At 40.1% G+C, this 60948-nt stretch overlaps 1 protein-coding gene across 1 annotated transcript; it reads left to right on the plus strand.

Annotated features, from left to right (window-relative positions):
• The first annotated feature begins 3886 nt into the window (after positions 1-3886).
• LOC132224370 (amine oxidase [flavin-containing] A-like) lies at positions 3887-60739 on the plus strand. Its single transcript, XM_059679515.1, has 15 exons — positions 3887-5230; positions 17550-17644; positions 24755-24892; positions 39810-39914; positions 40627-40718; positions 42474-42615; positions 45790-45939; positions 46229-46388; positions 47273-47369; positions 50837-50890; positions 53759-53816; positions 55169-55266; positions 57149-57260; positions 57454-57510; positions 58443-60739. Exons 1-15 carry the CDS (start codon positions 3928-3930, stop codon positions 58587-58589), a joined length of 2808 nt encoding a protein of 935 aa, XP_059535498.1. The 5' UTR covers positions 3887-3927; the 3' UTR covers positions 58590-60739.
• Positions 60740-60948: the final 209 nt, after the last annotated feature.

Raw genomic sequence — 60948 nt, forward strand, 5'->3', positions numbered from 1 at the left:
AATGTAGTTTTTCTAAATTAAAATGTCTGTATTGTGTAATTACTTAAGTATTTTATATTTTTTGCTCATTGAATCCTCACTACAATGATACTGGATATTTTTCCTTGATCCTTCCAGGTGCACCCAACACTATTCTCTAGTGCAGTGGTTCTCAACCTTCCTAATGCCGCGACCCTTTAATACAGTTCCTCATGTTGTGGTGACCCCCAACCATAAAATTATTTTCGTTGCTACTTCATCACTATAATGCTGCTACTGCTATGAATCGTCATGTAAATATCTGATTTGCAGGATATATTTTCATTGTGACACATTGAACATAATTAAAGCATAGTGATTCATCACAAAAACAATATGTAATTGTATATGTGTTTTCCGATGGTCTTAGGCGACCCCTGTGAAAGGGTCATTCGACCCCCCAAGGGGTCTCGACCCACAGGTTGAGAACCCCTGCTCTAGCCTGTTCTGTCCCCTGAAGGTTGACCTATCAGGACTTATTTACAGGCTCCCTTGCCTTCCAGCTTCTGGTTAGGTGAAGTCAGTCAAGAGGACCAGCAGGAGATTGGAGGGAGGGAGGAGAGGAAGATTGGGTGTTTATCTGTCCTGGCTCCCTCCCTGAGGGTTTCCTGGGGGCTGACTGCCTCTCTGAACTAAAGAACACAGCTTGAATCAGGCAGCCCTTTCCAAAAACCAGTATTGCCAGGTTCTGATTACTGCTCTCTCCCTTATAGTAATGCTTTCTTGCTGTCCCCAGTCTGGATAACAGCACAATTCCTTGTGGTTTCTCTCCATTTTACCCACATCTTTTAAAACACTTCCTTTATGATAACTCTCTTCAAATGATCTGCGGTTTGCTGTTTCCTGCTGGAATCCTGACAGAACAATTTATGAGACTGTATGGGGAGGAGATAGGCACAGAGAAGTTAAGTAAGTTGCCCCAGGTCACACAAGGGAAGAAATAATACTTGTACGATGTCATAATTATTTCTTGATTAATCTATTTTAAAATTATTTTTATTATTTTTATTACAATAGACATACAAAATATACAATACAAACAATAAAGTGAATAGAGAAAACACTCCTATTTCTACCCATCAATTTTATCCATCATTCATTTAATGAGACTTCCATATTTTTATTTCCATAAAAATACTCTATACCTTCATCTGGCAGTTTCAAAGTCACTTGAAACTCAACATGGTCAAGATCTTTTAAATCCTAGCCATGACCAAGTCCTATCAACTTGACATGTAAATGTCTCTAATGTTCCACATCTGTCCAGTTCCACTGCTGCCATCCACCTTAACGATCACCTCTTCTTTAAAGAATTCCAAAGTTTGGTTTCCCTCTATTTTTGTCTCTTTCAATCCATTAGTCAGACTGCAGGCAGATAGACTTTTTCTAAATGCAATCTAGTCACATTGCTCTCTGCTTAAAAAATTGCAGTGGCTTGCGTTGCGTTGCTTTAGAATACATACCAAGCCTGACCAGTGTGGCTCAGTGGTTGAGCACATAGACCCATGAACCAAGAGGTGACCGGTTCGATTCCCAGTCAGGGCACATGCCCTGGTTGCAGGCTCCATTCCCAGTTGGGGGCTTGCTGGAGGCAGCTGACCCATGGTTCTCTATCAATGTTTCTATCTCTCTGTCTTTCTCCCTTCCTCTCTCTCTAAAATATATATGAATATATATAAAAGAATATATACCAAGATCATATTGGGGCCAGCAGATCTCGGTAACTTTGTTTCTGGCTTCTCCCCTTGTTATAGCTCCATTGGCTGGCTGTCAGTGGCTTCAGTAAACAATGCTTCTAGCTACCCCAGGACCTTTGTCCACATTGTTCCCTCTTTCTGGAACATTTTTAAAGCCTTCCTCCCAAAGTTAACCTTGAGAGTGGTCAGGACACCCTAACTCTTCCTTAGTACTATAGACCTTTCCAAAAATAAGATTGATTAGAGTTTGGATTGACAATAAAGCTTGTGGTTGTCTATTTCCTTGTATTGGCTCTGCAAATGACTACATGATTGATGAAAGTCTCCAACTGTCTTGTGTCACCTCTGTATCCTCTGTACCCTGCCCCATAGCTAGCACAGAGTATGAAATAAAATATTTCAATGAAAACAACAGGAATAAGGAGAAATTTGGACAGGATCATATTTTAAAGGGCTGAATTCTTTTTTAAAATATATATTTTATTTTATTTTTAATTTTTTTTAATTTTTTAACTTTTTATTTATTTTTCTCTCTTTTTTGTTTTTTAAAAATATATATTTTTATTGATTTCAGAAAGGAAGGGAGAAAGAGAGAGAGGGAGAGAGAGGGAGAGAGATAGAAACATCAATGATGAGAGAGAATCATTGATCAGCTGCCTCTTGCATGCCCCACACTGGGGATCAAGCCCATGACCCAGGAATGTGCCCTGACTGGGAATGGAACTATGCCCTCCTGGTTATGGGCCAATGCTCAATCACTGAGCCATGCTGGCTGGCCAAAGGGCTGAATTTATATCAATTTCTTCTGCTTCAAAGTCTAACAAGATAAAAATGATAACTATTTAGTAGTAAAAGATATTAAAACTGGATAAAGAAAACACTAAATCTATATTTCCTTACAGTTTCTTCAACAGGATATTGTTTGACACAGAATGGGGTGAGGGTGGGTATTAAATCTGTTTATAGGCGGGAATGGATACTAGTTAAGTTCCTAGAGTTCTCATTATCTACTTTGAATCCATGTCATCATTTTTTTTAAAAATATATTTTATTGATTTTTTACAGAGAGGAAGGGAGAGGGATAGAGAGTTAGAAACATCGATGAGAGAGAAAAAATCGATCAGCTGCCTCCTGCACATCCCCCACTGGGGAAGTGCCCGCAACCCAGGTACATGCCCTTGACCGGAATCGAACCCGGGACCTCTCAGTCCGCAGGCCGACGCTCTATCCACTGAGCCAAACCGGTTTCGGCCCATGTCATCATTACATCTGTCTTTGAGGGGTTAGTGATGACAAATTCAGCTCTGTTGGGAAAAGTGTAAATTTAAGGGATAAAAGTAGCAAGACAAGAGCCTGACTGCGTAGTAAAATATATGCAGTAGAGACAGTCCTCTCTTCAGTAAGGGGGGGGTGTGTGTGTTAGGAGGGGGGGGAGGGACGTGTATTTTTTTTTTATTTTGTTTTATTTCTGCACCGTAGCCATCCCCTGACCTTCGATTTTAAACTGCAGACCCCACTTAATCTGTGATCTCCGAGTTATTTTCTCGACTACTTGCTTCAACTTTGGTTAAGCAGCTGGGCTTGGAAAAACTCACAGAAAAACCAATCATCGACGTCACCAAGCGACCGTTGGCGCTTCACCCCGCCCCCTCTCTAGGGAGGGCGCCAGGCCACGCGACCACGCCAAGCCGCGCGACCACGCCAGGCCCTTTGTGACGTCAGAACGAGCCAAACCAAGTGGGGAGGGGGGGCCGGCGACACTACCATCCAGGTTCCCTTCCTTAAATCCCCCGCTTTCTGAAGTAGACCTTGGCCCGGCCTCTTTTCAGTTAAAAGTGTAAGAATCACAGCCCCAGGTTGAAGCCCCCTCCCACGCGGACACGCCCATAGTCTCACCCGCCCGCCGGCGCCATCTTAGTCACCCCTCCCCCGCTCCCTCGGTGGTTTCGCCCACAGCGGCTTGCCCGCCCGGAAATCGCGCGCCTCATATCCGGGAGCGGCCTCGGCGGTGGCGGATTGCAAGCGGCTGCGTCAGAGAGGCGGGCGTTCTCAGGGGCGGAGCGAAGTTGAGGAGGACAGCACCCCCTCAGCGTGACGGTGAACGATGAGCTCACAGCCTTCCGACGCCTCCCAGGGCGGAGGCCGAGGCGGCGGCAGAGGCGGCCCGGGCGGCCGAGGGAGCGGGGCGGAGGCCGCGGCAGCGCCAGGTGTCATGGCCGCCTCGGCCCAGCACCCTGCCGCGGCCTCCCTCACGGGCTCCAGTACCGTGTCTGAGTGGCGAACTGTGTCTTATTTGCCTTCCAGCACCACCCAGTCGGCCATTTCCACGGCTGAAGCTGACGACTCTTTGACCTCTAGTATGTTTTCCCAGGTCACTCCCTGTTCAGGCCAGGGACCCGCCACCGCGTCTAACACCGGCCTCCCGGGCTCGCTCGCTTTGGACCAGACCAGCGGGGTCTCCAGTTCAGACAGTGGCTCCAGCAGCCCGGAGCGGGATGACCCCGACAACCTCGGCGTAACAGCCACTGAGATTGAGCCTCCTCCATGCAGTAGCACCCTCAAAAGAGTATCACTATCGGTGGAAGAAGCCATCCGGTCCCCTTCGCCCAGCGTCGGAGAATCAGAATCAGATTCAGAAGGGGCGACATCTCCTGAGCCCAGTAGCACTTCTGAAGTATCTATACGCGGGGGCGCCCTGCGCGCATCGCTCGGCTTCATCGAGGACTCAGGGTCAATGCCTACGGTACCGCATAACAGCCCCCAGGGGTCGTCAGAAGAATCCCTGTCATCCGTAGTGATCCACACCCCAAAAGTAACTGCACCAAGACCTATCCCGTACCAGGGCCCTTTCCTAGAGTCGATTCAGGGGTCCCCCTCGCAAACAACAATCGGCAGTGAAGGGAGTTCGGTGCAAGAGGACACCAACTCCTCCAACTTCTCGCTAGAGGCCGAGCAGGGGTCGCCCCCGTCCTCGCTCAGCTCGGCCAGGAGCTCAACACAAGAACGGCTCATGTCCATTACCTCCTCGCAAGCGGCCAATCAGGGGTCCCACCCGTCCTCAGTGCTCAGCACCCCACGTAGTTGGTCACAAGAAAATGTCACGATGCATGGCTCTTCCAGAGGGTTGGCCTCGGAGTCCCGCCCCCTTCGGCATTCTGGACCGCAGTCTTTTCCTGTGGACTCCTCCCAACTGTTGGCAAGAATGTCCGCCCAGCGCGTGCTGCCCAGTGTCAGTCGAATGCCAATGGAAGCATCAGACCCGCCCCGGGACTCCCGCGGGGTGTCAGTACAAGTATCCGCTCCGCCCTCAGGGCGGGACGCTGCTTGGCAATCCCTGGATGAACTGGCTCCACCCCCGGGCTCCGAGGAAGAGTGGGTAGAAGAGAGCTCCGCACCCTGGGCCACCCTCAGCCTCTCTCCCTGGGAGACTGTCACCCAGAGCATGGCGAGTCGGGAGAGGGCGAGTGTCTCCGGCCACCTGTTCGACGTAGTCGTGATTGGAGGTGGCATCTCAGGTCAGTGTGAACCTTACAGGTAGCCCGAGGGTCCCTGGTTGCTCTGGAGTAGGGGCTTTTCAGTAGCGCCCTGGCATTTGGGGAGGGGGTTCTCTTTGGTGCATTTGAAAGAGTGCAATAGTGGCTGCCCCCAGACCAAGCAGTGCAGAACTGGGGGTCGTGCCAGTTTTGTTGGTGGTGTGCATGGGGAGAAGCTGGAACAATAATTTGTTCCAGTATTAAATGCTAACAGTTAGCTCTTGCTGTGCAGTTCTATTTAGCACTTTATGTGGATTTTCTCAATCCTGAGCAGCCTGCCAGGGGGTTGATAGAGTCGCCTCCATTTTACAAAACCAAGAAACTGAGGTGTTTAGAGTCAAATTACCTAGCGGGGAAGCGGCTAAATGACATTCTCCCATTTAACGGTCTCACTTCTAATTCCTGAGGTGGCTGCTTTGCCTCACTGATTTCATGTCATTTGCCCTCAACAGGCAAAGGACATCAGTGTCCGGATTTTTGTAGTGTTGATGTAGTAATAGTGTTATTCCAGTCCTCCTTTTTTTAAAGTGCCTTTCCTTAGAAAATTTGGTAAGTGAACAGGAAGGAGGAAGAATTGCTAAAGAAAAAGGTTCAAATATATGCAGACAGACGAAAACTAGAATTTAGGTGGTGAGCACAATATAGTGTATACAGATTTCAAATTAGAATGCTGTATACCTGAAACTTATGCAATATTAACCTATGTTACCTCAATGAGAAAGATCAATAAAAAAAGAAAAAGAGGGGCAGGCTCTTAGTTTTAACCTACTCCCACTGTATTTTTTTAGAGCTTGCAGGAAGATGTAGGGCATTTATTGCCCAAAGAGAATCTCTTTGTGAAGCTGGGATCAAGGTCAACTCAGGGTATGCCCTATTGTGTCTTTTAATAGGAGCTCCCCCTCCCAATCATGTCCTGTGTTGAGCCAGCTGATGGGCCTGAGTTCCCCTGGTCCTACCTTAGGTTTGTAGCTGACCAATGGAGTGGTGCATGAGGCCTTTCACTATTGTCCTGGAAACCCCATCATGACTGATATATTGAATTGTCACTTATGTTGTCATAATTCATATATATGTTTGAAATTTACAAATTATGTTTCAGCTTCAGCAAGAATCCCACACTAATCTGTCCACAACTCAGAAGGGTGTTAATAATTCTGAAGTGTACCTGCAGGGTCTGATTTAGAAAGAGGGAGAAAGGCAGGGAGTAAGTATGAAACCATTTTTATGTATACGCCTTTTGAGGAGACTCTCAACATGCTTACAAATTAATTTTGGGTGAAGATAGCTTTTTACTTAGCCTGTTGAGGATAAACAGTCTTAATCACCGGAAAAGAGATTGACATAAGCTGTTGCTTTGACAACTCCAGCCAGTGCCAGCAAAAACATGCATGTATGTTGGAGCATCACAGGAAAGCAGATCCTGATGGACAGTAAGAAAAAGAAATATTTCCCAGCTCTGGACAGGTAGCTCAGTTAGTTAGAGAGTCATCCCGATAAATCAAGGTTGCAGGTTTGATCCTTGGTCAGGCTACATACCAGAAGAACCAACCAATCAATGCATCTATTCATGGAACAACAAATCTCTCTCTCTCTCTCTCTCTCTCTCTCTCAAATTAATAAACAAAAATGTAAAAAGGAGCAGTTCTCTTGCTTTCATTCATTCATTCATTCACTCACACAGCAAACATTTGTTGAGTGCCTGCAATAGACTGCTTTTCCAAAATCCTAAAGCAATATGATTGTTGATCACTGGAAAACAAATATGAGAATGTGTAATGTAAATTGATTAGTTCTGTTTCCTCTCCTATCTCCATATCATCCATATTTCACAATTCAGGGTTCTTTCTGAGATACTGTTCTTGTCTTTTCACTGTTCTGTGCTCCAGTATTTCTTCAGGAATGTATTTTTTTTTATTTTTCCTCTGCCTGATTACCTGCTCTTTTCCCTTTACCATGCAGCTCATGACCCTTACACTTTATGGCCTTACAACTGCAGGTCCCTTTTGGTTCTCATTCTAAATAAATAACCAGCTTCATACTGCATCTTATATTTTTAATTTTGCATTCTTTTTTCTTAAGAACGGCACCCACATTCTATAAAACCCACACTCTTTGAAACCTGGATCTGTCCATGGTTGCTATTATTAATTTGGATGTTTTTTTTCCATTCAGGGGAAGTAAAGGGCATTTCTTGCACAGATTCCTATTCCAGAAGCCAAGTTTCAGTCCATCAGTGACAATGGAAAAGGCACTGGGCTTCCTCTCATATTATCTCTATCAGTCAGATTTGGGTGAGTTTTTTAATGCCAAAACTGACTAGAAACATTGCCTTGTGGCTGTTGTGTTTTCCCAGATAGTTCACAGCTGCAAGTTTGGCTCTTGATAAACTTTGCACACAGAATGGGTGTTTCATAAGCAAATGAGAGAGAGGCATTACTTCCCAAGGGTTCCTGAGAAATCAAACACATCTTCTTTGTGTGTGTTTAGCAGTATCTCATGAGTGACTTTATATTCCCTATATCAGTTGTAAATGCTTTCGGATATTTATTGTAACTTTTGTCAAGACTTGTACATTTTTTTTATCCTCACCCGAGGATATTTTTTCCATTGAATTTTTTCTTTTTTTTCTTAGAGGAGAGAGTGGAAAGGAGGGAGGAGGGAGAGACAGAGAGAGAGATAGAAACATCGATAAAAGAGAGACACATCCATTGGTTGCCTCCCACATGTGCCCCAACCGGGCCCAGGGATTGAGCCTGCAACCAAGGTACATGACCTTGACCTGGAATTAAACCCTCAACCTTTTGGTCTGCGGGCTGATGCTCTAACCACTGAGCAACTGGCCAGGACAGGTCTTATATTTTAATACATTACTCACACCCTTATAATATATGGCCAGTACTTCTCATCTGCACTATTACTCCTATTATATAACAAAATCACTCCCAGGAGAGTACAGTTTCTCAATGACATTCCTCAAAATCAACTCCATATTAGCAGAATTATCTTTCATTTTGTATATCTTTGATTGCACAAAGAATAGCAACAAATTAATATATCTCTCTTTTGTCATTAAGATACATAAAACAGAGTGTAGCTCACAGCCACAAAATTTCTTTTTCTGTCCACTCACCAATTCAATAATATTATATAGTATGTTAGTAGTTGAGAGGGGGAACACCCCTGCTCGTTTGTAAGCAGCATGATGGTATCTTTTACATGCTCTGGCCCTTATCCATCATCCATCATCTGTCATCAAGTCCTTTTTGAAACTCTTTTCATGTTTTCTGTGACACTATTGGACCCTGAGTTGTTTTCCCACACTGATTGCTCCTTTTCTACTTCTTCCATTGTGCCCATATTCTTGTGAACTTCTACTTTTGAAATGGCCTCAAGGTTCAGCTGTTCATCTTTGGGCTCTTGTGCCCCCTCTTTCTCCTTTCAAGACTTCAACCTTTCCTTATCTATAGAAAGCTCTCAAGTCTCCAGTTTGAATCTTTCTTACTCCAAATTCCATTCTCATAGCTTATATACTCCTGGCTATTTCACAGTTGAGTGTCTTGTTCTTACTTCATATTTAACATTCCCTAAAACCTCCTTGCTCTCCAACCCAGCTTCTCTTCTTCAATTCCTTGACAGTCTCTTTGGCACCACCATATCCATTCCATCATTTTTTAAAAAAATATATTTTATTGATTTTTTACAGAGAGGAAGGGAGAGGGAGAGTTAGAAACATCGATGAGAGAGAAACATCGATCAGCTGCCTCCTGCACACCCCCTACTGGGGATGTGCCCGCAACCAAGATACATGCCCTTGACCGGATTCAAACCTGGGACCCTCGAGTCCGCAGGCCAACGCTCTATCCACTGAGCCAAACCGGCTAGGGCCATTCCATCATTTTTGACGCATCCTTTTCTATAACTTCTGTACCTATTCAACAGATCCTTCTAGCTCCTCTTGGGCTTTTCTTTTTTTTTTTTTTTATTGCTTAAAGTATTACAAAGGGTATTACATATGTATCCATTTTATCCCCCCGCCCTAGACAGTCCCCTAGCCTCCCCTATCACCCAGTGTCTTATGTCCATTGGTTATCCTCTTGGGCTTTTCCTTTTTCCCATTCCCAGTGACACCTCTGTCCCCATCTTCCTAGGGGATGCTGTTTACTTTGGGTTCTCCCCTCATGTCCATCCTGCAATGTTCTCTCAGATTTAATTTTTTTAATATATTTTATTGATTTTTTACAGAGAGGAAGGGAGAGGGATAGAGAGTTAGAAACATCGATGAGAGAGAAACACCGACCAGCTGCCTCCTGCACACCTCCTACTGGGGATGTGCCCGCAACCAAGGTACATGCCCTTGACCGGAATCGAACCCGGGACCCTTGAGTCCGCAGGCCAATGCTCTATCCACTGAGCCAAACCGGTTTGGCCAGATTTAATTTTTTAAAACACTTCTTTCATCACCTCACTCTTCTACAAGACCTTCAATGGCCTATTACCAGCTCTTCAACTCTCCTCCACACCTCCAATTATCTGGCCCCACATTGTTGGACAAGTAACATTTCCTACTATCCCCAACACTGACTTGAGCTTTAATCACATTGTTCTCCTGTCCTCAGAGCTACCCCAGGTTTATTTTGTCCCTTCATTTCTTGGTTTTGTTTTTCTTAACATGGAAATGCTTCTCTGACCATTTATATTCTATCTATTATTCAGTACCTGATTAAGAATCCTTTCCTTGATAATTCTGGCTCCCCCTTGATTTTTCTCTCCTTTTGTAGTGCTTATAATCTATATCTAATAAGTCACACTTATTTTCGATCTCTATTTCTTGATGTTATTTTAAGTATAATGGGTCAGTCACTGACTTTAGATGCTAGTTCTTACTCATGAGTTGATGCAAATGTAACAACACATGACAGAAACCCAGTGACATAAGATTTAAAAACCTGCCATTAACTGAGAATTTCTGAATTGGCTCTCTTTAGGGAGAGAGTAAAAAAGCTCACTGTCAGGGGACATTGCATACTTTAGATCTTTGGGCCAAAGAGGTTTTTATTCAGCCCAGTCACCTGAAATTTTAATCCTCTGTCTGTAGCTTTGAATACATCTAGGAAAGGGGATTCTGGTCTATCCCTCACAGCAGCTCATTATGAGCAGAGGTGGCTCTGGTGCCTAAACTAGGCCAAGCATTTGGAAGCCTCTACCATATGTTAGATCACAACAAAAGAGGTGTATAAAAATGGGTAAGTAGTGTCCTGCCCCATCCTCTTGCAAGAAGTAATCAGGTGGGAAAATAATCGACATTAATTCAGTGAGAGAAATATTAATGTTGCAAATATGGACAAAGTGCTGGGACCTGGAAAGGTAAGTAGGACTTTAACAGTTAGAGATAGGAGGATGAAAAAAAAGATATACCAGAAAGGAGAGACCAGAGGAGCTCAGATACTGAGTCATGAGACTGTGATCCATACATGAGCAGTGTTTAATTTTAAGCCCATGGCAAGAGTTTCAGGGATGGAAAGTAATTGCCTATTGTGTCTCTAGGAATGTGATCCTGATAGCCATTGAGCTCACCCCTGTGTGCCACATCTGCCCATGTTTTTTTTTTTTTTTTTTTTTTTACCTGGGTGGGTTGTGAATGGTTAGTGAGTGCACAGTGAAAACACTGTAGTCCTAAGGCTGTAAACTCCTGGCTGGTTAAAAAGTGTGTTGTGTTTTTTTCTCTGCATATATTTGGAAAGGAAATCCCAAGTGTCATATAGAAAGTATTTTCAAATAGTGTCTAAGCCAGTGGTTCTCAACCTTGGCTGCACATTAGAATCACCTGGGAATCTTTTTAAAATCCTGATTTCTGGGCCTCATCCTCTGGAAATTCTGTTTCTTTGTGATGAGGTGAGGCCACAACATGAGTCACAAAGAAACAGAATTTCTGGAGGATGAGGCCCGGAAATCAGGATTTTAAAAAGATTCCCAGGTGATTCTAATGTGCAGCCAAGGTTGGGAACCACTGGTCTAAGCAATAGAGAACTCACCTAGATTTTTATCTATGAACCTATTCAACTAAAAGATTTGAGAGCACTAGTCACCCTGAACTTGGTGCTACATAAAGTCAGCAGGGATTAAAGCTTTCTGTCATGAGGCAGAAAAGCTGTTTTGCAAGAAGATTGCTGATAATGTTTTGAATTTTGACAATTGAGTCAACAACATACCACAATTTCGCTTTTTGCTGAAATATTCCAGCCTGAGGAATCATTTCTGCTAAGAGCATTTTAGGCATTTTAACCCAGAACTTGGTAGCACATACCTGTGATTTTGTAGTGTTAAGGAAAAGCTTACATTTTAAAAATGCAGCTTCTTTTTGGTGCTTTAGTTACTTAGATACTCTGAGGTTCCGTGCAGGCTGAGCATGAACTTTCTGTCTTTTAGGGTACTTTTTTGCCCCTATTTTGTAGTTTTTCTCAAAAATAAACTAAGATACTTTAACTCTATAAACTTTTTTATGTTGAACAAAGAATACAAGAAATACATTTATTTGGGTTCCGATATTTTGATATTTTCATGATTGAATGAGCTTTGGGGTTGATCTGACATTTATTGGGCACTTTTAGCATTTTGCCAATGCTAATTGATTTTAATTTATACATAATTCTCAGCTAATATGAAAAATACATTTAACAATAGTATAATTGTATAACTGTAGTGTAATTGGATCACAGAGACAAATTATTGAGAAAAAGAAATGTAGAAGCCTGCTATTGGCAAATATTGGGTCATACAATCTTTGTGCAGGTGTTACAAACATATTTTACATATGACAAATCTTGCCAGTGTTTGGATTCGGGTCTCCCAGAAAAAATGAAGTTATAAGTTTTATATCACATATAGGGGTTTGCAAGAGTGTAGACATCTAGCCAGCACTTGTTTGAAGGCTATACTTTCATATATATAAAATGAATTGATTTCATAATGACAGTTACTTTTCATTTTAACTTTGAGTTATTCAGAACTCCACAAAATGAATCAAAAGAAGTTCAGTTACATTTTGAAATACTGTAAGGTTTGAGACAAGTTGATTATTAGGACTGTTTGTTTATTTTGAAAAACGTTTCATAATTTTACCAGTAATTTGTATTTTCCTTAGCTAATGTATTCCTCATTATGTTGTCTAAAATTATGAATTAGGGCTGCTTGAAATCTTAAGAGAGTTTTGCCATTTTGTAAAATTAAACATTGGATTCCGTTATATGTGATATATCTGCCAGTATTGTTTAAGTAATTAGCAGCTTCCTAAAGGTCTGAGTCTTCAGCTTTCTCTTTCAGACTCCTTCTCAACATTTTTTTCTTCCATGTGGTATTCTGGAAATGGTTTGAATCATGTCTCATTTTTGACATCATACACTAACTTAAATCAGTGTCTGGGTCTTTCTTACAGGTGCTTATTCACACTTTCCCCACAGTTCCTTTGAGCCTTAGTTAAAAGCCCTATTCTAGTTGTTGCTAGGCCAGAGTAATTAAAACCCCATTTTGTAGTAATATTTAATCAATTGATTAGGTAAGAGTGTCAGTAAGAACATGAAAACCAGATAATAAGCTTTCAGAGATCATTTACATATTAACCATGCTCAAGGGTCACACAATTGCAGCCTATAAAAGCTCAAAAGTACCAAAACTGAGACTCAGAGGGTCAAGTACCACATGCCACAAAATTCTTAGTGGTATAACTTCACTTTGGACCCCTAAAATATTGACTGTCAGGACAGTGCTCCTGTACTCTATAGGGCAGTGATGGCGAACTTTTTGAGCTCGGCGTGTCAGCATTTTGAAAAACCCTAACTTAACTCTGGTGCCGTGTCACATATAGACATTTTTTGATATTTGCAACCATAGTAAAACAAAGACTTATATTTTTGATACTCATTTTATATATGTAAATGCCATTTAACAAAGAAAAATCAACCAAAAAAAATGAGTTCGCCTGTCACCTCTGACACGCATGTCATAGGCTCGCCATCACTGCTATAGGGTCATTCATAGAGCTGTAGTAAACCTTATTGTTGCTTTCCTTTGATGTTTGATGTTCTAAAACAGCAGTTCTCAACCTGTGGGTCGCGACCCCTTTGGCAGTCGAACGACCCTTTCACAGGGGTCGCCTAAGACCATCCTGCATATCAGATATTTACATGACGATTCATCACAGTAGCAACATTACAGTTATGAAGTAGCGACAAAAATAATTTTATGGTTGGGTCACAACATGAGGAACTGTATTTAAAGGGCCAGAAGGTTGAGAACCACTGGTCTAAAACCTAGTAGTGACTGTTGTTACACAGTAACTTATACTTTAAAATATATTACATGAAGTATTACTGATTCATGAACATTTAAATTAAAATATGGGGCATCCTATTCAGTCAAATGACCTTTATATAAAGAATTTACTTCTTTTTTTTAAAAAGTCATTCCTAGTATGTGTAAGATAATGCATAATGATTGAATACTTTAGATAAGTGGTTCTTAACCTTTGGGAGCAAATGTCCCTTTGTATCTGATGAAAGCTATTGGACCTTTTCACCAAAAAATATGTGTATTTTTATACCAGGCCAACATCTGAGGTTATAGAAACCTTTTCAGTGTTATTGTCCCTGTAGTGTAAATATTTGGGGTTCATACCGAGACTTCACAGAAGCTGTGAAAAACAAGAATTCAAAGGATTTATTAGGTCATTAGACAGTTACTAGGAATGAATTTATAAATAGACAGTGACAAAAAATCAAGACATACTGGTTGAAATATAAGGCATCTGCATTTCCTACATTAAGACCATAATAAATAGAACAGTGAACCTGACATGGTTTGAAACGAAATAATCTGGTGAACAAAATGGAAGGCTTTGGTGATTGATGTGATTTTTTTAGTAGTTTTCTAAGACTGGTATTTGCAGATCTTACATATTGAAGTGAAGCCATTGATGTTAAATACAGTCATGTGCTGCTTAAGGATGGGGATATGTTCTGCGAAATGCATTCTTAGGTAATTATGTCATTGTGCAAATACTGTGGAGTGTACTTATACAAACCTGGATGGTATAGCTCACTACACACCTAGACTGTATGGTATACCATCATTGTATATGCTGCCTGTCATTGACCTTTAAAATGGCATTATACCGTGCATGACTATACATTCCTGATTTAATATGCATTTGTAATAACTTATAAAGATCATTGGTCATTGAAGCATTTGACAAAATTCGGACCCAAATGGAAGAGTTCAGTTCTCTAGTTTATCTGTCAGTTCATTTGTCTCTCCAGGGACCATGTGAAACATAGGTGCTTGAGGTTGGTTCAGGGGTTCAGTGGTGATGCAGAGAAGGGAGCAGTAAATGAGTGACAAGGGAAGCATTTCATGGAGGAAACAATGCTTGACGGAAGTGGTATGGATTTTGGGTGCATCCTGAAATGTAATGAAAATGACCTTTAATATAACCATTTCCAGATTAAGCAAATTCACTGTGACATGTGGCTTAAATTAAAGCCCTTTTTTTCTTGCATGTATCTGTTCATTCATTCGTTTATTCACTTGATAAATATTTCTTGATTGAGTGGTCACTATGTGTCTTGAACAAAATTTATGGTTTTTACTCTCTATTTTCCCGCTTAAGGAATATTGCTTCTAAAACTTCAGTATGAGCTGATGTTTGAGTATATTTTTTATTGTCCTCAGAGTATTCGGTCCAAGAATCCAAATATGTAGTTATGTAAGAATTTTGTTGACCAGAGACAATTTCACTGAATAATAGAACATTAACTTTAAAATTTCAATATGATGCATATTATACACATTCCAAAGTGGTAACAAATGTCAAAGTTAAAGAAACGTGTCACTTTTAAGAATAAACAGAAAGAACTAGGAGAGTCAGCAGAGCATAAGCCAGAGCTACATTAAAACTTTGTTTCAATACTCTTAGCTTTTGCTCTAGGCATTGTTCATCTGAAAACCTGCTCAGGGGACTTTATTACTGTAAATACGTGAACAACGTTTTACAATATGAAATCAGCTTTTGAAAAGTATGTTTTGAGGTATAGTTTTTTGTTTTTTATTTTTTTTAAAGGCAGAGGGTAGAGAAGTGCTAAGTTAAACAGGTGTCTTCACTGTAGGACTTATCAGGGCCTTTAATATGCCAGTGCGCACCACACATTTCCCAGAAGGAGAAACAACATGAGATATTCCAACTTCCATGAATATTGATACTTTCTCTTGAGCATCTTGAAGACTAGTGTTCCATAAAACATTTTGGAATCTACTGCTTTAAACCCCAGTGCATCTTAGTGTGCAGAATCTGAGGAGAGCAGTGTGGAGCGCCCTTGGTGTATTTTAAGTTTCAATGAAAGAATAGAGCAAATAATGAATTAAAGGGTAATTGCATTCCCCAACTTGGGTGAGATCCATTTATCTAAAGTGAAGACGAATGCTGAACAATAATTAAATAGATTAGGGCTGTCTAGACAGTCTGTCCAATTCAGTACAAATTGAAATTAATTGTTAGTTTTTATCTATTTATCATTTGAGACAACACTGTCTTTGAGCTTATCAAAGGGATTAGAAGATTTGGTGTTTTCAAAAGCAGAGATTATTTCTGAAAGGAAGCAGAAAATATAGATGGATATAAAGATAGATGTATGTATGTATGTAAGAATGAATGGATGGGTGAATGTATGGATGGGTGAATAGATAGAGCAGCGGTTCTCAACCTGTGGGTCGCGACCCCTTTGGGGGTCGAATGACCCTTTCACAGGGGTCGCCTAAGACCATTGGAAAACACATATACATTACATATTGTTTTTGTGATTAATCACTATGCTTTAATTATGTTCCATTTGTAACAATGAAATTGGGGGTCACCACAACATGAGGAACTGTATTAAAGGGTCACGGCATTAGGAAGGTTGGGAACCACTGAGATAGATAGATAGATAGATAGATAGATAGATAGATAGATAGATAGATAGATGATAGAAAAGGTTGAATGGACCAAATAAATGTGTGGGTACATGATGCTCTCTTGTTTTTTGCTAAAAAGTTCAATACTGGTCCAAAGATCAGAAAATGTACTATCAGTATTTAGACTCTGCTGACTTCTAATATTTATAATGTGCCAGGTGGCAATGTGTGCTAAGAAGAAAAATAAAACAGGATAACAGGGATGGTGTGACTGATGATTATATCACTTATCTATATTAATAGTAGGGTCACCGGACATTTTTTTGTGAGGACTATGCTACTTTTCAAGGTTTGTTCTGGTGAGGAGGTGGAGGTACTAGATTGCCTGTTGTGGAAGGAAAACCAGAAATTTAACTGGAAAGGGTGGCATGACTGAAATGGGCCAATTTCTTTCTTTCTTTCTTTTTTTTTTTTGAAAGAGAGCATTGTGATTATGCTTAAAGATGCAAGGTAAAGGAAAAACCTTAGTGAGGTAAAGAAGGCAGGAGTAAGCGCCAAACTAGATTTCACAGTGACAAGATAATTGAGATTTATATCCCAGGAAGCAAAGAACCTTTTTCTTGAAGGTTTCATTGCAGATGTAAGCCGGCAGGCAGACATCCCCCGAGGGGTCCCAGACTGCAAGAGGGTGCAGGCTGGGCTGAGGGACACCCAGCCCCCAGTGCATGAATGTCATGCTCCAGGCCTCTAGTTGGATTATAACTCAAAGTATAAAATAGCCATTTATAAGTCCATACTAATATAAATAAATAAATAAGCAAATAAATAAATAAATATCTCCTGAGCTGAAGAATTCTAAATAATTCATGTCCATATTTCACCCTCAAGGAAGTGGGACATAACTCCCCACTTCTTTTTTTATTTTATTTTTCAATTACAGTCTTTATTCAGTATTATTTTGTATTAGTTTAGGTGTACAGCATAGTGGTTAGAAAATCAAAGTGATTCCTCCTCACCCCTATATTTCCAGTACCCACTTCGCACTAAGTCCTCTTAAATGTGATTTGATTATCATCAAAAAACAAAAAATATGTACTTTTAAAATTATTATACTTTTTCAACCAACCTTATGATAGATAATAAAAGTATGATAGATAGTATAATATATATGACAGATTATAAAATTGGTGGTCCAATTAATCACAATGTGGTCAGAATTTATTGAAAGACAGCAAAATCAATGGGTTGTGTATTGTGCCCTGCATTAATTTTATGTGTAGACCTGGTTAAATTTTGTATGTTTCATGTTTATATGTTAATATGTTCTTTGATTTTGTTTTTCTTTTTTTTCCCCTTTAAGGATTGTCTGCTGCTAAACTGTTAGCTGAACATGAAGTTGATGTTTTGGTTTTAGAAGCCCGGGACAGAGTTGGAGGTAGAACCTACACTATAAGAGTAAGTGATTTAAATACTTATATATAGTATCTCACACAAACTAGAAGTGGGGTCATTAGAATACACAGAGCTAGAAGAGATCTCAAGAGTCCATGCAGCAAAGCCATTTGTCCTCCATAGCCCTAAAGTACTCCATCAAATCAGTGTCCCTTCTTTTCAACAAGCACTCACCAAAAGAGTAACAGCCTCTGACCCTCAGGAGCTTGCATTCTAATGAAGAACACAAAGGAGGACAAATAACTTTAGTACAGCGTCATAATTTCCACCCTAAAGATCTAAATAGAGTCTGTAGTGTCTTGGGGGAGGTTATGGTTTGACTGGACTCAAAGTAACTATACAGCACAACACACATGCGTGTGCGCACACACACACATACACACACATGCGCACTTAGTATAGGTTCCTTATTTATTTATCCAAGGGTTCACAACTTAAAAGAAGTGTAGCTACAATAAGGAGAAACAAATGCAACATATTTTTGCGCAACTTCTTCTTGGTCCTCGTTCCCTTAGAGGTGTGCTGCTGCCAGAGGCACTTTTTGCTCAGGTGGGGTCAGCTAGACATGAGAAGAAACCCAGTTTTCATTACATCACTGCTCTTCATACAGGCACACTGTGTCTTATTGCACATTGATTTATGGCCCTTTGCAGACATTATCTTACAAATTGAAGGTAGAACTCTCTACCAGCAAAAAGATTATGACTTGCTGAAGGCTCAGATGATGGTTAGCATTTCTTTAGCAATACATTTTTTTTAAATGAAGGTGTATACATTGTTTTTTAGACATAATGCTGTTATACACTTCATATACTGCAGTATAGTATAAACAACTTTGATATGCACTGAGATACCAAAAATATTGTGTGACTCCTTTTATTGGATATTCACTTTATTGCTGTGGTCTGGAGCCAAACGTACAGTCTCTCCAAGGTATGCCTGTACTCGGGCTTCTAGCACCATTCTGGAAAAATGAACACTAACTTGTTTACTACTAATTCAATGAAATGGTTGCAGGTGGTTGAATCTGTGGGAGCTGATGAAAGTACACAGTGGGAGGACATCGGGTGGGAAGGAAATAGGGCCAAACATGGAAATTTGGGGAGCATGCAGATTTAAGTGGGGGGGGGCAGAGGCAGAGGAGTCAGAGGAAAGCAGTAGAGGCAGAGGAAGAGGACCAGACTAGAGCAGTGCCATGCAAATCAGTAGAGGAAAGAGGAAGGGATGATAGTCAAATAGCATAAGCATTGGATATACGATGAAGACTGAAAGGACCCTTGTGTTTGTCAGTTAGAAGAGCATTTATGAGACTCTTTGTTAGAGCACACTGTGTTAAAGGCTGGGGGTTGGCTGTAAGGACAAAACTGAACTGTTGAAATGACTGGAAGGAGAGAGGAAGCATCCTTCTAATTAGAATATGTATCTGACATATAAAGAATATCTATACAGTGATAATAAGAATGGCTTAAGCAATACAAACATTCAGTTATTCTACATAAGAAGAAGTCTGGTGGTAGGTAGTCCAGGCTACTGAGGGGTTCAGCTTTGTCAGCAAGTCTATGCTCTTTCCGTCTTTCAACTCAATCTTTCTTTATATGTTGGCTTATTGCCTCATGGTAACCAAATGGGGGCTGCCTCTCTAAGCATCAAATTCTCATTTAAGGCAGGAAAGAGCTTGAAGAGGTGGTCCAAATCGTACCTGCAACTAAGTTTTTCCTTTACCAGAAGACCCCAGCAGACATTTGCTTGAGTCCCATCAGCCAGAGTTGGGGCACATAGATATCCTCGGCTGCTAGGGAGTCTGGGAACGTATTTAACATTTTCAGGATGCATAATAAAAGCAGGCATGGGAAAGGGACTATGAATGGATATGGAATAGCCACCCAAGAACATCTAAACTAGGATATTACACCAGCAGTTTGCCACACCATGCTATGCTCCCCTCAGTCAATCACTTCCTACCTTTTTAGATGTACAGGGATGTATCATGGGCTCATTTCCACTTTGCTCAGCTCTACGAGTGCTCTATAGCAAGGGTGGGCAAACTTTTTGACTCGAGGGCCACAATGGGTTCTTAAACTGGACCGGAGGGCCGGAACAAAAGCATGGATGGAGTGTTTGTGTGAACTAATATAAATTCAAAGTAAACATCATTACATCAAAGGGTACGGTCTTTTTTTTTTTTTTAGTTTTATTCATTTCAAATGGGCCCGGATCCTGCCCGCGGGCCATAGTTAGTTTGCCCACGGCTGCTCTATAGCCTTGCTACTCAAAGTGTCCTGTAGACCATCAGTTTCGGAAGCACCTGAGAGCTTGATAGAAATGCAGATTCTCAGGCCTGCTGAAGCTGAATCTGCATTTTGCCAAGAAATACTACAGAAGTGCTGCTCTATGATACATGCCTGCTGGCTTGCTTGTTTTAAGTTACTATAAATCCAGATTAATTGTATCTGGAGAATTTCTGAGTTCTCCCTCAGATGTAGCCCACTGGGAGGCTATTGGTCTCAGCGTTAAGAGGCTGGGATTCTGGCCCCTGTACTGGCTTGATACATTGTCTTACCCTGGGTAAGTCCTATTAGCACTTCACATCTAAGTTTTCTCATCTGAGCACTGAGATATAATTTATATGTATTTGGAGTTCCCTTCTAACTCAAATTCTAATTGAAGGCAAGTGTTTGTAGTTCAAAAGATTTGAATATTCTGCCTGTACGACCTTATTAGATATGATTCCAGTGTCATTTTCTGGAAACTATTCCTTCATTTTAGAGCTAGTTATTAAGTTGTCCCTTAGCCCTACTTTTCTTATCTCTAAAACCTTTTGGTTATTAAATAGGAGCATCAGTCATGCTGGAGATTTTCAGTTAAGAACAAATGTATTTGTATAAGGGAAATGAGAATTCTAACATGTTATTGCCCCAGGCTGCTTTTTCATGCTGCATAATTTATATATATCAATACTATACAAGAACTATTGTGTATTGATCATGATATTATAACTCCCTTTAGGTATATGGGAAAGTAACTCTGAAATGCTTGGAAACTAGTATTTAACATTTATAAGATTTCAAATGAATGGGAGAAAAAAGGGATTTAGGAAACAGGGACAGAAATGGCATTTAATAAGAAACTGAATTGAATATTATTATAATTTTTTCTAATAGCATAACCAATTAGGATTACTTGGTGAGAAGGTGTCATAAAAATTACTCTGGATCTTTAAGTACTGAAATGTCAAATTTTATATTGTCATTTGGCAGCTGGGTTAAGATAGATTTTCTATTCATTCAGAACTTCCCAATTTTTTCTAGAGTGACACGCGTATAACTCTTCAGAACAAAATTAATGAAGTTGAAATGCCTACAGGGCTACAACACTTGTTTTCTAATAGGGTTACATGTTCATGTCCTCTTCAAAGACAGTAATGATATTGAAATCAAAATCCAAAAGACTGAGGTACGACATGGCAGAATGTGGTATTATAATACTAGTATCTTCAGACTGAATCTGGGGCACCTCCTTTAGAATGTTTCAACTTTATAAAGAAATATTCTGTTAGTGTTTCATATTGTTTTACTGCTTTATTTAGAGTTATTTACTGTAAGGATAGTATCAGTGTTTTAAAGCCATCATGTTTCAGAGTTCTCTTGCAATCTTTGTTGAAGCCTAGAAATTTATTGGAGCACTGATGCCAGTTTCCTTCATCTCTTAAAAGAGATGTTGGAGATTGGAGAGAGTTTGGATAAAAGCACCAATAGTTAGTAAAGGGGACGTACGAGTTATATGAGGGACAGAATAAAAGGTCAAAGGAACACTTCATTTCTGGTTAATGCAGCGGTTCTCAATCTGTGGGTCGCGACCCCTTTGGCGGTCGAATGACCCTTTCACAGGGGTCTCCTAAGACCATCCTGCATATCAGATATTTACATTACGATTCATAACAGTAGCAACATTACAGTTATGAAGTAGCAACGAAAATAATTTTATGGTTGGGTCACAACATGAGGAACTGTATTTAAAGGGCCAGAAGGCTGAAAACCACTGAGTTAATGGAAACCGCGATTAACTCCCCATTGAAGTAAGTAAAATGCTGAATAAAATATATATGCTGCTCTGTCGAGGAAGTTAGAAATTTGCAGGTCTCCTAGACGTTGAACAGATATCTCAAATTTAACATATCTAAATTGAACTTTTGATCGTCTTCATCAACATCGCTATTCCAGCAGACTTCCTCATATCAGAGGATGGCAAATTTTTAAAAAATGTGGATTCATGCTCAACATTCATTCTGTCAGGAAATTCTTATAGCTCTGCCTTCAGAATAGATCTAGAATATACCCAGAATTCATCTCTAGGGCAAATTACTACAATAGCCTTCTAACTGATTTCCCTGCTTTCACAATTGCTTCTTATAATCAAGTCCTATTGCAGCATCTAGAATGAGCCTTCCTAATCTAAATCAGACCTTGGTACTTTTCTGGTGAAGACCTTTCAATGGCTCTCCTCACTCAGAGTAAAAGCCAGTGTCCTTACAATGCCCTGCTGAGTGAAATAAGCCAGTGAGAGAAAGGCAAATACCATATTATTTTGCTTACATTTGGAAGTTAATGAACAAAATAAACTAACTAACAAAATAGGTGCAGACTTATAGATAGATAACAGACTATAGCTTATAGCTGTCAGAGGAACGGGGGGGTGGGGTGGAAGGTTGCGGGGCTGGGTGAAATATGTGTAGGGATTAAGTAAAATAAAATAAATTATAAATGCCCTATAGAAGAGATTTTAAGCATACATTTCTAAATAATAAAGTAAGCAAACAAAAAAGGCTGAACACAGTGTTATTCTAATGGATGTGTATAGAATATGCATAAAGCTTATAGACTGTATGTTGTGTAAAAGTGGGAAAATCTTTGAAAATTGACCATGTGATTGTCATAAAGTGAACCTCAAGAATTGTTATCATATAAACCACATTCTTTGACCACAATACAGTTATGACAGAAACATAATTAAAAACCGTTTCGTCTATGGAAATTAAAATACACTAGGACTTTTAGAAACATGGATTTAGAGAGAAAGTGTAATAGAAATTTGAAAATACTTAGAACTGCACAATAATGGAAATAGAATAAAGTTATGGATATAACTAAAACAATACTTAGAGGAAAATTTATAGCCTAAAAAGAAATGGGGGGAAAAGCTCAGTATGAATAAACTAAGCATACAAGTAGAAAATTCAGAGTCTTATAAATCCTAAAGAGGGAAAAAATAGCATAGATAAATGATAAGAAAATAAATACCTATTAAAGAGGATCAGTGACACAAAGGTTGATTCTTTGAAGAGATTTATGGAAAAGAGATATCTCATAATATTTTTAAAGACAAAAGAGACATCAAAAAATGAAAGGGATAAAAATGAAGATATAACTACTGATGTAATAAAGAATAAATAAATGAAAAGACGTCATGAACTTTAAACCAATAGTTTTGAAGCATACACAAAATGCATACATCACAAGAAAAATATAATTTATTAAAATTAACACTGAGTTAAGAAGACATAGAAAGTATGAGTAGTGCTTTTGCCTCAAAATAAATTGAATTTTTAGTTTATTTTCCCACAATGAAAACACTAACCCTAGATAGCTCTATAGGTGTGTCCTACCTAATGTTCAAAGAGATCATTTAATTAATTTTGTATATTAATTAATTTTGTATATTAAATAGACAAGGGCTATAGAAGAAAAAATCATGGGAGGATCCCAATCTCATTTTTGAACATAAACAAAAAGCTTGAACAAAAAGTTAGCAAAGCATTTCCTGCAATAATAAGATAATATGAGATTGGGTTACTTTAGGAAGTCAAGGTTGAATAATACTTGACAATATTATGGAAATAACAGAGTAGGTAAATTGTCCCAACCCTTCTACATCCAGAAGGAAAAGACTGACCTACTTATCCCCCTACCAGTATGGTGGAGAGGGAGGAGTTTGCTGACCACTGAAGAAGCAAGTGAGAGGCTGAATAGTACTTTCAAAAGTCTTCCAAAGCTAGGGCAACTGAAGGTCAAGTCCAGAGTTCAGAAAAGTGTTTGTGTGTGGAGGGAAGTGTTGGCAAACTCCTTGTGCTTTGGGCTGGACTGTGTCCTAGGACTAAGGGCAAATTGCACAAGTATTAGCCCATGTGTGCATTTCATCCCAGCTTCAAATCCTTCAGGACAGAAAATGCAATAAAGTTACCTGGTATTGTTAGCAAACCTAGGTGTTGGGCAGAAGCAGACATGAATCGTTTCTAAGAAAGATATCATCTCCTAGGATTAAAAGTATGTCCATGTTTTTCAAATTCAATGACTGGCATGCAATAAAATATAATTAGGCAAACAAAGAGAAGAGGCAACATGAATAAGAACTGGTATAAACAACAAAGTAGTAAGACACATATGAAGTTATTACAAAAACATGAAGGACTTATAACTCACCAATATTTAATTTACTGATTAAATCATTGGGGAATGTGTAAATAAAAAAGAAGCTGGGCAAATGGAGAATTGCATTTAAGAGGAGTAAAGTAAAATTCAGTTTAAGAAAGAACCCTTGCCTACTTATAAACTAATTTGTAAGGTATATGAATCTTTTTAATACCTTTTTGCACTCTTTTTCCTATGATGCATTCTTCCCTGCAAGTGTTTTAAAATCAGCTAAAGAGCCCATCAGTGTAGGCTGATTTAAGATTTCATCTTTGGCAATCAGAGAACTAGGCCTAATAAATCCTTGGGTGACTCCTCCAGCAACATACCCCAAAGAAAAGCATATAAAATAACCTGAACACTTTAAAAAGATCCTAGATTGGCAGGATATATTACAGTGTTCTTTGTTCTTTATGTATATCATTGTTGAATTGGCCTCACCAATAACTATGCACATGGGTTTGATTGGTGATAAATATCATACAGGATTTATGAGTGGAAGAGAAAGGACTGCTATTTTTGAGTTGCAATTTATCAGAGATGTAAGGCACATTTAAGTTATAAAAAATAAATGCTTTATTATCTTAAGACAAACTTTGTTTTTCAAGTTTTAACTAAAGTCTTCTGAACACTTTTTTTCTCTTTGCAGAATAAACATGTTGATTACGTAGATGTTGGCGGGGCTTATGTGGGACCCACCCAGAACAGGATCCTGAGGTTGTCTAAGGAGCTGGGCTTAAAAACTTACAAAGTGAACGTGAACGAATGTGTTGTACAATATGTCAAGGTAAGCCTGATATTTTACTCAAGGGACCAATGGGGGAGTATTGTATTTGGGAAGATGTTTGGTTTGGTTTTTGACTTTTTTTCTAAAAGCATTCATAAAAATAGGTTGTTGGCTTTCAAGTAGTATTCTGCCTTTCTTTTCTTTTTTCTTTACCTTAAAAAAATGCCTGTGAACTCCTGGAGTTACTGCAAGAGGTGCTGTCTCAGCTTGGCTCTCTTCCACATCACCCAGTGTGGCCCGGGAAGGCTTCACCCCCACCCCAGTCCAACCTCTCAGTTTCCTTTCCTCCCCTCTCTGGAGTATGGGGGTGCCTGTGATAGACACACACACACACACACACACACACACACACACACACACGCAGCCCCTGGAATCCCTTGAGGCACCTGTGATGCAATTCTGAGGCCCCAAGAAACACAGTAGTTTGGGGTCACTTTTTTAAAATATGTTTTTAATAGTTTTTTTAGACAGAGGGGAAGGGAGAGGGAGAGAGAAAAACATTGATGAGAGAGAAACATCAATCGGCTGCCTCCTGCATGCCCCTATTGGGGCATGTGCCCTAACTGGGAATTGAACCAGTGACCTCTTGGTGCATGGGATGATGCTCAATCCACTGAGCCACATTGGCCTGGCAGAGGCCACTTTTTAAGACTTTGACTAGGTTATTCATTCTTCTTCTTTTTAAAAATATATTTTTATTGATTTCAGAGAGGAAGGGAAAGGGAGAGAGAGATAAAAACATCAATGATGAGAGAGAATCATTGATTGGCTGCCTCCTGCAGGATCGGGGGCATCGAGGCTGCAACCCAGGCATGTGCCCTTGACCGGAATTGAACCTGGGACCCTTTGGTCTGCAGGCCAACACTCTATCCACTGTGCCAAACCAGCTAGGCTGGGGCTTTATTTTTCTTCTTATCTGGCATTTCTTTACACACCTTGATAATTTCCTCTGCACCTAGGCTTGACTCTGGCAAAGTCTAGCTTGCCTGTGCAGCTCCCTGCTGTTTAAACACATGATTCTTTAAATTCTAAATGCTGATATCCACTCAAGAGGCAGCAGCTGTCGCCAGTGTTTTTCTGTCTTAGTGAAGCCAAACAGAGCAGCTGGAGCCTGGGACTGTGTCTTGGAGAAGGCAGGTTTCCAATCTGACATTGCAGCCCACATCCTGGAACTAGCATCGCTGGGGCAGGGGTTGCTTACTCATTCTAAAATCAGGATTCCCATGCCAGCATCCACATCACTTCTCAATATACACAGCTGTCCCCCCACTAAACTCCAGGCAATTAGGTGAATCTAGTGTCTCCCAGGCCTTTTGGGGCTAGGAGTTAGGGATGCTTGTGATGTATGCGCACCAGGGCCCAATCAGGTAGGTCAGGAATCGTGGGAAACTGATAGCCACATGGTTTGGGATGCTTGGGAGAGTCTTGGCAGTGACATAAGGGAAAAACAAACAAACCAGTAGCTTTTAGAAAAACTGTGGGTTCAGAGGTCAACAAAGGAGTAAAAAACGTATAAAAAGTGTTTAGGAAAACTGGCTTCAATAGGCCACAATCAAGAAGGAAAAAACCCTGTTGCTTTCCACTTCCTCTTTTCTGCAGGGCATGGCTTTTCTCTGGGCTGGTAAGTAATGACAGTGGTAAGAATAATAGCAGCTAACATATTGAGTACTTTTATATGTATTAGTACATTTAATATAGAAAGAGAGACCAAATCCTTTGCACTTAACTACTAGTTAAGTAGTCATGTACATTTACTCTCCAGTCCAGTTGGGAAGCAAATGAAGCTAATGGTTATCCTAGAACATGGCTCTCAACCTTCTGTCCCTTTAAATACAGTTCCCCATGTTGTGACCCAACCATAAAATTATTTTCGTTGCTACTTCATAACTGTCATGTTGCTACTGTGATGAATCGTCATGTAAATATCTGATCTGCAGGATGGTCTTAGGAGAGCCCTGTGAAAGGGTCGTTCGACTGCCAAAGGGGTCGCGACACACAGGTCGAGAACCACTGTCCTAGAACCTGAGCAGCAGATTCATGCTCATAATCTCTTCCTCCCTAACTTTCAGGTGCTGAGAGATTTTTTTTTTTCCTGGGAGCCTCACAATAAGTGTTTTTTATACATCAACTCCTTAAACATTTGCATCCACCCTGTTGGGCAGACATGGTTATCTACTTTTTACACAGGAGAAAACAGAGGCTCAGACAGGTAAAGTGACTTGACAGGCTATATAACTAGTAACAGTCTGCCTACCACCTGACTGCACGCTCTTTGTGATTCCAATATGTGGCTTAGGAAATGACACTGAGGGTCCTGAATGAAGTGTACTGGCCTTCCAATATTTTTGGGCTGAACACAAGTCCATTGGAAGGTATCTCACCATCTGGTTCCCTGAAGCAGTCTACTCTGGCCCAGATATCGTTCCAGGCTGGAACCACAGTGGTGGGCACATGATCTAAGTTGCTGCTCACATGGAGCTGGCCATCTACAAGTCAATAAAAACATATCCCCAAGTGAGGGTTAAAAAAATTATACCCAGCATTTCTGCCTTTGTCCTTCATGAATCTTGTGAAGAGAACCCATATTCTAATTTTGGTTTAGTAGTTCCTACATACACACACACACACACACACACACACACACACACACACTCTCTCTCTCACACTAATTAACCGGGATGCCATAATGTAACGGGTCGACTAGACAGGAGGAGGTTGCGCGTGCAGCGTTGGGGGTGGGGCTGCAGGGGCCTCTTTGCACCTGCTCTGGGGGAGGGCCTGATCAGCAGCGGCCATGGCCATGGCTGCTTCAAGGGCTGGAGAGGGAGGCAGGGCTGGACCGGCAGCGGCTGCTGCTGCTGCAGGGACCAGAGAGCAAGTCAGGGCCTGACTAGAGGGTGGGCGGTGCCGCACCATTTTGAATCGTGTGCTGGGCTCCTAGTTATTATGAATATTACAGGTTTTATGAATATTATGAATTGGATATGGCTTTATTTGGGAGATTAGCTCTGATTTGTGAAATTAATATAAATTAATCATGTATGTTTAACCTAAAATGTGGATTTGAAGTGGCATTAGCTAGATAGGTTTAAAATGTCCTCTGTAATGATTCTTTTTCTTTGGATGTTGTAAGGGGAGCAGATGGACTTGAATACCTCTTGGATTGATTCATTCATTATTTGTATTAGTAAATAAAATGCACATTATTATGATTGTTTTACAAGTGAGTTTCATTGGGTTGTGGAACCTTTCTGTTAAGTTTTGCACTGCCAGGTCTTGGGGAGAAAGGAGGAAATGCTTGATTTTTTTCCCCATCGGATCCTTCAGATCATTATAGTGCAGGTAGGGAGTGGAGATGGAGAACACTACCAGAGGAGGAGCAACACGTTTTTCAGAGGTGATTTGAAGGATAAATTGGCATATTCGTGCATTCTGACTTTCTCTCTGCTTTTCACATCCTCTCCAAGTAAAATTAGAGACTATAAATGTATACCACACAGTCTTTTTTAGAGAATGGTGTGATAAAGATTCATTTGAAACAACCTATGCTTTCCTGATAGTAACAGCTCAGCAAGCATTTTTTCCTTGCACTTAATCTGTTCTTCCCATAGCTATTTACTCCAGGTTTCTATGCCAACAACTGTAATCAAAGGCTTTTCAGAATGTGGAATGCTAAGTAATTTCTTGTTGTTATTGCTAAGAGGTGAACTTTGGTTTAGTCAGTAGGCTGTGTTGAAAGCAGAAGATGTATTTTTGTTGTTGTTTGTTTTAATGTTTGCCACGTATGTGTTGGACCCCTTGCTTACAATAGTGTTTCTTTTGGATTAGGGACATTTAGCTATTTATCTATTTATTAATTATTATTTTTAATCCTCACCTGAGAAGGGAGAGAGAGAGAGAAAGAGAGAGAGAGAGAGAGAGAGAGAGAGAGAGAGAGAGAGAAATGTGAGAGAGAAACATCCATTGGTTGCCTCCCATACACATCCTGACCAGGATCAAACCTGCAACCTAGGTATGAGCCCTGACCAGGAATCAAATCCACAACCTTTTGGTGTATGGGACAACGCTCTACCCAACTGAGCCACATGGCCAGGGCTAGGGACATTTATTTTAAAGCTGCTTTTACTACCTTTCCATACCAGTTCACAGAATGTGTTTGTTTTGTCTTTAAAGAAAGTTATACTTTTACTTTCAATCCCTCTCAGTAGGGAACACAAGAATTTAAAGGTGTTTAGGTACTTGTAGAGATGCTACTTATCATGTCTTTGTCTCCTTTTTATTCATCACCTAAATTCACCCCTTATGAGTTACCTCATTTGAGCTTCCCAAGTAATAAACATTATCCTACCCCCCTCCCGATATTAAAGATAAGAAAACAGAGGCTCAGGGAATTTAGGAGCCAAAATGAGGCTTTCCAGCTCTTAAGCTCAGGGTTCTGTGGGCTACACCACTTTTCCCCTTATTCAATGGGCAGAAAGTCAACTTGTGAACTCCTCTAATGAACTGTTCTAAGACATGACAAAAATGACCTGCCATTTTGGCAGCAGGGGCTCCTGAGGCATGACATGTGTGCCTGCGAGCCTTATGTGGTGCCATTCACCAGAGAGGCTTCTTCTCTTTTCTTGAGAAGTTCCTGAGTTCCAGATCTGGAGCCCCACTGGCCTTCAGTGAGCAGTTACACTTCACAGGCTGAAGACTACCAGATGGATTGCCCTGAAGGGGGTGTGACCAACTGCAAACAGCCCTCAGCCCCTCACCCAGGCTGGCCAGGCACCCCAGTGGGACCCCCACCCTGATCTAGACACTCTTCAGGGCAAACCAGCTGGCCCCCACCTATGCACCAGGCCTCTATCCTATATAATAAAAGGGTAATATGCAAACTGACCCTAACAGCAGAACAACTGGGAATGATTGGTCACTATGACACACTCCACCAGGGGGCAGACGCTCAATGCAGGAGCTGCCCCCTGGTGGTCAGTGTGCTCCCACAGGGGGAGCTCTGCTCAGCCACAAGCCAGGCTGATGGCTGCCAGTACAGCGGTGGTGGTGGGAACCTCTCCCGCCTCCTCAGCAGCGCTAAGGATGTCCGACTGCAGCTTAGGCCTGCTCCCCGCTGGCAAGTGGACATCCCCCAAGGGCCCCCAGGCTGCCAGAGGGATCTCTGATTGCTAGCTTAGGCCCAATCCCCTGGGGAGCAGTCCCAGACTGCGAGAGGGCACAGGCCGGGCTGAGGGACCCCCCCCCCCAGTGCACAAATTTTTGTGCACTGGGCCTCTAGTATTCAAGATAATAGTATTTTATTGTATGCCATTATACTCTGCCTTGTTTAAAAAAAAGAAAGAAAAAGTGGATTTAAAGTAATTTTTATAAATCAGGGTAAAAGATGGAAAAAGGACAATTAGGTAAGGATAGGCAAAAGGTAATGGGCTTGTGCTCATGATAAGAAATTTTGATTGTAGAAATGAGGTAATGCAAGAAGGATTGTTTTCTCTCTAAATTACAATTGTATGTAGGTTTTCAAAAGCAGAGAGACTAAAAATGTTTATGTATTTTCATTTTGATCTATCAAGTATTCACTATAAAGGTATATTGATGTAGCTTGTAAAAAAGCTTGTTTTTCACCTCCATTTTTAAAAGACTTCATTTACTTCTTGTAGTCACAGGAAAGCTTAGTGACAGAAATTAGTCTTAAAGCCTTCTTTAGAAAGCTCGGTCAGCGTTAGCCATTTTTTCTCAAAGACTTTTTTTATTCCCCTATAAACTTTTAGGGATAAGCCTCTGATTTAGTTTCCAAGAGAATAAAGTTTCTATTCAGTTGAAGTGACAGCCCAATATGTAGCAAACTCAGCTTAATTATTAAATACTAGAAGCCCAGTGCACGACATTTGTGCACTGGGGGTGGAGGTCGGGGGGAGGAGTTCCTCAGCCCGGCCTGAGCCCTTTCTCAGTCCGGGAGCCCTCAGTTGGACACCCTTAGCGCTGCCACGGAGGCAGGAGAAGCTCCCACCACCACGCTGCGCTCACCAGCCCTCAGCCTGGCTTGTGGCTCAGCGGTGCTCCCCCTATGGGAGTGCACTGACCACCAGGGGGCAGCTCCTGTGTTGAGCATCTGCCCCTGGTGGTCAGTGCATGTCATAGCGACCAGTCATTCTGTTGTTCGATCAATTTGCATATTACCCTTTTATTATATAGGATTTTCCTTCCATTAATTTTTAAATAATTGTGGCACATCATACACAAAAAAGTTACCATCTGAACCATGTTTAGGTGTAAATTTCAATGACATTAAGTACATTCACACTGTTGTACTACCATAATCAGTCCACAGAACTCTTCATCTGCCATTCATTTTTAATAGGGGGTTAATTACTGCAGAAATTGAGTAGTAGTTTAGAATCCCCCCCCTGCCTTGGTTTAAGCCAGACAAAGGTTTTCTCTCACTAGGCCAGTGATGGCGAACCTTTTGAGCTCGGCGTGTCAGCATTTTGAAAAACCCTAACTTAACTCTGGTGCCGTGTCACATATAGAAATTGTTTGATATTTGCAACCATAGTAAAACAAAGACTTATATTTTTGATATTTATTTTATATATTTAAATGCCATTTAACAAAAAAAAATCAACCAAAAAAATTGAGTTCGTGTGTCACCTCTGACATGCGTGTCATAGGTTCGCCATCACTGCACTAGGCTGTGGAACTTTGCAATCACCTCCTCAACTGGAGCTTCAACATTTTGGCTAATGGCAAAAAGAACCTTGTGAACAGAATGAAACATTACATAAGCAGGTTCCTCAAGAGAAATAGTTGCTCTAGTTTCCATGATAACCCAACTTCTGGAGGTTTTGACCTTTCAGGTTGGAATGTAGTTGTCAGTTTGAAGTTGACATCTCCTCCTTCCTCCCCACTTCTTGCTTTCTACTTCCTCCCTATTCTGAAGCCACTATCTCTACCACAGTATGCACCCACTACCTCAACCAAAAGGCTTAATCATTGGTCCAGAATGTTCCAACTTTTGCAGAATAGCCTTCTAACTGTTGAAACCTTAAAAAACGTATCATGTCCCATGAATTCCATACCTGCTCCATGCTGGGCACTTCCAGAAGAAGGGAAGTTCCATTGTCCTATGAGCTCACTCTGACACAACCAGAACATCTTTTTTTGTCATAGTCCTGTCCTGCCACTTCACAGGATCGATGCTGCTATATAGCCTTCTCTCTCAGGTGTAGACTCCAAGGGTTTTCACTACTGTGTCAAACTCAATGAACAAATAACTTGAAAACCTAGTGGACCACAGAGTTTCAATAAGTGACAGTTATCCTTACTTTAGAGATGGGAGAAAGTTATTGGAGTACAAGTATTTGGTGTAAGGTCCTATAGAAGTGTGTGTGAGACAGACAGATAGATAATTCAGTTGATAACTAACCTTACCGAACACAGAGCTTGAAACCAAAGAGACAAATAATGATAATAATGTTGGTACCTTGTATTTGAACAGTCCAGTACTTTTTCATAGCATTTCATTTTGTTTTATTTTTATTTTTTTCTTTATTCATTAAGGTATTACATATGTGTCCTTATCCCCCCATTGCCCCCACCCCCCACCACTCATGCCCTCACCCCCCCGCCCCAGTGTCTGTGTCCATTGGTTAGGCTTATATGCATGCATACAAGTCATTTGGTTGATCTCTCCCCCTTACCTCCACCCTCCCCTACCTTCCCTCTGAGGTTTGACAGTCTGATCGATGCTTCTCTGTCTCTGGGTCTGTTTTTGTTCATCAGTGTATATTGTTCATTATTTTCCATAAATGAGTGAGATCATGTGATATTTATCTTTCTCTGACTGGCTTATTTTGCTTAGCATAATGCTCTCCAGTTCCATCCATGCTATTGCAAATGGTAATAATTCCTTCTTATTTATAGTGGCATAGTATTCCATTGTGTAGATGTACCACAGGTTTCTAATCCACTCATCTGCTGATGGGCACTTAGGCTGTTTCCAAATCTTAGCTATGGTGAATTGTGCTGCAGTGAACATAGGGGTGCATATAACCTTTCTGATTGGTGTTTCTAATTTCTTGGGATATATTCCTAGAAGTGGGATCACTGGGTCAAATGGGAGTTCCATTTTTAGATTTTTGAGGAAACTCCATACTGTTCTCCACAGTGGCTGCACCAGTCTGCATTCCCACCAGCAGTGCACAATGGAGTCAAGACAGTCTCTTCAATAAATGATGCTGGGAAATTGGACAGATACATGCAAAAAAAATGAAACTAGACCACCAACTTACACCATACACAAAAATAAACTCAAAATGGATAAAGGACTTAAACAGAAGATGGGAAACCATAAAAATATTAGAGGAATCCACAGGCAGCAAAATCTCAGACATATGCCAATGCAATATCTTCACCGATACACCTCCTAGGGCAGTGGTCAGCAAACTGTGGCTCGCGAGCCACATGCGGCTCTTTGGCCCCTTGCGTGTGGCCATGAAGTTTCAATTGCACTGTCCATGTGCTCCCGCATGTGGTATTTTGTGGAATAACCACACTCAAGGAGCCGCAGTTTGCCAACCACTGTCCTAGGGCAATGGAAACTAAAGAGAAAATAAACTAGTGGGGCTACATCAAAATAAAAGGTTTCTGCACAGCAAAAGAAACCATCAACTAAACAACCAGAAAGCCCACTGTATGGGAGAACATATTTGCCAATGTTATCACCGATAAGGGTTTAATCTCCAACATTTATTGGGAACTCATACAATGTAACAAAAGGAAGATAACTCAGTCAAAAAATGGGCAACGGACCTAAATAGACTCTTTTCAAAAGAAGACAGAAGAAAGGCCAATAGACATATGAAAACATGCTCAAAGTCACTAATCATCAGAGAGATGCAAATCAAAACAACAATGAGGTACCATCTCATACCTGCCAGAATGGCTATCATCAACAAATCAACAAAGGACAAGTGCTGGCGAGAATGCAGAGAAAAAGGAACCTTTGTGCACTGCTGGTGGGAATGCAGACTGGTGTGATCATTTTGTTTTTTGCTTTGTGTTTGAGCTTAATGCAACCAGAAGAAAATAATTCTAGATGGGATCACAGAAATTGTTAGTGTAAATTATACTTAAATGTAATGAACACTTTGATCCTGAAAGCTGTGGAACTAAGTCCTTTCCATTTAAAAGACTTTGCCTGTTAGATTTTTCAAACAAACACAACAATTACTGAACCACTATTTCATTTCATTCCCATAGCTCTCATGTAATTTGTCAGGCTCAAATTATACCCAGTAAACATCAGGCTGAGATTTAATTTTGTGTGTTTGCCAAAGTACCCCATGGCCTAGTTTCCACTGCCATATTCAGCAGATAAATGTCTCTGTAAAAGCATCAGGCTTTAGAGACGATGGGGGAAAAAATCACTATTGGCTCACACTTGCTGACCAGCAGTGATTTACAAAAATAGCACAGACTTGGGTGAAGTTGCTAATCTACATAATTATTTGGGCACCCACCAAAGAAGTCATGAGTATCTGTGACTTTTCCCAATCTATAGATTTAAAAATAAATATTTTTCTGATGTATAAATGTTGGAAAGACTGTGCTAAGACTCTGATGGCTCCTGGTCCACCCTCCCTCCCACTGCAAATCCTCATCTTATCTTCACCATCACGATCACAGGAGCCATGTCTGAGATAACTCCATCCAGTAGAGGGTCAGGGCTGCATCTGCCCAGTCACCAGGATGCACAAGACGAAGGCACTCAGTTAACACCCCTTGACCCTCTTGACCTGTTCTGACGCATTCACTCTCTGTACTGCCCAGCTCTAGTGCCAAGGGGCAGAAGTCCAGGCCAGAGACTCAGCACAGAGCACTCTCAGTTTTAGGCAAATATACAAGTGATTTCATTTTATGTCTCTTATTCAACTCCTTGTTGTGGGATGATGTACACTCTTGTCCAGGAGAGATACACATGAGAATATATTTCCATGTATAGCATTTGGAAAATAAGACTTCTGGTTATAGCAGCTCCTCTTTCTAGCCCATGTTTTCCCATGTTCTCCCAGGCTGCAGCCAGCGCCAGCCAGAAATGGAAGAAAGAATGCTTAAGGGAATATTTTCTTAGCAACATTAATCCCAAAAGTTCTTTGCCAAAGAAGGGTTTTGTTGGTCACATAAATTTTGGAAGCACTCCATATTCTGTCTTTGAGGGCCAAGATGTTCATTAGCAAATTAGGAGTCCTATGAGGATTGGCAGTTAAAAAATTTGTTTAAGCTATTTAACTATAAGCCAGGATTCCCAAATGTATGACCATGGAACCTGTTTTCATATAATCTCCATAAAGATCAGAGTGAGAAATGCTAACATAGGAAATGTTTTCAGAGTTTAGGTTCCCTAGGGAACCGAGTCTTCCATCTTTTTCTTTTCCCTTCAGCATCTTGCACATAGTGAATTCTAAATTTTAAGGTAATATTGATTATGGCTGTTGTAGAAAAAGTATGTGTGTGGAACTGATATAAAAAGTAGTGTTAAATTGGCATTCATTAGAAGGTCTTGTGTGAGTTGGGAAAAGAGGAAGTCATTTGTGTAGAAAAAAATAGGATTGGACTGCATCACTCAAGTGCCCACTTTGTTAGCTGTGCAAGTCTTGAGAAAAAGGGGCTGAGAATAACATCCAGGAACATACAAACATCTGGGAATGTCCTCCTAGCCCTTGAAGTATGTAAAAGGTTGTAGGTAACGATTTGGTAGTACCCATAAACGGGAGAGCTAAATGTGATATGAGATGGTTTATAAAAGCAAGAATTCCATACTCCCATTTTATTTCTTCATTTAAGGGGCATTTATTGGAACCTTGCTATTTACAAGACACTGTAGGAGATAAACATGTGTGAGGCATAGTCCTTCTCAGGTACATTGAGACTAGTCAGGAAAGTCAGTTTAATACAGTGTATAAAATGGCAAGGTGCCATAGGCCACCTTGTGCGACAAGGAACAATGGAACTACAAAATGAATGCTGCTTCACTTTTGCTCTCTAAATCTCCCGTAATCTATCTTGTGACCTACCCTAACCAGAAATATATAGGAAATAAAATTCTGGGAAATCCAGTTCAGCCTGAATAAGTTGACACAGTATAAAGCCATCACACCATCGCTTTCCACTCTCACTTTCTCAGTGGGTCCACACACAAAGTGTCATGACAGCAAGGATGGGCTCAACAGCCTGACATTCCACTCATTGAGCCTGATTTAACTTTGGCCATCGTTAGTCATAGGGAAATGCAAGTCAAAATGATAAGATACTGCTTTGCACCCACCAGGATGGCTATAATAAAAAAAGATAGACCGTAACTAGTGTTATAAGGATTAGGAGAAATTAGAAGCCTCACACATTGCTGGTGGTAATGTAAAGTGGTGCAGCTGCCTTGGAAAATAGTTTGGAAGTTCTTCAAATGTGGTGGGGGAGAATGGAGAGTGATTATTAATGAGTAAGGATTTCTTCCTATGACAAAATGTTGTAAAATTAGATGTGATGGTTACACAACTCTGAATATACCCCAAACCATTGCATTGTGCAGTTTAAATGGATGATCTATAGAGCATGTGAATGATAACTTAAAGCTGTTAAAATGCTCTGTCAATTATCTTTACCTACCCAACAGCCTCCAGAAGAACTCATATTATTTATATTGTAATTCCTTTATTTGTAATTTCTCTATATAACTGGGATCCCTTGGGAAAGATGGCATAACCATTTACTTGAAACCTTTTTGTTCTTGACAATGTATCATAGTTTATACCTGAACTTAATGTTATCTTTTCCCAAAGATGGGACTGTACAACTCAAGTGCCCACTGTGTTAGCTGAGGGGCTGAGAATAAAATAAAATACCAGGGCATGAACAAACATCAGGAACATGCCCTTGAAATGTGTATAAGGTTGTAGATAACAATTTGGCAGCACTCATAAACATAGAGGGAGCAGAGGCCTGAAAAATGCAAAGCATAACAGTTGTGCAAATATAATAACAAACCCAGATGGTGGGTGAGTTCCTGGGGAAACAGCTGGGCGGAGGAAAAGGAAAAAGCTGGGGATTGGGCTCTGGGGGAGTCAGTAGTTGGGAGTCAGGGTATTTCAAAGAATGGGAACCAAGTGAAGACTTGGGAGAACCAGCACATTCCAATGGGATAGATTTCTTCCTTATCTATTATGATGGCTTTTTCAAGGTAGAGGAGAACTATGTATGTTTGAAGAGACCTTGGCTACCTGCATTAATTATTAATACAACACAGTACTGTCATCCTATTTAATGCATCTCTTTTTAGATTATTTCTTTATTTAAAGCATTATTGTGAACTATAGAAAAGAAACCACTAAAAGATTTCCCTTATAGTGTTGTCACAAAACAGTGGGACTAGAAGGGAGCCAAGTAATTCAAATGGGTTGGACGGACATGTTCCTAAACCAATCCAGAATATATCTGTTTATTTTCAAAATGATTAAAGAAAAATAGTTGGCAGCTTTCCTCAGTGGCCTATGATACTCTTTAATAACACTCACTTCCTTTTGTTTAACTAAAATATAAAAATAAAGAGAGATGAAACTCTAACATGCCGATCAGTAAATGTTACTTACTTATTATAAACTTGGCTTATCTTATATGAACAACAATAAAAAATAACGTGGGAGCCATAAACTCCCGTCATCTGGCAACAGTCTCCTGTTATTATGAACGTTGGTAGATTGAGGTTGTGGTTTCTCAAAGGGACTGAAGTGTTTTGGGCACAATTTCCAGGACACTGTGTTCTACTGGACATCAACAATTTCTGCGGCATCAAAGATATTATCCTTTAAAGATTAAGGGCTACTTTGGAAGGGTCTGAGCGTTTCAGAGTACAGTTCAGGCACAAAATGAACTTGACCTTTGTTTGACTTTTTCCTTTTATGTTTAAAGAGCAGCAGACATATGGAAGTATTCCTGAAGTTCCTGCCTCACTCTTTTAGGTTGTAAAGGCATTTCTGCTGATAAGTGATTTAGGATTGAGCAACTGCTGATACCTTTGTGAGAAAACTATACTTTACATTTAAGAGGCTGAGTAAATCGGATTAGCAGGCAGTTCTCAGCTAACAGACATCTCTGAGCCCTCTCCACTGCACTACTTTGGAGATTCAAACATGCGCAAAGTAGTCTCAAGAGTTATCTAGTGTAGAAGCAGGCCATGGAGGAAATAAGCCTTCCAGGAGCTTGTCAGAGGTGATATGTAGGTGACTGTTTCTACATATATGCATTTCTTTAGCAGATTTTGCTATTCTGTGAAATAAGAGCAGAGAAGCTAGAAAATGCTGAGTGAAATGAACAAAATCCCTTTATCAACTTGGTGCCTCTGTCAGCAGGATAAAAATTAATGTAATGGTGGGTCTTTATGATCTTCTTAGAATATTCCATGGCACCCATTCCCAAAAAGATTTCCAAGCTAGACTCTTCTCTCTCACTGAACTCTTCATTTCTGCCACTTCTGTTCAACAAGGTTAAGCTCATGGGGTCTTTAGGACCTTGCATGAAATCATACTGTGGTTGGCATTGCCCTGAGAAGAACTTCATTAGGAATGTGGGACATGTTTTGTTGAATTATATTTGTAATACTCTTCTTAATGTCCTCAGACAATTGAGCATATTTAATTTTTTTAAATAATTTTACAAAGCAAAGATCAGTTTTTATGAGACTATTAACTTGAATATAAATTCATCTTATAGAGGAAAATGTAAATTTCCCAATTTTAATTAAGGGAAGAATTATAACAAGAACCAGCTGTTGGGAAGATTGCCTGTGAGCTTACTTAATCTCATTCTCTCCCCTTTTCATGGCCATTTTTGTGTTCTGGGTAAAATGTCTCTGCCCATTTCTCTCAGAATATAGTTGGGCATTTTCCAAAGATGACCTTGTTTCCTCAGCATCGTCTTTTACCCCAGAGCTTTTTAGTCTCCATTTTGACTCTTTAGAATTATAAAAAATATGAATGGAAGGTTTATAATTTTCACATTTCAAAGTTCTCTCTTGGGAAGTTTAAGATGTCTCTAGAACAAGCCTATCTCAACATTTCATCAACCTCATGGGAAGCCGGAAAACTTAATGTTTATGAGCAAATGCTTTGGGAACAGGGAATTTCCTTTCTCCTATTTTCTAGCTAATATTCCCAGGATTTAATTTTCTCATTTATAAAATTGGAATATTAATAGTGCTTGCCTCTTCAGGGTTGGGATAAACATTACATAATATAATGCATATGAAGAGCTTAGGCCAGTGCCAGGCATGGAGAAAGATCTTAATAAAGGTTAGCAATGATGATAAAGAATTTGGAGTCTTGAAAAGTATTACAGCATAACAACATAGTATTTTCAGATAAGAAATCAGATCATGTAATCTGCCAAGGTTATTTGAATTTGTTACTGTGGAGGAGAAAATTATTTCTTTGTCACTTACTGGCTGCATATATTTTACTCAGTTGGAGTGTGTGTGCACACATGAATGCAAATGCTGATATGTTTTGTGTCCCTGCCTTGATGGTCAAGAGTTTTGCTTTATTCCTTTTTAAAAAATCCAACACAGCTATTAATGTTGTAAAGTGCACACAATAGGCCTTCTACAAATATCTAATGTTTTTATTTGATTAAAAAAATCAATATCTCATGCAAAATTTTACTAGTAGATATTGCAACCTTATGCAGATTTACAAGATGTTTGTTTTTATAGAAAAAAAGAATTGAATTAAGAAATAAGGCCTTAAAAACTACCTAGACCTTTATTTTTGAGGATCCTGTTACTTTGAAAATGGCTCTTAGGTTGGTTGGTTTTGAGTTTTTAAAATGTTGGCCTCACTTAACACATTATCCTTTTGTTTTTATGTTATAGGGGAAAACTTACCCATTCCGCGGTGCCTTCCCTCCAGTCTGGAACCCCATTGCATATCTGGATTACAACAATCTGTGGCGGACAATGGATAACATGGGAAAGGAGGTAAGCTGTGTGTTCAGCCAGCACATGACCTGTTTCTAAAATAACAATAGCAGCTCTTTAATATCCTTCCACAGTACAGGGAACATTGCTCTGGATAATGATACAGATCATTTCCAATACACCAACAGCTCTGAAAAGTTGGTAGTATTTCCACTTTATAAATGAGGGAAATTAGTTCCAAGGGGTTATGTAATTTCCCTAAGAGCACACAGCAAGGGAACCAGGATTCAAACCCACATCCATCTAATGCTAATACCTGTGTTCTTTGCACTCTATGTCACTGAGAACCTAGTGATTTATGTTCACCAGGTATCCTGCTTATAGTTGTCTTACCCATATGTGATGCCACTTTAGTAGTAAAGGAGAGAAATACTTGTTTCTCTAAAGGTTTTTGCCTTAGTCTCAGGCTTTGTAACATCACTCTGTCAAACTTAAATTGGGGACTTAAAAATGGGTGTTAACTTTAAATAATAATTATCATCAAAATTTATTAATTTTATATATGTATTACATATTAACTTATTACATATTTATACATGCATGTATATGCAGCTATTATTGTGGTTATTGTTGTTGTGGTTATTATTATTGAAATCGCATTAGGGCATAGAGTCCAAAGGGGTATCCATCCCAAACTTAGCAGTTTTCAGAGGTTTTTCTTAGGGCATCTTGGCAGAGCAGTGGGCAGTAACCATCACACCTTTCTCTGTAGATTCCAGCGGATGCACCATGGGATGCCCCACATGCCGAAGAATGGGACAGAATTACGATGAAAGAACTCATTGATAAAATCTGCTGGACACAGTAATCTTGATTATTTAAAATTTACTTCTATATTCCATTCTGATTCTTTCTCTCTTATCTTGAACTGCAGCGTTTTTCTTTAGAAGTTATTGGGAAAGAGTTAAGAGGAAACCTAATGATTCTCCAGTCAGTAGCAACACTGAGGGCCCTTAGGGATTTCAGAGCAGGTTTGAACATAAAATGAACCTAAGACATAAGTAGAAAGTTAGGTGAATGAAGTAGAACTTTTTTAAATAAAAAGGTTCTGTGATTTGCAATAAAACAAGTACTAATGTTTTCAGATTATATAAGAGTACAGAAGCAATTTGGAAAGATGTTAAAGTAATTCCACAGAGATATAAAAATGTGAAACTAGAGGGACACTAGTATATTTAACAAAAATATAAACTATATAATTTTTTCAGTAAAAATCTGTTATTACCCAGGTTACTTACAGATTATTCAGTCACCATGTGGGCCTGCTATGTGATGGCACTGTACCAATCATTGAGGAAGGGTGGTGAATTTGTCAAACAAGGCCCCTACCCTCTTTTAGCAGGAGACTGGCAGTATGGAAAAAGTTACATAGTGCTAGGAGAGTGTAACAGTGAACTTGAAATGTTAGAGAATAAAGGCGGTATTCTGTTTAAAGATTGCAGTCGCTGTGCAGGGAGACAGGAAGGATATATGATGTAGAAGGATGGTATCTTCCAGCTAGAAACCACACTTTATGGGGATATACAAGAAGGTGGGATTCTGTGGGGGATGATATCTTCCAGGAATGAGCCACAGTGCATGAGGGAGGCAGGAAAGGATGGTGCAGAGGCGTTATATCTTCCAAGAATGAGTCAGTGCACTAAGGGGAGACATAAAAGATGGATGGTGCTTGTTGATGGTATCTTCCAGGAATGAACCACAGTCGTTGGGGTATGGTGGGGGAAACATGGATGGTGTAAGGGGATGGTAAACTCTAAGAATTGTATACTGTGGATGGGTACAGACCTGAAAGGATGCATGATGTATTCCAGGAATGAGCCACAGTGACTGGTGGGAGTTATGAAGGGTAGATGGTTTGGAGAAGTTATCTTCCAGGTGAAGAGAACAGCAAACAGCTTTTATAAAGGCTGTGCAAACCTTTGGTGCATAAGATGATGCCCAACCAACTGAGCCACACTGACCAGGTCACATGCCTCGGTTTCGGGAAGCAGCTGATGGATGGTCCACTCTCACATCAATATTCCTCTCTCCCTCCCTCTCCCATCCCCTTTCTCTCTCTCTCTCTCTCTCTCTCTCTCTCTCTCTCTCTCTCTCTCTCTCTCAAAAAAAAAAAAAAAATTCGTTGGCTATAATTTAGAGAGGCATCAAGGGGGAATATAAGAGAACCATTTAGGGATAACCATGAGCAGCCACCATTGTAACCCAGGTGATAGTCATTGGTAGCCTGGACCAGGATGGGGGCTGTAGAGGTGGAGAGTAGAGGATGGTTATTCAAATATGTGAGAACAGATATCCTTAGTTATCCTTGAGAAGCATATTGATCCTTTAGACTCCACTGGGATTAGCATATTTAGAGTTAACCCATAATTCCTAAAAACAAGGGGAAAGTTTATTTTCCCGAAGAGTTAAAATATGCATTCCTTCATATATTGAATTCATGAGTGTTTTTTATAGCCATAGAAATGTTTTGTAACCATACTGCATTGTGTTTTAAAACCATGATATCCTGTGAAGCATATCTGTATTTACCTCTAATATCTGCTCTTGTTCTGTGACCAGGACAGCTAGGCGGTTTGCATCTCTCTTTGTGAACATCAATGTGACCTCTGAGCCTCACGAGGTGTCTGCCCTGTGGTTCTTGTGGTATGTGAAGCAGTGTGGTGGCACTACTCGGATATTCTCGGTTACCAATGGGGGCCAGGTATGGAGTGTTCTTTTGCAAATATAACTTAATTTGAGAGTTTTGCCTTCACCCAGATCAATCTATAATAATAAAAGCGTAATATGCTAATTAGACCAGATGTCCTTCCAGACGAAGCTGGGGCTGTGAGGGAAGTCCGGGTCCGGGTGCCGGAGGGAAGCCAGTGCCGGCAGCCGGGGAAAGGAAGGCCTACTCTGGCACGCATTTCGTGCATCAGGCCTCTAGTGTCTTAATAATTGCTTCTACATTTTGAATACAAATAATTAGAAGCTTGAAATAATCCCAAAAATATTTTCTGTAAACAAAATTTCTCACTCTTTTTCTTATTCCTGAAAATAAATTTACAGCTTAAGAATTTTCATTTTGAATTAATTAGGTCTTGGGAATTAATTTCTTTCCTTTTGGAGGTAGGTAAAATTAGGCTGTTTATGTAAGGGGGAGCTAAATTACTGTAATAACTAATTTCCAAAAATTTATAGTACAGCTGTTCCCTCCTTCCCCCTCCCCATCCATGGTTTTTCTCTTAGTGATTTCAGTTAGCTGCAGTTAATTGCAGTCCGAAAATATTACATGGAAAATTCCAGAAATAACCAACTAATAAATTTAAATTGTGCAGTGTTCTAAGAATCAAGGTGCAATTTCACATCCTCCTACTGTATTCTGCCTGGGACTTGAACTGTCCCTTTGTCTAGGGTCTCCACACTGTAGACCAGTGATGGCAAACCTTTTGAGCTCGGTGTGTCAGCATTTTGAAAAACCCTAACTTAACTCTGGTGCCGTGTCACATATAGAAATTTTTTGATCTTTGCAACCATACTAAAACAAAGACTTATATTTTGATATTTATTTTATATATTTAAATGCCATTTAACAAAGAAAAATCAACCAAAAAAATGAGTTTGCGTGTCACCTCTGACACGCGTGTCATAGGTTCGCCATCACTGCTATAGATGCTCCCTGCCTGTTGATCACTTAGTAGCCACCTTATCTGCTGTGGTATCACAATGTTTTTGTTCAAATAACCTTATTTTACTTAGTAATGGCTCCAAAGTGCAAGAGTACTGATGCTGGCAATTCATATATGCCAAAGAGAAGTCACAAAGGGTGTATATATATGTATAGGAAAAGCATACTATATATATGGTTTGGTTCCATCTACGGTTTCAGGCATCTGTGGGTCTTAGAACATACCCCACACAGACAAGGAGGGGATTACTGTACTTGTAAAATTATTGTACTTAAAGTCATCTTAGCTCCAGACATAAAGCTTTTGTGTCCCATTCTGTATCTTATTCTTTTATGTTAACTGTTATAGAATGGAAGTGACTGTTCTTTCTTCTAATTTTCATAGGGACTATGGCCACTCTTTCAATAGTAAATTCTACATTTTAGATTCTAAAATTCTACTGCCAACTAGAATTTGCCTGGCTCCATACCACTTCCATTATGGACTCCTTTAGCTGATTGGCTGGACTCACAGCAAACTAGTAGTGAGGCCAGAATCCTAATTCCCCAGTTTTTCAGCCTCTGAGATTGTTTCAAGGTTCTCCCTTATTCAAAGAAAATGGGTCTCTCCTTCCTAGGAATGTTATGTCTCAATGGGATGAGTTTAAATTAAGAACAGTTTACTTCTAACTTTGCTCTGTTCCATAGTGCAAGGTTTAGAGTCTCTGCTAAGTGCATTATTCCTCTCCTTAGGAAATATTCAGAAGCCCCCAAGTTGTTCTTGTGGCCCCAAGAGTTATTGTCCATTTGACCCTTAGTTTTAGCAAATGCAAGACAGTTGCATTTTTGTGTGTCTTTATTTATGGGCAGAAATAACACATTACTCCTATAAACCTATATCTTACTTTCTGGGATATCTTAATTCAGAGGAGCCAAGAAACTTCTAGCCAAATGCTACACAACCTTTTGGAAAGCACAATTCATATTATGATTCTCAAACAATTATCATAATATGTTTACAGTATAAAGAGCTTAGATTTATTATTTAGTAATTTAATTCAACCAATAGTAGACATGGAGAGGTAGGCAGTGAACAAGCTGAAAATAGTCTATGGTCTTTTCATTTCCACAATAGTAAAATTCAAAGTAAGTCTTGGAAAACAGAGGTCAAATTATAAATTAAATGGTCCCAGTTTCTTGAGGAAAGACATATCATAAATTTAGATCTGAACTACTATGGGCAAATTTTTATAAAGAACTTTAGTGGTGTCATTTAAACAATAGCTAATTATAAAAGCATAAAAATCACGGTGTGGCTGCTCATGCAAAGTTTTGTAGAGGAGCATGAATGAGGTATCTGTCAGATGTTGGGCCAAGCCTCGGTCTACCTACATGTATTTCTACCTACATGTACACTTAGGGAATCTTCTAAGGATAGTCCCCTGGTTCTTACAAAATGCATTGTATTAAGGACCTACCTTCTTAGATTAAGCTGGCACCATTTCCATGGTGAGTATAGCAGATCGCAGTGAGGCAGAGCATTTACAGGGCTGCTCAAGGGAACTTCTTAACAATGTCTGGAGGCACAGACAGGTGCTTAGCTTTCGCCTTTCTGCCCCTGCATGGAAACTTCCAGACATTTTTGCAAGCAGTTACTCAATATCTGAGATTTAGATGCTTAGAATGTCATTGGGTGATGACCAGATAATTTACAAGAGCACTCTGAGCCTGTTCTCTGGGAGAACATTTTAATCTGCCTGAACAACCCTTGGCTAGAGTTTTGAGAAACCAAAGGGAGTTAGAAACTGTATCCCCATTTCAATAAATCTAGAAAAAAATACTGTTTTTTAAATTAAAGAACCCATATCCCTTGGGAGAAGCACAGCACCTCCCAAGGTTCCCTCCATGTACTGCACTCTCGGGCATTGGAAGTCCACAGACTTGTTGATATTCGCATTCAGTCAAGGGACCACTGGTGTAAGGGGACATTTCTTTTTGATTCTGTGACTTTATAAACTAGTATCTGCTTTTCATTGCCAGAAACTGCAGAGCATGATAATAGAGGTCTCTTGCTAGACTTTGCCTCTGACCTAATGAATTCTTCCAACATTTAAGTGTACAGAGGGTGAAGGTATGGCTTCTGGCTTACTGGAAGTTTTCTAATCAGTGGCAAACAGGATGTTCCTTCCTTGGGTTTTTACAAAGTGTCCTGCCTGCTTTCCCCTGTAGGAACGGAAGTTTGTAGGTGGCTCTGGTCAAGTAAGCGAACGCATAATGGAGCGCCTCGGGGGCAGAGTGAAGTTAAATCATCCTGTCACCTTTGTTGACCAGTCAGGTGACAACATCATCGTACAGACGTTGAATAATGAAATTTATCAGGTAATGCAGTCTAGTCAAAAGGAGCATATATTAAATAGGTCTTATGTCTTCTGTAACTTCTAACCAAATAGAATTCCAGCAGTGGCATAATTAAAGCTGGCATGTTTCCTACTTATTCTCTTTCAAATGACCAGCCTTGGTTGACCTGCCTTTGTTGTTCTTCTCTTACAGTAACCTCATTTTGTATGCTGTTACTGCTCAGTATTATTCAAAATGATAAATATGTTTCACGCCCTCTGCAATATTCTGACTTCCGTTTGAGGTGTTATTTTGTGTTTGTGTCTTTTAGTGCAAATATGTTATTAGTGCCATCCCTCCGACTCTGACGAGCAAGATTCACTTTATTCCAGAGCTGCCATGTGAGAGAAACCAGTTAGTGCAGCGTCTTCCAATGGGAGCTATTATTAAGTGTATGATGTATTACAAGGAAGCCTTTTGGAAGAAGAAGGGTAGGCTGCATTTATTCATGTTTAAATTGTATTAAGTGAAGAAACTATTTTTTAAGGAGCATTATACTTAACACTAAATAGAAAAAAAAGCTAAGTGGTTTCAAACTGTTAGAGAAAGGAGCAGAAATCCCAGTTTGTTCATTTCCTCATAACACAAAATGACCCCAAGAACACTTGCTGGCAGTGAAAGAGAAGGAAGAAATCCCTCTAGTTGCATGGCCACCATTACCCTGGCTCTTGGCATATGTCCTCCCACTTACTGTTCATGAGCAGAGTGAGACAAAGGGACATCATGGGAAAAGCACTGCTCTGAAATCTCACTTTCCTAGGCTTCCCTTGCTAACTAGCTGTGTGGCCTGTGGTGTGACACTTCACCTCTCTTAGCATCATTCTCTTTATGTAAAATGCTAACAATGAAACCTACTGTCAGATTATTGTGAAGATTAAATGAGGCAGGTTCTGGACAGATATGGTGGCTAATGTTGATAAGCCTTCTGCTCAAACTCAAAGGATTCTTTACTGCCACTTCTTCCATGAGTTCATTGGGGTAATTCACTCTAACACACCCCTGTCTCTCCCTATGTATTCCAGGGTTCCAAGATCATCTTAAAATTTTAGTCATGCATTTATCATACATAACCTTTATGTAAAGGCCATCAAGATGCATCATTTTCTATGTGTCTGGTGAACAGACATCGTGTATAGTCAAGTGTGTGTATTTGATAGGAAATAGCTTATAGGGTTGGGGCAAAGCCCAATAGTTTAAGCTTTGCCTTTTCCCTTAGTAAAATAGTTTATATATATATATGCATATATATATAAATTTCCCCTTGATTCTCTGATGAGGTGAGTCTCAATAGCCTATTGATTTTCTTCTGGTTAAGACTACTGTGGTTGTATGATCATCGAAGATGAGGAGGCTCCAATTTCAATAACCCTGGATGACACCAAGCCAGATGGATCACTGCCTTCTATCATGGGGTAAGTTAGAGCTGGGTGTTCTGCATTTTCCAAATGGTGTTGGTGTACTGTTGTGGACACTGGCAGAGCATATTGTTTTGGAATTGAGCTCAAGCAATGATAAATAACCCTACAGAAATATATCATGTTTCCATGTATTAAAATGTTCTAGCAATATTTTGTACTTAGCACAAGAACACTGGGAAGCTTTACCCAAATTGACACCATTTGAATTTGTGCCCATATATTTTTTCCTCCATAAAGCATATATTGGGGGCAGTGGAAGACGCAACAAAATAGGTGGTATGGTAAACAGCCCTGCCTAGAGATAGAATGTCCACAACCATTCTGGAATGAGAACTGTTTTATCCTGTAAAATCTTCTAAAGTTAGGGTTTCTGGGATTTCTCCATTTCTCCATTGCAAGCATTGCTACATAGAAACTATTAACATGTTCATTGTTTCCCTGGGATATAAAATGGATGTCTAATTAGAAAGTGCAGTTTGAAGCAGAACCAGGCCTCAAGTAGATGGCAATTTTCCTAGTAGGTCACACCATGGCTGTCCTTCACCAAGGATGGTCCAGGGAGAAGTTCTGTGTCTGGAAGAGGGCAGTTCTACTCCTCTCCTCCCAACCCCATACATCACTGCTCTGCCCTTTGGGGTCCAGAGAGGGAAGGGGGTTGCCATAGACCACTAAGGAGTGCCACAGTCTCCCAGTTGCCATGTCTTTTAGCCCTCTTCAAAGCTATACAAAGAAGAAGGCTATTTATTCTACCACATGACAACAAAAGAAAACAGCTCATATAGCAGTCAAGTGACTTTTTGGGACCAGTGATTTTCCCCTTTACCACTGGAAGAGGTGAGCTCCTGCATATTGCATCTTTGAAGGGAAATGACAAAAACAGAAGGAGCCAGACCCATGATCCAAGGGACTTAAAGAACAGGCTGGGCTACCAGACTGCCAACAAAACATTTCGTAGTTCTCTGGCTATAACATATAAGGAACAGCATCAGCCTCTCTCGGAACAGCAGGTGCTCACAACGTAATAACCACAGTAACAATACATCTTCAGATTGTGCAGCTTGGCATCACCTTCTGTATGCCAAAGGAAAGCAGGAGGTAGACGTAGAGATTTTAGGAGACTCAGTCAAGATTAGTCCACTTGTGGATGGAAGAACATTGGTCTTCTTCTTGCCCTGGGAGTTAGATATTGTAGCATCTGCTCTTCTGGGCTTTCTTCAGCTTTATTAACAAGGTACAGGGGTCCTCAAACTTTTTAAACAGGGGGCCAGTTCACTGTCCCTCAGACCGTTGGAGGGCCAGACTATAGTTTAAAAAAAACTATGAACAAATTCCTATGCACACTGCACATATCTTATTTTGAAGTAAAAAACCAAAACGGGAACAAATACAATATTTGTATTTGCATGTGGCCCGCGGGCCGTAGTTTGAGGACCCCTGAACAAGGACATGTATAGCAGAAGCTGACAATTCCCAGATGGTAATGGGGTTATTTAGGCAGTTTCTAAAACGTTTTATCTGGACTATTGCCTCCACCCTGTTCTTACCTTGAAACTATATTGCCTCCACCCTGCTCTTTGCTCTGGGCAAGGAAAGCCTTGAAGATAGGAGTATTCATTGCCCAGTATTGTGTTTGTGATCATTAGCACCTTTTGGAAAGGAGAAAGGAACTTGTACTTTCGAACTGTGTAATGTTCCCAACCCAAAGCCAATGTGTTTGATTTCCTCAATAAAGCACCAAAGAAGTGTAAAGGAGAGTTGTCCATACAGAAGTAATCACAGTGGTTATTTCATTCTCAATCTGAGATTCAACAGAAATAACCAACACCAACTACCCTTTAAAAAAGAAACTATAAAGCACCCAAGATCTAAACAGTTTTTTCAGCTAAATGATTTCATTTTCCATCAGATATTGGTGATTTTCACTGAAATAATTACATAAGTCTAAAATTATAGATTCTTGCAGACTTAAAATTTAACTAAAATCATTACTAGCAAGACAGAACATAAAGTGTTAAGTCAAGCAAAATTATGATTATATCCCATAAAGTACAATAGTTCAAATTTCCTAAACAGTCTACAGCTTCTTCTAAAATACTATTCTCTGGATTAACACAAATACGTTTTTGTATCTTTGCTTCCTAGAATGATCTCAAATAATAGCAATAAATGAATTGCCAATCAAATTGAGAAACAATTTAATTAGGGGGTGAGGGAGAGAGCAAAATACTTGTTTTTAGCCCTTGCATTTTAAGTCCTGATCTATTTGTCTTTTTGGCTAGAACAAAATACAATTTTAAACCTTTTAAAATGGAGATATAATATCATTGTCCCTTAACTCATTTGGATTTTTTTAAAAAATTATTTTCTACTAATAGTATAACTAGGGATTTCTTGTCACCATTCACTTCTTTTAAATATACATGCTATTAGTAATATCAGTATAATAAATAGAATCTGTTTGGTTAAAGGGAAGCAAACAGATTGTAACTCAATTTTACCAAGTTACTATATTTGGAGAATGTGCTAGGTGAGTTTCCCAGGAAGCCAACTCAGAGAAGGAGATTTGGGTGCAGGAGGTGTGTTGGGAAGTGTCCTGGGGCTTTCTACCTGTGGGGAAGGGAAGGAATCTGCATCAGGCAGAGGGAGAGACTGTTTTTTTTGTTTGTTTGTTTGTTTGTTTTATTGCTTAAAGTATTACACAGAGTATTACATATGTCTCCTCCCCCCCCCCCTTGACATTCCCCCGGCCTCCCCTATCCCCCAGAGTCTTATGTCCATTGGTTATGCTTATATGCATGCATACAAGTCCTTCGGTTGTCTAATGTTGACAACCAGTGGAGGCCTAAGCCATCCCACCGTGAGCTCTGGAGCTGGAAGACCCTTCAGCGGTGTCCTGCACTGAGGCAAGGGGGTGTGCCTTGGTGCCCACTGTACTCCCAAGTTGTCATTCTGGGGAGAGGCAGGGGATCTTGAGGCAGGCAGTTTTCTGCTGCAGAGTGGAATCAGCTGTGAGCTGCAGGCAGTGGGTGCTTGGTCCTGAAGAGGAATCTGGGTGACCCACTCTGGCATCCAGTACAAAATTTATTTACATTTATTTTTCCAGCTTTTATAAAGTATTCAACAGAAGGCAATAGTTATTACCAGGATAATAATTTAATGCAACATTAATTTTTCTGTCATTTGATTTCCTACTGTATGCCCCAAACTGCAAGACTTTCAGGGTAAATATTGAATAGGACACCACCTGTCATTTAGAAGCCCACAGCTTAGCAGGAGGGGTTTTGGATACAGAGGCAGACTGAAGACAGCATGGCATTTGTTCTAGTAGAGATAAATAGGAGGAGGATGTGGGAGATTTCGTTAATTCTGAGTATATGGAGGCAAGAACACTGCAAAAACAAGAGGCACTCTTAAGATAAACCATTCTCACCTAATTGTTCAAATGTAACCTCTCTTTCCAGCTTCATTCTTGCTCGAAAAGCTATCCACCTCGCTAAACTCCAAAAAGACCAAAGGTAAGATTTTACTTCTCAAATATATGCAGCAGGTTAGCTTTATATTGTGCTTTGTGTGCTAACAATATCATAGCATTATGGAAAACAATAATTCATAAATATTCTCAAAATCTTAATAAATCAACCTCTTGTATTTTGCTACAGTGCCTCAACACAGTCTTTACCCATAAGCATATATTAATTTAGTTTGCATATTTGTGTTGACTTTACAGTAGTTAAGAAGTCAGGGTTTTCCTGTAAGACAGATGGAGAAAACTCATAAAGATGTTAGTTGTGGAGAAAGTTTTAGAGGCTCTGGCCCAATCACCTTGCAAGACCATTATCCCTTTACTAAGGTTCTCTGGCAAGCAAAATCCATACATATGTGTTTCAGCCTGTTTCAACTCACTCAATAAAGAATTATGGGCCCAGTGATGGGGAATGATTTGGCGTAGGCACATCTAGCTTATCACAAAGCCAGGAATGGCATCTAATGCCTACTTTCTTTCATTATGCCATACTAAGCTTGACATTTTCGTTTGGATTTCCTGCTTCCCCTCTTTGTTAATAGTAAAATAAACATCAGTCTGAGTGTAGACATTTGGGTATGATTCCAAATGGTATCTGAACGTCTCAAAAGTTTTTATATGACAAAACCTTTATAAGTCTGAATATGGCATTGACTAGAGCAACAGTTCAAGAACCCACTGCATCAAAATCTTCCTAGAATGTTTGATGTTGTGTGTATGCCCGCACACACACAACTCACACACACGAATATTACACAGCAATAAAAAAGAATGAAATCTTGCCATTTGTGACAACATGGATGGACCTAAAGGCTATTATGCTAAGCGGAATAAGTCACACAGAGAAAGACAAATACCATGTGCTTTCCCTTATATGTGAAATCTAAAACAAACAAAACCAAACAAACTCATAGGAACAGAGGACAAAGGGGTGGTTGCCAGAGGGAAGGGTTGCAGTGGGATGGATAAAAAGGGGAAGGGGAATATAGTCACTAATATTGTGATAAGTTTACATGATGACAGATAATTACTAGAATTAGTGAGGTGATCACATTGTACGGTATAAAAATTTCAAATCACTACATTGTACACCTGAAACTAATATAACCAATATAAGATTATATAATAACTGTACTTAAATTTTTAAAAATGTTTGGAAAATATATTTTTCTGAGGATGATAGATTATGATTCGGTAGGTTAGAGGTGGGGCCAGAGTATTTTTTAACAAGCTTTTCAAGTAATTGCTATGAGCAGCCAGATTTAGAAACCAGTGGGTAAATTCCACTGCAAAGTGATTTACATAGTGAACTCTCTTGGCCATCATTAAAATATGTTCTCTCATTTTTAGAGCCCAACTAAACAGTCAGTGCATTGCTCCAACATCCTTGTAGTACATACTTTTCCAAAAATTTTTAATTTTAGTGGGAGCATGGAATGGGGAAGATAATTTCCTGATATATTTGTCTGAATTCATTCTTGACTCAACTAATAATATGAAATACAGTAAATAATGACTCATATTTCTATTATAACTGATTTATCACTCAACAATGAAAAATAAGAGGCAATGTAGGTTGATTAGATTTTAGGTTTCACTCTGTTTTAATATTTTTTATTGATTTCAGAGAGGAAGGAAGAGGGAGAGAGAGATAGAAACATCAATGATGAGAGAGAATCATTGATCGGCTGCCTCCTGCACACCTCCCCACTGAGGATCGAGCCCCCAATCCGAGCATGTTTCCCTTGACCAGAATCAAACCCGGGACCCTTCTGTCTGCAGGCTGATGCTCTATCCACTGAGCCAAACCAGCTAGGGCTGTTTTAATAAAGATTTTATTATATGTCCCCAAAATAAGTTAAACCTCATTAAGTTTTTCAGAATGATGATCAATACTTTTGCTTTCTAATCGACTCAGAATGTTGGCATTATTCCTTGTAACCTCATATGAAGTACGTGAGTATCAGTCATCTATATCTACATCATAGAGGGTACCATTCTAGGCTGAGGATGGATTTTGTTTTAATACATTTTTATTGAGCACTTACTACAGGTGGGATACTCAGGAGAGTTGAACCTCAGCCCTGTCATTAATTAGCTGAGTGATGTGGAACAACTCTCTTCAGTGCACTAAGCCCCAACCTTCTCATCTCTAAAATAAGGGGCTTGGATTAGACCAGTGGTTCTCAACCTTCTGGCCCTTTAAGTACAGTTCCTCATGTTGTGACCCAACCATAAAATTATTTTCGTTGCTACTTCATAACGTAATGTTGCTACTGTTATGAATCATCATGTAAATATCTGATATGCAGGGTGGTCTTAGGCGACACCTGTGAAAGAGGTCTAGCAGGACCAAAGGGGTCGCGACCCACAGATTCAGAACCGCTGGATTAGACAGAGACAGAGCATAGTAGGTTTTTTTAAAAAATATTTTTACTGATTTCAGAGAGGACGGGAGAAGGAGAGAAAGATAGAAACATCAATGAGAGAGAATCACTGATCAGCTGCCTCCTGCACGCCTCCTACTGGGGTTCAAGCCCACAACTCAGGCATAGGCCCTGACTGTGATCTCTTGATTTATGAGTGGAAGCTCAACCACTGAACCATACCAGGCAAGAGGATAGTAGTTTTGAGAGTACTTCCAGTTCTGCCTTTCCTTTGTGATTAGTACAAATAGCTCCTTAAAGGGAAAACAAACGTTTCCTGCCTGTACTGGAACTTAAATAGCCACCTAATGTATAACATCACTTCAGGACTAGCATTCGTCTCTCCCTTAAAACCTTCCGTGGTAAAATGCTGGCAAGAGCCCTGGAACTAACATTGTTTATTACTTGCTTAACATTTTGGTTCTTTTTTATAGAAAGAAAATAATCTGTGAGTTGTACTCCAAAGTGCTGGGAAGTGAGGAAGCTTTACACGTAAGAACACCCAGCTTTCATGCCTAGCAGGTGGTTCTTGGTTTGCTCCAGTGATAAGCAAAGCAGATTCATGTTTTCCGACAGTCTTATGGAGAGTATACAGGGATATGTTCACTGGAGGAGTCACTTCAACAATTACAGAAGCTCATTAAAAGCTGCTGTCAGGGGCAAGCAGTTTCTGATGTAGTCATGCCTGGGAGCAGGGGTCAGCAAACTGCGGCTCGCGAGCCACATGCGGCTCTTTGGCCCCTTGAGTGTGGCTCTCCCACAAAATACCGACATCTGCGCATGGGCCACGAAGTTTCAATCGCACTGTACGTGCGTGCCCGCACGTGGTATTTTGTGGAAGAGCCACACTCAAGGGGCCAAAGAGCCGCATGTGGCTCGCGAGCCGCAGTTTGCCAACCACTACCTTGGAGTATTTAAATGTTCACTAAATAATTGGCAACCAATTGTAGTCAGAGCCTGGAGCTGCAGGTATTATCTCTAGGGTAGATCAGATCAGTTCCCAGAACTGAGGGCCTGTATATTATTATATACTGCAGTATATACTTGACAGTGTAACTGAATGTAGACTCTGCTCAGGTCAAAGTCATGCTAATTTGTCTTCCCATTTGTAGACTCAGTTCACAGTTCATTTTGGAATTTCAGTGCTTTCAATCCACCACTGAAAGCAAGTATGAGCATGTAATTCTTTCTGAAGATCCTAGCAGATAGCTTAGGGCTCTTTTAGGAGATTATCTCTGAACTGTTCAAATAATAAATTTGCAGAAGGTGTTAGGAAAATCATAGGAGGTTCTCTTATGTCCCTTGAGAAACGTCTTCATCTTTAATTCTCCCCTTTTTATCAGAATTCCTATCATTCACTTTTCTAGCTTAAAGAAGTGTTCCAGAAAAGTATTTCTCGGACACTGTTTATCTTCTACCTTCTCCATCCACCATCCCTCCCCCACCCCCCCAGCAGTAATGCGCTGGTGGAGGGGGAAGTATCCATCTGTTCTATTTAGAGAATTTAGAGATTTGAGCAAACTTTTCCAGGGCCTGATTATTGATGGGATTTCCTGTAGACTTAGGTATAGAGTTCAGAATCTGCCTGGAGATGTCCTGTGCCCAGCTATTGAAATGCTTCATGTCTCCCCTAGAGGTTGAGAAAGTCAAAAGTATACGTGGTACCTCACAAAAGATCATTACTTGGTTCTGTCATGTTTCCCTTAATGTGCTAGAAAAACAGGTCCACCTTTTTAAAAAATGTAAACTTTTTGTTCAAGTAAAATACACAAGAGCCTTCATTGTTGACTGATAGAATTTCAGCTTTCTCTTTCCTTTGGAATTTTCTTTCCATTGAACTTCAGCCGGTCCATTATGAGGAAAAGAATTGGTGCGAAGAACAATACTCTGGAGGCTGCTACACCGCCTACTTTCCTCCTGGCATTATGACTCGATATGGAAGGTATTACCCACACACTATATCGATTAATACAAGACATACACTAAACTTACAATATAAGCAAAGTTCAACAGGAATTTTAGAAATAGGAGTCAGCATTTCTATTTCTAATGTCTTAAGTAGTCAATTTGTATATTTCTAGATGTCCACAGAAAAACAAGTATGTTGGTACAATAGAACAATAGCTGTCAGCACATAGAACAATAGCAGAATACTGGTGATGATTTCACATGGCAGCAGTACATGCGAGAATTCTGCAAGTTGCAGTGTCTTCCAAGAGGCCTTCTTGAGCCCAATTAGGCATTTAGTCATACACGACCCCTCCAGGTTCCTGGGCACCGGTCTACATAGAAGGACATGGGCTAAACATGTCTTGCCACAGACATATTCATCTTCAGGGGGAGGCATCCCCATTGTATACAGCTAAGGTGTGAAGAGGTGATAGCCACCCAAGGTGGAGGAGTCCATCTTGGCTTAGAAGCCCCATAGGAGTCATTGTCTCAACCTCATAGACATGGTGTTCAGGGTCCCTGCAAGGGGCACCACACTCAATGAAGCTCAAAATGATAGCCTCCTGCGAGGAATTTACAATCCATGCCCGTCTTCCCAGCCCAGATGCAATTTATCATTGTAGGGCAGTATTGCCTGATAACATAGATGGCATTATACCTTCATCAGGTTTTTAAAGGAACAGAGCTAGAAAGTTAACTGAAGGTCACATTTGTCACGAGGAAGAAGAATTTATTAACCCTTTCCTTACATGAGATTATTATTTGTGGGTTTTTTTATTATTAATTGAATCAAATACTCGTTGGTAGTGATAGCAGGATTGAGTAACTGGAGTGGTTCTAAAGTCTATAAGATGGGACTAGGATCAGCAATAGATGAAGCAAAAGATAACTAAGCTGGAAAAAGGTATGGCAGTAGGTTGAGGTGAAGGCCTTTGGGATAGAAATGGGCAGCTTGGGAGATTTTCTGAAAGTGGCTGCAGACATGGTAGGAGTCAAACAAGGTCGGAGAGGACAGTTGTCCATTCAACTCTGCCCTTCCGTGGTTCTCTTTGGCAAGACCTCTGTAAGAGAAGGCCCACTACCCTACCCTCAGCCAGTCTACAGATAAATTCATAGACACTAACTGTACAATGTGTCTATGAGTTTCTTTTTTTTAAGGAGACATACATATAATCCCTCAGGTCTTTTTTTTAAGTGTTTTTATTGATTTCAGAGAGGAAGGGAGAGGGAGAGAGAGAGAATCAGTGATCAGCTGCCTCCTGCACGCCCCACACTGGGGATGGAGCCTGCAACCTGGGCCTGTGCCCTGACGGGAATTGAACCATGACCTACTGGTTCATAGGTCGATGCTCAACCACTGAGCAACACCGGCCGGGCTCCCCTCAGGTCTTTTCTTTGCCAGAAATCATTTAACCTTTCTGTCTTTCTACTTGCCAGTATAGTTATTCCTGACAACCTGGCAGTGCCTGCATGGTTGGGATGTGCCATCAGATGTGATCCCATGCAGAATCCACCCCTTTGGAAAGATGGTGTAGAGAGCAGAATGGACTACAGACATAAAACATACAGCAAATAAATCTGACTGGATTTAATGCATGTTCTTAGATTCCAATTCTGGATGGCTAGGAAAAGGTCAACATCACCTCTAGTGATTGATGATCTGACAGCCTGATTCTCTCTGGCTTGAAAGTTTAGACCCTTGGGTGCAGGCCCAGGAAATAAGGAAGAGCCTTTCACCTTTGGCTGAGTCACATGGAACTTTTTGAAACAATTTGAGTTACCCTGCCTTCTCTGGGATAAATGAGGGCAGCAATTGACTCATTCATCCTCAGTGCCTTCTCAGGTAACTGTGTGACCTTTCTGTTCCCTTGAAGGATAATTCGAGAACCAGTAGACAGAATTCATTTTGCTGGAACGGAGACAGCCACACATTGGAGCGGGTACATGGAAGGAGCTGTTGAAGCTGGAGAGCGAGCAGCTAGATCGGTAAGGGAGCCTCCCTCCCGAGTCCAGCCGTGTTTTTGGTATCTGGCCTTTCTGGATCTTGACACTGATAAATCTGTATGTTTACTTCTCTGCCCCTCACTCCACTCAGGGGGCTCATCGGTGGCCAGGAGGGCCTTGAATCTGTCAACACTACAAAACCTCATTTCACAATACCATTGCCACTTTCTTTCAGATCTTGAATGCTCTGGGAAAAGAGACAAATCAAGACATCGAAGAGCCTGAGTCAGAGGTAAGTTTGTCAACTTCATCACCAGAGACTAGTGCAGGGGTGGGCAACCTTTTTGTGGGTGCGTGCCAGAACCAGCAAAATCTCTGACTCAAAATTTTTCTGTGTGCCAACCCTAATTTTTTGAGAACATGTTACGCCTACTTGATATCTCTTAAGGTGTACGTATGTGAAGAACCTTGAAGAAATAATAAAATTCATTCGAGCGACAAAAACACAGTATATGATGATGAAAAATACATTTATTTTTTAATGTATACATGTACACTGATAGTCTGACAGAAAACTTTATGACTCCATTTGATATTATCAGTGGGACTTTTGCTGCTGCATCACTGATGACAGAGATTTTACATCAGGTTTATATTTCGTGACCTTCAGAGATATGCACGAGCTACTACTTTCATCCGTCAGGCTACTCCTATTACGAGACTTCACAAAATTCATCACTGAGCACAAAGATTCACAAGCGTATGTGGATGAAACCAAAACACTGGTCGGATCTAGGAAGGCCGGGAGAGTTAAGGCAGAGGCATAGAAATTGCTCTTCCCCTCTCTCGTCAATCCATGTCTATGGTCTTTAAGATAACTTGTTATGTAAAATTATTTATTTATCTAAGATGCACCTATACTAAATTTATCTGAAAAATAAAAAAGTTGATATTAAGGAAAAAATTGTAAATGGAAGATGATAAGAGAGGGTTTTGTGTGCCAGCAAAAGTTACTGGCGTGCCATGTTTGGCATGCGTGCCAGGGGTTGCCCACCCCTGGACTAGTGACTACATGAAAAACGCATATCTTTCACCTTCTAGCCTCTGGTGTAATTGTAGGTGTCACTCTCCAAAGCATATTCGTGCACTAATTTTACAGATTTGTTTTGCCCCTCTTTGTTAGTGCAGAAGTCTTCTGCTAATGAACTGTGTTCTTTCCTCTAGGATGTCCCAGCTATTGAAATCACACACACCTTCTGGGAAAGAAACCTCCCCTCTGTGCCAGGCCTGCTCAAGCTCATTGGGTTTTCCACATCAGTGTCTGCCCTGTGTTTTGTGGTGTACAAGTGCAGGCTGCTACAACGGTCCTGAAGCACACTCTCTGCTTATGCTTTTCCAGTACCATCAGAAGGGAAATGTTGACAGATTAATGGTTGTGTCTCATTAGACTATTGTTAAGTGCACTGGTTGTAACACCTTAGTTTAGTCTGTGTTAAAGTAAAAACAACTTATAGAATCCCACCTAATAGCCAGTGGAGAGCATGCTCCATCTTATTTGTGTAGATTAATTCATGTTGATTGGTGTATTAGATCTTGTATCAGTTTCTTAGTTTCAAGTTAAAGTGCTCATCAGAAACAACTTCTATGACCTGTTTTTCTCCCCTTTAACATAAAATGCCTGGTAATTGCAGAAATGAAACATTTCACTTTCCTGGGGTGAGCAGCTCCCACTTAGTATGAAGGAATAGGACATGAACGCAGTGGAGGTAGACCAGTGGTTGCGGGGATACATTTTGTGGGTTGTTGCCTCAGGAATCTTCTCACCACTTCTATTTCCTGCAGAGTTTCTAGACATCTAGCCTCAGTCTTAGCTTGCCTGTATATTTTCCCACTTTTCTTCTTAAAGAGGAGAGTGTTTACCAAGGCATAATGATTAAATTGACTTTCTGTGACTTTTGTGCAGCTCTCCAGGTGAGCAGAGCGAACTAGTGACAGGGTTGTCCCCTTGAGGCCTCCCTGAATAGCTCTGCATGAAGCATCTTTTCTTCCTGGAAGATGGCTAGACATCACTTTACTCATCCTTGATGATAACATTCTCTACCAATTTCAAGAAAGCAGTATTTTTCTTTTTCTTTTTTTTTCTTTCAGGTAGACCCTGGCCCGTAGTGGCATATTTTTTTTCTTTTTTCCTATGACCATAATAGAATTATAGATCTGTTAAATATCTCTTTAACATAGTTAGCTTAGAGTAAATGTTAGCATGATAATTTCTCTCAAATAACTGAAATAGACATTAGAATTTTTGTTGTTATTATTTGTTAGACTATAAGATACAGAAAGGAAATCAGGGCTCTATTATAAATTCACTTGCCTTAGGTATTAAATTTTATAAAAGGCGTGAAATGGAGTGATTTCACATAGGAAGACTTAGTTCTCTAAGGAGTAGTGTGGGCCCAGACTAGTGCCTACCTCTTGTCTTTCCCATTTAAAATCTGTCAGAAATGTAAAGCTTCTTCCAAAGGTTTCAGCCACAAGACACTTCTTTTCTTAGTATAAACATCTGGGGAAAATATCAACACACATGTGATCAAATAAAGCAGTTGAGAAGATTCAGTGAACTCAGGTATGCAAGTGATGGATATACAGTAACACCCCATCCTGCACATCAGTGAATGATAGCTGACACGCTTTTATGTGCCAAAAATTTTAAATAAAAATATTGAAGAACATACTTCCACACATTAAACAAGTTAGATTCAAGATATTTTTTATCAGGTCAGTTATATGCCTCAGTTATTTTATGCTTTTATTATAGTGTGATACCATTGTGTTTGCCCCTCCACAAAGTATCACATTTGTTTTATAGCTGTTGAGTCGACTGTTTCTTCTCCCATATTCAGCATTTTATTCTATATTCTTGTTATCTCCTAACACTCCTTAACCTAATCTAGTTTTTATTAAATGGGAATTAAAGACTGCCAAAGGAAACCAACCCAAATTTATTACATAATTAACCTTATCATAAATCCAAAATTAAGTAATGGCCCTGGTGTGAGGACTTAAGGTATTTGTTTTGCCTATCCTAAGGGCAAAGAGCAGGGTTTTTATGCTGCTCTTTGCCTTTCATTTGAAAAGTGTTTTAGCTAATTTAGGAGACTAGAGAAACTAGCCAGTTCAGGCAGCTGATAGTGGTTGCCTGTTAAGGCGTCTGTTTCACAGTTCTGAAGACTTGAGTTGGCCTTTCTCCATTGTAAGATCAATAATTAGATTTTAAATGTTATCCTTTTTGTCATAACCATTAAATAAGTATTTATACTACACTGAAGAAAAGTATTGCAAGATCATAAACTACATTTTGTTTGGTTGTGAACTTGATGTCTAATGTTCTGTCTGAAATGTGCCCCATTGCTACCTGTGGGGCTATGCATATGTGTGTGTGGGTTGTTGTTTTTTGCAATTGAAATATGCTTTTTCCTGTATGGTACTGTTTCATTTCTTAATAAAGTGCACTACCACCCTGACTCAGACCTGGCTTCTCTGTTTAGTGGATAGTCCCAAGATTAAATGGCTTCTTATGGCAGGAGGTTACAATGAGGCATTGTCCGTGGATAATGGGTTTAAAAAAGCCACTTTGTGTTGATTACAACTTCTCATAGTTTGGTTTTCTCTCATGTTTTATCTAGGTTTCCTGGGGGCTGATTAAATTTTAGAATATTGTCTGCCTGGGCTA

Source organism: Myotis daubentonii, chromosome X (genome assembly GCF_963259705.1).
Source record: "Myotis daubentonii chromosome X, mMyoDau2.1, whole genome shotgun sequence".
NCBI lineage: Eukaryota > Metazoa > Chordata > Mammalia > Chiroptera > Vespertilionidae > Myotis > Myotis daubentonii.

Bases quoted from the DNA above. Each gene is read 5' to 3' on its own strand.
- LOC132224370 (XM_059679515.1), top strand. From the start codon at position 3,928: ATGGCCGCCTCGGCCCAGCACCCTGCCGCGGCCTCCCTCACGGGCTCC. The intron at 24,893-39,809 runs GTAAGCCTGATA...TTTATGTTATAG, and splicing joins GTGTTGTACAATATGTCAAG to GGGAAAACTTACCCATTCCG. The intron at 39,915-40,626 runs GTAAGCTGTGTG...CTTTCTCTGTAG, and splicing joins TGGATAACATGGGAAAGGAG to ATTCCAGCGGATGCACCATG.